Genomic DNA, 72,089 nt, shown 5'->3' on the forward strand with positions numbered 1-72,089 from the left:
CAATTCTGTCCATTGTCTGTATCCACGTCTGGTTCCATCCATCTTCAGGAGAAAATGTTGTTAAATATACTGGACTTCAGAGAGCATTGTTTATTCTCACTGATGAAGAAGAAGAGAAGAGAGGAGAGGGGAAAAGGAAGGAGAAATGAAACGTGGAAACATTTTAATCCATTAAAGCAGCTGGAAAAATGAGAGAACATACATTGTCCTATTGTACAAATGAGGAAATAAAAGCAAACAGCCTTAAGTGACTTGGCTAGGGTCACACCATTATCAATTATAAATGCCTGGGTTTGAATTTTGGTAGTTTTTTTTTCTAATTCTGGTATTCTTTACTCCAGGTCTAGTACTCTATCCACTGCACTACCCTTATTCCACATAGCACCCTTGTATGTCTGTGGGATTTGGTCCCTGAAATAGTTTCAGAGGATACCAAATAGCACTAGGAAATTTGAATGGAATTTTGTATCCTCATATAAGAATTGACTGGAGTCAGGGACATCGCTTCTTATCTGGGCTATTGCAATAGCCTCCAAATTGGTTGACATTACTTTCAGGTTTACCTCTCTAATAATCATCCTCCATCTAGTTACCAAATTTATATTTTTAAACCACCACCATTAACAATAGCAGCTACAAAACCAGATCTGCTCTACCTTCTCTTCTTATTTTGTACTACTCCTCCCCATGAACTCTCTCCTCTCCTTCAGTCAAATTATCACACTAGATATTCTACGGATAAAGTATTAGATTCTTTGCATCTGGATACTGGGGCAGACCATGTCTGAGATTCATGTCCTTCTTACTTCTACCCTAATAGAAATTCCATCTTCCTCCAACACAGAAAGCCAGTGCCACCTCTTACACAAGGCCCACCACTTGGAAGCCCATTCTGCATCTTGAAATTACTTACTACACACTTAGTTTTTACTTAATTGTGTCTCTGTCATATTACTCTGCTAGAATGTAGGCTGCTTGAGGGCAGGGTCTAATTCACTTTTCTCTGTCTGTTTCCAGGGTTTAACTCACACCTCAAATATAATAGATACCTGTTTATTGAATTAAATTGAATAACAAGAGAAGGGAGCCAGACAAATGAGAGGCATTACCTAAGAGGGACTTTTGTATTTAGCTATTATTTTTTAAAGTAAACTTGTAATAGATTTTTCTTCCTTTTATATTAATTTTTTTTCTCTGGTGTGAAGGTACCTGACTTCTCATACAAGAATAACCCAGATAGAAGAAAGGGTTCCAGGAGTATTGTGAAGTACCCATCTGTCAGTGACCTTGAAAATCAAAGAACCACCCCCTAATATTGTCTCTTTTTTTTCTCTCAAGCTCATAGAATTGTACAAAGTTGGAAGGACTTCATACCATTTAGTTTAATATCTTAATTTTACATATAAAGAAGCTGAGGTTCATGAAGTTTAAATGACTTGCCCAAGAAAATACATTTAGTAATTATAGGGAAGAAGTAGGAGACCTTAGATCAGAGACTTTTAATCCACTTGAAGAAATGTTAACATTTTCAGACTTGGACTGGCACCATTTTGGGGTGAATTATGGGAGAAGTAATAGACAATAAGATATAAAATATATCTCTTTCATATATGTAGTCCACTTTTAGATTAACAAATGGTAAAGACTCTAAGATGAGAAATAAAAAAGGGATTTACCCCTGGGCAAAGATACCGTCAGTAATAGTTTTATTTTTATTTTTGCTTTTTTTCAGGAGAATGAATGCTCATTGGGAGTGCCTAGACAGTCAGTTTTTAGGAGAATTTGGAGATTGCAGTCAAGTCAAGAGGGCTATGGGATTTTTCTCCTTCCTCCTCAATTCCCACCCTCCACTGCCCACCCCATTGAGAAGAGTGTCTTAGAAGCGAATAGTCATGGGAAATGTGATTGCAAGCAGCCTGAGGGGAGAATCTGAGACTATGGTTCTGCCAATTGCAAAGTGTGGAATTGAGAAAGAGAATATAACAATGAGTCTAGTCAAGTTGAGCTACCTAAGCATCAAAGCCATGTACCCCAGTCTAAGAGCAGCTTGAGGACACTCTGAGAAGACATAGAGGAACTATCAATATTGGAGGTGTAAAATCCATATGTGTTCCCTACCTGTGCACCTCTCTACGTGTGTCCACTTTCCCAATGGCATTGCATGTATTGCACATCTCAGCCTATGGGTGATATTTTACTGGACCTATTCCTACAATGACATTCCAATGAATGACCACCTTGAACTACTTCTGTTGTTTAGCTGACTGTTGAAAAATAGATGCATCAGTGATTTTTTTTTTGTGAGCTCTACGTTTAGGACTTTGGAGCTATAAATTAATTTGAACCTAGGGTAGCTGTCCTTAAACTATGAGTGGGAAATAAGGAGATAACCCCTCGAACTTCACATAACCCTCAGATGGAGCTTGAGACCACATCTCTAACTCTAGAGCCAGTGCTCTTTCTACTGTACCATGACATTTCCATCAACTTGCAGCATAGCCTGACACATGATCACATGATACCAAATTTCCCCAAGGGTGATGTGATGATGTGATGATGTGATGATGCTCTCTCTCATCTCCTTTCTTCTCGTTGTCTCCCTCTGTATCAGTTTCTGTGTCTAATTGCTCTCAATCGCCAAACATTTATTTAGTTCTGACTATGTTTTATCCACTGTGTTATGTGACATATATTTGTATGTAGTCTATATGTATATACATATTTGGGTTATTCCATGTCAATAATGTTCTTGAAACATTATTTGGGAAATTGAAGTAGGTGATTTCTGAAGGCTCTCCCTCCTCTCAGAAACTCTGACTCTAGAAATCCTGTCCAAGTCCCTTTTTATGGAAAAGGAAAGAAAGTCTCAGAGAAGTAAAGTGGTTTCCTAAGGACACATAGCTATTTGTAGCAGAGTCAGTGATAAAAACAAGCACTGTTCACCCCTGGGCCAGGGTATTTTCAGCCCATCTTAGCTTTTTGTAATCCCTTTTGGTTAAAAGGATGATAAAGATCATGGTAGCTAACATTAACATAGTACTTACTTTGTACTAGGTGCTATGTTAAATGCTTCATAATCATTATTTCATTTGATTCTCACAATAACATTGGAAAGTAGGTGCTATTATTATCCCTACTTTACAGATGAGAAAACTGAGGCAGAGATTAAATAAATTGCCCAGGGCCACACAGCTGGTAACTGTCTGAGGTCAGATTTGAAGTCAGGTCACCCTGACTCCAAGGAAAATGTTATAGCCTCTGTGCCATCTAGGGACAGTGTACTGAGGAGCCACATTTTTGTTTTTAAATGTCAAATTATAATAAGAACAATGTTAAATTGGAAGGAATTTCATTCCAGAAGGTAGAAATGTAAGTCTATACTTAATGTAGAATAATTCCATTGGAAATGATGTCATATAATTTTGATTGAGTTAAACTGAATTGATTGGGATGTTGAAGTATGGAAGGAATATATTACTTTATGATAAGCATCCACTATCAACCTTCTTTGCAAGGTAACAAGAAATTGTCAAACTAAAATATATTTATTATGACAATTGGTCAACTCCCCCTCAAAGATTAATTCCAAAAGGGAGTATGTTTTTGAATAATGGTGTTTTTAAATTTATTTATTTTTAGTTTCCTTCAGTTTAATTTAGTTTTAGTTCCAAATTGTCTCCACATCTCTCCCCTCCCCCACTCCGCAACACCGTGCATTCTGATTACCCCTTCTTCCAATCTGCCCTCCCTTCTATCATCTCCCACCCCACTTATCCCCTTCTCCCCTACTTTCCTGTAGTGTAAGATAGATTTTCATTCGAAATTGAGTGTGCATGTTGTTCCTCCCTTAAGCCAAATGTGATGAGAGTAAGCTTCACTTTTTCCTTCTCACTTTTTGCCTTTTTCCTTCTACTGAAAAAGCTTTTCCTTGCCTCTTTTAGGAGAGATAATTTGTCCCATTCTATTTCTCCCCTTCTCCTCCCAATATATTCCTCTCCCTTACAATTTCTCTTTCCTGTTTACCTTTTCATACTTTTGATTCTTGTGTTTGAAAGTCAAATTTTCTATTCAGCTCTGATCTTTTCATCAGGAATGCTTGAAAGTCCTCTATTTCATTGAATGAACATTTTTTACCCTGAAGTATTATACTCAGTTTTTCTGGGTAGGTGATTCTTGGTTTTAATCCTAGTTCCTTTGACTTCTGGAATATCATATTCCAAACCCTTCTTTCCCTTAATATAGAAGCTGCTAGATCTTGTGTTTCCACAATATTTAAATTGTTTTTTTCTGGCTACTTGCAATATTTTCTTCTTGACTGGGGAACTCTGGAATTTGGCTACAATATTCCCAGGAGGTTTTCTTTTTGGCTGTCTTTCAGGAGGTGATCTCAGAATTCTTTCAATATTTATTTTACCCTGTGGTTCTAGAATATCAGGGCATTTTTCCTTGATAATTTCATGAAAGATGATGTCAAGGCTCTTTTTTTGATCGTAGCTTTTAGGTAGTCGCACAATTTTTAAATTGTCTTTCTGGATCTACTTTCCAGGTCAGTTCTTTTTCCAATGATATATTTCACATTGTCTTCTATTTTTTCATTCTTTTCATTTTGTTTTGTAATTTCTTGGTTTCTCATAAAGTCATTACCTTCCATCTGCTCCATTCTAATTTTTAAAGAACTGTTTTCTTCAGTGCACTTTTGAACCTCCTTTTCCATTTGGCTAATTCTGCTTTTTAAAGCATTCTTCTCCTCATTGACTTCTTGGACCTCTTTTGTCAATTGAGTTAGCCTATTTTTAAAGGTGTTATTTTCTTCAGCATTTTTTGGGGTCTCCTTTAGCAAGCTGTTGAGTGTTTTTCATGATTTTCTTGCATTGCTCTCATTTCTCTTCCCAATTTTTCCTCCACCTCTCTTACTTGATTTTCAAAACCCTTTTTGAGCTCTTTCATGGTCTGATACCATTGCATATTTATTTTGGAGGTTTTAAATGCAGAAGCCTTGACTTTTATGTCTTCCTCTGATGGTAAGCATTGTTCTTCCTCATTCAAAAGGATGGAAGAAAATACCTCTTCACAAAAAAAGTAACCTTCTATAGTCTAATTTTTTATTGCCTTTTTTGGGCATTTTCCCAACCTGTTATTTGACTGTTGAGTCCTTTTTCAAGAGAAAGGTATACTCTGGAGACCTGTTATTTCTCAGTCCTTCCAAGGTGACACAATCAAGAGAGAGGAGTTTACTCCTCTCCTGACCTGTGCTCTGATCTGGGAGCTACCAAAATTTTTCTGTCCAGGATCTACAAGTAGAATTCCCTTTCCAGAGCCTCCACCAGCTTCACCATGCCAGCACTCTTCCTCACCCCAGGTCTGCCACTCAGGGGTGAGACCTAGATCAGTGGCTCAATTCCCCCAGGGCCTTTAGGTGGAGCGCTTGAAAAATGGATGCTGGTGGTGCTGCTGCCACCTGAGGCTGGGACTAGAGGAGGACCCTGCTCCCTTCTCATCCAGATGAAAAAGCTTTCTCAATGACCTTTGAAGCTATCTATAGCATTTGTGGGTTGGTGGAACTGGGAACTGCACCTGCTCCATGTGATTCCATCCCCGAGGCCTGCTCCGTTCCTGTTCTAGCTGGTGCCATGCAGCAAGGCTGGGCTGTTCTCTGTAGGCTGCACTCTGCTCCATGCTCCATGCAATAGTCCTTTCCTGTCGGCCTTCCAGGCTGCCTTGGACTGGAAATCTCTTTCACTCTGTCATTTTGTGGCTTCTGTTCTAGAATTTGTTTAGAGTCATTTTTTACAGGTATTTTATATGTTGTGAGGGAAGAGCTAGAATAGATGCATCTTTCTACTGCACTATCTTGGTTCCCATTTAATGGTGTTTTCTACTCCTTATTGGTGTTGAGTTGATCATTTCAGGAATTAAATAGTCTGATATTATAACGATGGTATTCTACTTAGGCCAGAGATTCTGACTTAGATCTATTCAGTGTAATTAAAATATATCTAAATACATATTTGGTGTACCTTGAACTGGAGAGCAAAGTAATTACAAGAAAACTTTTGGCTTCAATATTCTTCTGATAGACAACTCTCTAAGACTGTAAATTAGAGGGCAGGTAGCAATCTACCTTGGTAAAGGGAGTTTCCTCACTTGGCATTGTCTATACCAATGAAGACACAGGTTTCATTAAGAAAAATAAATCTGTTGGGAAAATGTGAGCTGGATGGTTATCCTTTTCATCATCATCCTATTGACAGCTCATTGAACTGAAAAAAAAGTTCGTTAATGACTATGGATAATTAATTACTGGGGGAAGTTACTGAGCCTCATTTGTAAAATGGTGATAATGATACTTATGCTACCTAACTTGTGAAATTGTTATAAGATGTGTGTTGAAAACTATAAAGCAGTATATGAATGTGAGATCTACTAGTAACTGGCATCCATCTAAAAGGATATTGCTTGAGTTAAATCAATGACTCTGGTCTTGGCATTCTCCTCTTTAAATTTTTTTTTTAAATTTAATTTAATTATTATTATTTTTTAATGTTCTACAATCACTACCATAAAATTAAGCTTTTATCCCCCCCCCCCACTTACTCCCCCCTCTGTCCCCATGACAGCATACAATTCTGTATAGGTTCTACATATACTTTCCCATTGAGTATGTTTTCACTATACTCATGCTATGTAGTTGAACTAAAATAAATGGAAGAAATCATATAACAAATCAAAACATAATACACAAAAACACACACACAGACAAATATGATCTGCTACATTCTGTGAATGACTTCCATATTTCTTTCTCTGAGTGTGGAAGGCATTTTGCCTTAGAAAACCACCATTGGGATTTTTTTTTAATAAGATCTTACGTTATTACGAAGTTCCAAGTCTACCAGAAAAAACTCTCGCAAACTATGGTCATTGCTGTGCTCAAAGTTCTCCTGGTGCTGCTCCTTGCACTCAGCATCAGATCATATATGTTCTTCCAGGCCTCCCTAAAATCTTCTTGTTCATCATTTCTTATGGCACAATAGTACTCCATTACATTCATATACCATAATTTATTCAGCCATTCCCCAATTGATGGGCGTCCCCTTGATTTCCAGTTTTGGGCAGCTACAAAGAGTGCTGCTATAAATATTTTTGTACATATGGGACCTTTTCCCATTTTTATGATCTCTTGGGGATACAGTCCTAGCAGCAATATTGCTGGGTCAAAGGGTATGCACATTTTTGTAGCCCTTTGGGCATAGTTCCAAATTGCTCTCCAGAATGGCTGGATGAGCTTACAGCTCCACGAACAATGAATTAGTGTTCCAACTCTCCCACATCCTCTCCAGCATTTATCATTTTCTTGTTCTGTCATGTTTGCCAATCTGATAGGTGTGATGTGGTACCTCAGAGTTGTTTTGATTTGCATCTCTCTAATCAATAGTGATTTAGAGCATTTTTTCATATGATTATAGATATCTTAATTTCTTCCTCTGAAAATTGCCTGTTCATTTCCTTTGACCATTTATCAATTGGGGAATGACTTGTATAGTTATACATGTGAGTCAGTTCTCTATATATTCTAGAAATGAGGCCTTTACCTTTGAGCTTAGCTGTAAAAATTATTTCCCAATTTACTACATCCCACTGAATTTTGGTTGCATTGGGTTTGGCTGTGCAAAAACTTTTCAGTTTAATGTAATCAAAATTATCCATCTTGCATTTCGTAATACTTTCTATCTCTTCTTTAGTAAAAAATTCATCCCTTCACCATAAATCTGATAAATACACTATTCCTTGCTCCTCCAGTTTATTCATGGTATCAATCTTTATACCTAAATCATGTACCCATTTGGATTTTCTTCTTGTATATGGTGTCAGGCATGGGTCTATGCCTAATTTCCGCCACACTGTTATCCAGTTTTCCCAGCAATTTTTGTGGAACAGTGAGTTCTTATCCCAAAAGCTGGGGTCCTTGGGTTTATCAAACAGGAGGTTGCTATATTCCAAGTCTATTACACTTGTCTACCCATCTCTTTCTTAGCCAATACCACGTGGTTTTGATAATTGCTGCTTTATAGTACAATTTGAGGTCTGGTAGCGCTAGGCCACCTTCCCAAGCATTTCTTTTCATTAGTCCCTTTGATATTCTGGATCATTTGTTCTTCCAAATGAATTTTGATATTATTTTATCAAGCTCTAGAAAATAATTATCTGATAGTTTAATTGGTATGGCACTAAATAAGTAAATTAATTTAGGAAGAATTATCATTTTTATTATATTAGCTCGGCATACCCATGAACAATTGATGTTTTTCCACTTACTTAAATCTGACTTTATTTGCACAAAATGTGTCTTGTAATTGTGTTCATATAATCCCTTGATTTGTTTTGGCAGGTAAACTCCTAAGTATTTTATAGTGTCTACCCTAGCTTTAAATGGGATTTCTCTTTCTATCTCTCACTTTTGAACTTTATTGCTAATATATAGGAATGCAGAAGATTTGTGTGGGTTTATTTTGTAACCTGCAACTTTGCCAAAGTTGTTTATTATTTCAAGTAGTTTTTTACTTGAATCTCTGGGATTCTCTAAGTATATCATCATATCATCTGCAAAGAGTGATAGCTTAGTTTCTTCTTTGGTTATTCTTATTCCTTCTATTTATTTATCTTGTCTAATTGCTGCAGCTAACATTTCTAGTACCGTATTGAATAATAGTGGTGATAATGGACATCCTTGTTTCACCCCTGATCTTATTGGAAATGTATCTAACTTATCCCTATTGCATATAATGCTTGCTGAAGGTTTTAGGTAGATACTGCTTATTATTTTATGGAAAGTTCCCTTTAATCCTATGTTCTCCAGTGTTTTTAATAGGAATCGGTGTTGTATTTTGTCAAAAGCTTTTTCTGCATCTATTGAAATAATCGTGTTGTTTTGTTAGGTTTGTTGTTAATATGATCAATAATGCTAATAATTTTCCTAATATTGAACCAGCCTTGCATTCCTGGTATGAATCCTACCTGGTCATAATGTACTATTCTCATGATAAGATGCTGTATTTGTTTTGCTAAAATCTTATTTAAAAATTTGCATCTATATTCATTAGAGAAATTTGTCTATAATTTTGTTTCTCTGTTTTGTCTCTTCCTGGTTTGGATATCAAAACCAAATTTGTATCATAGAAATAATTTGGGAGGACTCCTTCCCCAGTTTTCAAAAATAGTCTATATAGTATTGGAATTAACTGTTCTTGAAATGTTTGATAGAATTCACTTGTGGATCCATCTGGCCCTGGAGATTTTTCCTAGGGAGTTCATTGATGGCTTGTTTAATTTCTTTTTTTGAGATGGGGTTGTTTAAGTATTCAACTTTCTCTTCTGTTAATCTGGGCAATTTGTATTTTCTTAAAATATTCATCCATCTCATTTAGATTATCGAATTTATGGGCATAAAGTTGGGCAAAGTAATTTCTAATTATTGTTTTAATTTCCTCTTTATTGGAGGTGAGTTCACCCCTTTCATTTTTAATATTAGTAATTTGATTTTCTTTCTTTTTTAAAATCAAATTGACCAAAGGTTTCTCAATTTTATTAGTTTTTTCATAAAACCAACTGTTGGTTTTATTTATTAATTCAATAGTTTCCTTAATTTTAATTTTATTAATCTCTCCTTTGGTTTTCAGTATTTCTAATTTGGTATTTCCTTGGGGATTTTCAATTTGTTCTTTTTCTAGCTTTTTTAGCTGCATGTCCAGGTCATTGATCTCTTCTTTCTCTATTTTAATTATGTAGGCATTCAAAGATATAAAACTTCCCCTAAGAATGGCTTTTGCAGTATCCCATAAGATTTGGTATATTGTCTCATTATTGTCATTCTCTTGAATGAAGTTGTTGATTGTTTCTATGATTTCTTCTTTAACCCATTCCTTCTTTAGGATTAGATTATTTAGTTTCCATTTGATTTTTGGTTTATCTTTCCATGGCCTTTTATTACATATAATTTTATTGCATTATGATCTTAGAAGGATGCATTGATTATCTCTGCCTTTCTGCACTGGATTGTGAGATTTTTATGTCCTAGTACATGGTCAATTTTTGCAAATGTTCCATGTACTGCTGAAAAAAGGTATATTCCTTTCTATTCCCATTCAATTTTCTCCAAAGATCTATCATATTGACCTTATCCAGAGTTTTATTTACCTCCTTAACCTCTCTCCTGTTTATTTTGAGGTTAGATTTATCGAGTTCAGAGAGGGGGAGGTTGAGGTCTCCCACTAATATAGTTTTGCTGTCAATTTCTTCCTTCAACTCCCCCAACCTCTCCTCTAAGAATCTGGATGCTATACCACTTGGAGCATACATGTTTAGTAATGATATTGCTTCATTGTCTATGGTGCCTTTTAGCAGGATATAGTTTCCATCCTTATCCCTTTTGATTAGAACTATTTCTGCTTTTGCTTTGTCTGAGATTAGGATTGCTACTCCTGCCTTTCTTACATCAGCTGAAGCACAATATATTCTGCTCCATCCTTTGACCTTTATCCCCCCTTTTTACCTTTTTATGATTCTCTTGAGACCTGCATTTGGAGATTGAATTGTCAATTGAGTTCTGGCGTTTTGATGAGGAAGCTGTGGAAATCCCTTACTTCGTTGAATGATTTTCTCCTTGTCTGAAATGTTGTGCTGAACTTTGCTGGGTAGTTGATCCATGGTTGTAGTCCCAACTCCTTTGCCTTATGGAATATTGGGTTCCAATTCTTTCAGTCTTTTAATGTAGAAGCTGATATTTCTTGGGGTTTTGAGTGTGGAATCCCTTTCGGGAGGTGAACGGAGGATTCTTTCTATCACTATTTTGCCATCTGGATCTAGCACTTCTGGGCAGTTTTCCTTGATGATTTCCTGGAACACGTGGTCCAGACTCTTTTCTTCATCATGGCTTTCTGGCAGGCCAATAATTCTTAAATTTTCTCTCCTGGATCTATTTCCAGGTCAATTGTTTTTCCAATTAGATATTTTACTTTTTCTTCTGTCTTTTCATTCTTTATATTTTGTTTGACTGATTCTTGCCTGTCTCATTAAGTCATTAGTTTCTACTTGCCCAATTCTAATCTTTCTCAAATTGTTTTCTTCAGTTAACTTTTGCATCTCCTTTTCCATCTGTCCAATTTTTCCTTTTATGAGCTATTTTCTCCAGTTAATTTTTGTACTTCCTTTTCCATTTGACGAATTTTCCAAGTTAGGTTTTATGCTTCCTTTTCCATTTAACCAATTTTCCCAATTAGGTTTTGTGTTTCCTTTTCCATTTGACCAACTGTTCCTTTTAGGGAATTATTTTCTCCAGTTAACTTTTGAACTTCCTTTTCCATTTGTTCAATTTTCCTTTTCAAAGAGATGTTCTCATCAGTGAATTCTTTTCTTATTATTTTAAAATCATTGGCCAGTTTTTCTTCTATTTCCTTCTTCAGCTGTTCCAGGAGAGCTGCTTGTGCTTGCGAGCAGTTCATAGTCCCTTCTGAAGTTTCAGATGGATGTACAGTCTCAGCTCTGACCTCTTTGGTGTTTGTGTTTTGGTCCTTATCCCCATAGAAAGATTCTATGGTTTTTTTCACCCTTCATCTGCTTTTTCTTGTTCATAATGTTTACTGAGTGTTGTGGCTTCTGGTTCTTTCAATCAGAAGCTACAGAGCTTTGTGTTGAGCTGATGTGTGAAAAGGCTAAAAGCAGGTTTTTGTTTTTTGTTTCCCTGATCAACCCTGGGGTTAGCTTGTTAAGTGTGTGGGAGGAGTGGTCTGGTCACAGGAGATCTCCTCAGCTGAAGTGAGGCAAAGGCAATCTCAGGGGATGGTGATCCCTGCTTCCCTATTGTCTTCCCGTTTCCCCTGGAGTGCTGAGGCATGCCTAGATGCTAATGCATGTTCCCACCCCTCCTGGGACTCCTCTCCTGGTGCTGAGGTTTCCCTGGGTCCTAGTGTGAGTTTTCTCTGCCCTGGGTCCTCTGTCCTTCCAGTTTGCCTCCACTACAGTAGAAGGAATCCCCCTTAACTATTTTCCTAGCCTCAGGTGTTATCAGACTATTGGCCCCTTCTGCTGTTCCTGCTGATTCAGGATTTTTCTGGGGAAATATTTTATGGTTCTTTCACGGTCATCAAGGGGGGAGGAGAGAGCATTTACTGATCACTCTGCCATCCTGGCTGCTGGAAGTTCAAGTAGGTGACTTACCGATGTTTAATCTTTGGGCTGAAAGTCTCAGGAGCTGCTGTGCTGATGTGTGGTGCTCAGTGGCTCTCACTGGCTTGGCTAGGCTTATCTCCCACCCTTGAGTGCTGCTCTGACAGTTCTGCCCGCTTGGTTTCCCGTGCCCTTTCTGCTCTGCTGCCCTGGATGTGCTGCATTGTGCACTGGTGGCTCACCCCGGCAGAACAGCTCCTTCCCATGGACCTTCCAGTCTAAGCTGGGCTCCAAATCCATCACAGTCTGTCTCCCACTGGATTCCACACCTCCAAAATTTGGTCAGATTCTGCTTTTAGAGGTATCCAAAGGAGTTTGTCCAAGAGCTTCAGTGAATTGTTGCTCTCACTCCGCCATCTTGGCTCTGCTCCTCCACCTCTCTCTTTTTAGATGTTGTCTTCAAAATTTTATCCATACTATCAATTCACAGAATGTAATCTAATGACATCTGACCTAGGTGATATAAATGTTTTTATTTCTATTGTGCAAAGGATGAATCTGAGGTGAGAAAGCTAATGTGACACTCCCTGAATTCAAATAGCTGATGAGTTTTAGAGCTGAGATTTGAATAGAAGTTTTCTCTGTCACATGCCCAGGACCCTTCACAATATGCTGGATTGCTTCTGATCATTGACTTAGCTGAAGCCATTTCAGAAGAGAGTACGTAGGATAATATGAGATACTGAAACAATTTCAAAGTGGTTGGGATGAGTTTCAGCATATAGAGGAGTCTATTTCAGTATAAAGAACTAAATCAAGAGTTTGCCAGTCCACCATTTTCACTAATCATGTTATATTAAGTGAATCACTTTTCTCATTTCCTTAACCTATAAAATGAAAAAAAACCCTCAACTTTCTTCTTATCATTAATTGCCTATGGTTCTAAGATTAAAAAGCGAATATACTAGTTCAATACATGGTGTGGGAAATGGTATGGGTTGAAAATGTCATTGGAATTAGATTAAGAAGAAGTGAATTCGAGTGCTAGGTCCACATTCCACATATAACTGACATTGTATCTCCCTGAGCCTCAGTGTACTCACCTGTAAAATGAAAATAATAATTACTACCCAGGTTATAGTTTTATTGAGAGGAAATTAATTTGTAAACCTTAAAGTCCTTTATCTGTGTAATCTACTACTCTGAAGAGATTCAGTCTAAGAATCTCTGAAGAACTAGAACTCCACAACGTTTGAATGAACTTCCCTGTGCAGTAGTGAGCTTGTTTATTCCTGAAGAGCTCAAGTAATGCCTAGATGACCCTTAAGGTACATTTCAATTTATTATTTTTTTTAATTTGAGGACAGAAACTTTATTTTGCCCTTGAGTTTCAGCACTTAGCACAGAATCTAGTTAAATAGTAGATGCTCAAAAAGTGGTTGTTGATTTGAATTGGAGCAACTAGTTTAAACTAGAAGAAATTAGTGACAACAAATTGGTCAGATTGGCAAGTATCATGGCAGTATGAGCAAAACTTAAATATGAACAAGAACTTTTAGAATTCCATTGAATAAGTAATAGATATTTTCTTCAGTCCTCTAAAGAAAGATGAAATAACTATTGGAAGATATTTTCCCCATGAGTTTTAACCCACTCTTAATAATGAATTGCCCTTAAATGAGAGAAATCATCTGTGAGAGACACAACTAATAATTCTGAATTTGTCAGATGTGTTTTTCTGTGACATTTAAAAGACGAATTTGCTATGTATTAATTATCTTTTTTACCTCTGTACTTCTGATTATAGATTACTATGTCAGCGCATGAAATCAAGGTGATACTATAATGTGTGCTGTTAAACTTTGCAGGAAATCTGCAGTCATAAATCTATTGCTGTCCAAGTCTCTCATTAAATGTACTGTGCTATCTCAGTGGGCTCACTCCTATATAATCACCACATCTGCTGATGGGAAAATGGCTCCATGGTCTAGTTCCACACTCTGATAACAGCAGAAATGGAGTTAGGGAGATTTTTCTCATTACCAAAAGTAGAAATGAAATGGGCAACTTCAGATGTACATCAATAACTGTACCTAGATATAAACAATGGGGGCTTTGCACCAGGGCACTAAAATTTAGAGGATACAAACATAAAAAAGTTCTCCCTAGCAGTAATACTTCTTAGGGTAATTAATCCCCCTTCCTGCTCAATTTAATTTGCCTTAATTATGTCTTTTATTTTGTCACAATGATGATGAGAATGAGTTTAATATGTTGTTTGTCCCAGGTATATCTATTTCTACTTACCTGAGGTATCAAAATTCCTAGTTAGGACTTCAAAAGTGTCTTTTATAATTCAGAATTGCCTTCAGAAATGAATCTTACATCTATATAACTATATGGTAAAATTCAGGGGACATTAATGTGCCTACCCTTCAAAATATCTCATATATATATGCTAATGTCTGAAATTCCACCATTAAGGATTCATTACTTAGCATAAATCTAAAATCATTCATTTTAATAAAAATGCTCAAAGCTATGGTGCCATTTTAATCTCATATCAAACAAGTTTAGCTTCACTTTTCATGGAAGTTCTGATTGTCATGTTGACAGTACAATTATCTAAACTGAGTATACCTCATTTTGATTTATTATAGCTGAGAGGAATTAGCAGAGGAACTAATCTTCTTTCTGTATTGCTATTATCAACCTCACATTCCATAATGTTTTGCTTTATTCTGGAAGGCAAAACTTGAATGCAACACACATTTAGCACATGTTAGTTCTGTAGCAGGTGAGAGGTAATGCTACTGAAATAATTAAGATTATTTTCCTTAGAGGACTTCTGGAGGTGAAGCCAAGATGGTAGAGTAGAGAAGACAACCAAGATTTTCCAACATTCCTTTCCAAACAACTTTAAAATGATACCTTAAAAATAGAATTCTGGAGCAGTAGAGCCAACAAAAGATTGATAAGACATTTTCCAGCCCCAAACAACTAATCAGAAAGAAACTAGTATGGATCTCTGTACTTCCAATGAATGCAAGAAAGGGCACTGTTTGACAACTCCATTTCCCATACCTACTTCTAAGTCATAGTTTTAGGGTGGAGAGGAATATTTGCTGTCTCAAGGGAACAGGAGCTTTGAGGAACAGTATCACTTTTGGTCACAAGGAATCAGAGATCTTGAGGAGCATGATTGCATCTGGTCACAAGGGAGCAGGGGCCCTAAGAAGCAGTATTGCTTCAGGTTGTAATTAAGCAGTGACCAACCCCCCCCCCCCCCCCCCGGATCACATCCTATAGAAACATTAACATCATCTTTCAAACCCTCAAAATTAACTTTGAAAACAGCAGTGTGAAAAAGTCTGAATCTTGGGACAATCCAGTACCTCACCTCCTGCTTGGAACATATCCCAACTTTAATGTGAAGTTCAAAGTTGAGAAATAAGCTGGAAAATGAGAACACAATAAAAAAGTATCAGACTTTAAAAAAAATATTATGGTGACAGGAAAAATCAAGACACAAACTCAGAAGAAGATAGCAATAGCAATGCAACCACAAGCAAAGCCTAAAAGAAAAATATGAATTTGACAGAAGTCAAACAAGAATTCCAAGAAGTTATTTTTTTTAATTATTTTAAAAATCAGAGGGGTTTTTTCCCATGGCAGATCTGAAGAGGACAGCTGTGCAAAGATGAAACTCAACATCTCTTTCCCAGCCACTGGCTGTCAGAAACTCATCAAAGTTGGTGATGAGAGAAAGCTATGGACCTTTTATGAGAAACAGATAGCCACTGAAGCCTCTGCTGATGCTCTGGATGATGAATGGAAGGGTTATGTGATTCAAATCAGTGGTGGGAATGACAAATGAGGCTACCTCATGAAGCAGGGTATTTTGGCTCACAGATGTATCTGCCTGCTTCTTATAAAAGGGCCATTCTTGCTATCAGCCTAGAAGAACTAGAGAAAGAAAATGTAAATCTATTAGAGAATATATTGTAAATGCCAACCTGGGGGTCCTTAACCTAGTTATTATGAAGAAAGGTAAGAAAGATATACCAGGATTGATAGATACAACGATGCCTCATCACTTAGGGCCCAAAAGAACTAGCAGAATCCACAAACTTTTCAACTTGCCCAAAGAAAATGTCCAGAAGCACGTTGTGAGAAAGAGCCTCAACAAGGAACCTAAGAAACCTATGACCAAGGCTCCTAAAATTCAGCAACTGGTGGCTCCCTATGTTTTGTAGCACAAACTTAGATGCATAGCTTTGAAGAAGCAACGTACCCAGAAAAACTAGAAAGAAGTCACAGAATTTGCTAAGCTTTTGGTAAAGTAAATGAAGGAGGCTAAAGAAAAATGACAAGAATACATCACTAAGAGATGTTGTCTATCTTCACTGAGATCCTTCATCTCTAAAATCTGAGTCCAGTCAAAAGTAAATTTCTAAAAATGTGTAGGAAATAAATAACTTTTTCAAGTGGAGAAAAATCAGAGTGGAAACTCAGAAGAGGAAAAAATTGGGAAAATAAATGAGAGTGACATGAAAAAATATGAAAAGAAAATTAGCAACTTGGTAAAAGAAGCACAAGAATTGCAGAAAAAATAGCAACTTAAAAATCAGAAATTGACAAATGGTAAAAGACTTACAAAAACTCACAGAAGAATAGAATTCCTTAAAAATTAGAACTGAGCAAGTGGAAGCTAATGGCTTCATGGAGCATAAAGAAACAACAAAATAAAATCAAAAGAATGAAAAAGAAGAAAATATGAAATATCAGAAAAAAAAACTAACCTGGAAAATAGTTTGAGACAAGATACTTCAAGAATTAATGGCCTACCTGAAGGCCATAATCAAAGAAAGAGCTGAGACACCATCGCTTCTCTCTTATTTTTCCTCACAAGTATTTCAGAGTTATCTTGGATCACTGTATTGCCAGAAAAAAAAAAGCTAAGTCATTCACAGATGACCATCTTACAATATTGCAGTTACTTTGTGCCCAGTACATTTCACTCTGCATCAGCTCATGCAAGTCTTTCCATGTGTTCCTGAGAGCACCTTGCTCATTGTTTCTTAGAGTACACCAGCATTCCACCACAGTCACATACCACAGTGTTCAGCCATTCCCAAATTGATGGAAATCCCCTCAATTTCCTATTCTTTGTCCCTCAAAAAAGAGCTGCTATAAATATTTTTGGATATGTAGGTCCTTTTCCTTTTAGTTTTTTAATGTCTTTTGAAACACAGACCTAGTAGTGGTATTGCTAGGTCCCACTTTACACTGATCTCTCCCTGTATGCTTAACACATATTTGCTTCTTCCCTATTGCCTAAGCTAAATCTACCAGCCCCAACTCCAGTACAACTGCTTTGTTCTCTGTTTTGGCTTAATACCTCGAAATCCAACATCATTCTGACTCTTGTGTTTCTTAGTCCTCAGCTACCATTTCCCTGTTTACCAGCTTCTCCTCAAATGCAGCTGGTTGCTCAGGTGTGACACTAAACATCACATGTTATTGCTCTGGCCAAACAGTCCTGAGGGTAGTCCTGGTCTCTTTTGATTTACCCTATTCCATTCCAATCAAGAAGTAACTTGTTACAAGTTATTTTTCTTACTAGGAAAAGTTATTTTTCTTATTAGGAAAACAGAAGAAAGTTTTAGTTTCCTACTAAGAAATTGGAATGTAAATGAATTGACTGAATGACTTAATTAAGAAAGCCAACATGTGGGAGGGGCAAAAGGAAATGATGTTGATGCAAGGCAAGGATATATGGAGGTTTAGTTGCTTCTGTTTCTGGTACAGAGAAACCTTTTAGCATAGACCTTTCTATTCATTAAGTTAGAATAAAAAAAGACAGTAAAGTATGCTCCTGTTTAAGACCCTAGTAATGAGTCATCCATCCTTTAGGCAGGTTCGAACTGTCCTAGTGTTTCATCCCATTTACTGAAGTCATTTACCTGTCATTGGCCTTTCTTTAATTCAGCCGTTATGAAGTAATGTGTTTTCAAACCCCTGGTGAAAAGAGCTTAGGTGAGACAAAGATGCATTACAGAATCAGAGAACAAATCACCATTTCTAGAGACGTAATAGAGAAGATCCTTTTTTTATGTTAATTACTTTATCATGTATTAACGGTACACAATTGAAGTCATAGAATAGTCCCAAGTCATCAATGAATATGAAAGTATTCTTCTCCTTCTACTAATGAAACTAAGAACATCATTTATCCACTGTTATGATGGATAAACTCATTGGCAATGAGAAAGCTCAAGCCTCATCTGTCATGGAAGTGATATGTGCATCCATCTGACAGTGTTATAAGCAATTCCAGGCTATGCAGCTCATTTCAGAGGCCCCATTCGATACTTTCAGCTTGAGATTCCTAGAACTTTCAGGTGGCAATGCCCAAGGGAGAGTTGGCAACAGGAAATTAGAGGTCAAGAGGGATATTTGAACAGCATAAAGAAATCTGGAAGTTGTCAGTACAGATGTTGCGGGTGATAGGTGTAGAAACTACTTTCTTCCCAGTTTTTCCCAGTTTTTCCTCCACCTCTCCAACTTGACTTTCAAAATTCTTTTTGAGTTCTTCCATAGCCTGAGCCCATTGGGTGGGCTGGGACACAAAATCCTTGATTTCTGTGTCTTTGCCTGATGGTAAGCATTGTTCTTCCTCGTCAGAAAGGAAGGGAGGAGGTGTCTTTTCTCTGAGAAAGTACCCTTCAATAGTTTTATTTCTTTTCCCTTTTCTGGGTATTCTCCCCAGCCAGTGGCTTGACCTCTGAATATTCTCCTCACATCCACCTCACCTCCTGGTCCTCCCAGCCAGTGTTTGGGGACTGAGATTCAAATGCTGCTTCCCGCCTTAGGGCTTTTGGCAGGGGCAGGGCTGCTATTCAGTGTGAGAATTAAGTTCAGATGGTCAGGTCGGGGCAGGGCCGCCTCTCAGGCCCAGTTCCCTCAGGGGGTTTATGCACAAGCCTTCCACAATGGATCCAGGCTCCCGCCCGCTTGGGGAGCCCCTGTCTGCAGCCGCCTCTCAGCTTCTATCTCCCGGGGGGGCCCGAGCCATGGGGGCACCCCACTCCCCTCTCGACCCGCCAAAGAGACTCTCTCACCGACCCTCGTCACCTGTGGGGGGGGGGGGGCTTGTGCCGCTGCTGGAGATCCCGTCCCTAAAGCCTGCTCGGATCTGTACCTCTCGGAGCCACGGCCGCTGCAGGTCCGGGCTGGGCTCTGCGTCTGCAGCGCGACAGACTTTTTGCGAGAGGTTTGCAGGTCCCTCTGTGGGTGGAGGGACCCGCGTGGCTGCAGGATATCCCGTCTCCGTAGCCCGTTCGGATCTTTTCCTCACGGTGTCGTGGCCACTGCAGGGCTGCCCTCTGCTCCCAGTCCCTGCGCCCAGTCCGCAGTGTGAAGGACCCCCCGCGAGAGGTTTGCAGGTCTCTCCGGAACAGAAATCTCCCTCGCTCCAATATTCCATGGCGTCTGGGTGCAGAATTCACCATGGGTTGGTCCCCTCTAGCCGTTCTGTGGGTTGTGGGTTTGGAGCTATGTGTATGTGTGTCTTTCTACTCCGCCATCTTGGCTCCGCCCCCCAGAAACTACTTTCCTAAGAGATAACTTGGGCTTGGGAACCACCTATTCTTAACTCACTCACAAATGACTTAAACTCTTATTTAGTCCATAAGATTCATAGCAGAGCAAAAGCCAAACTGCCTATTTAAATTACCAAACTTTACAATATCAGAAGACAAGCAACAGAAATCTAATTATCCCAGGTAAAGCAGCATCCTCCCAAGAGCTTGTCTCTTGGCTCCCAGTTAAAAGTGTGAAATTAACATCCTAGCCATAGGACTAGACACATCAGTCCTATACTTCACATTGGTTATTATTATTATTAGCACTTCTTATTGACAATAATATTAGTGCATTAAAATAATATTATATAATATATTTATAATTAATTATATAATACAATATTGTGTATTAATGTAATATTATGTAATTATATAATCATAATTAATTATGTAATAATTAATGTTAGTTATTATTAGTTCCTTACTTCTATATTCTGACAGTGCCTCTGGAAACAGCACAGCAGTTTGAGAGAAGGACAGAAAAAAGAGTGTAAAACTTTCCACCAATGTACACAAAAGTATTGACAAACACAGTACCCAGGCTGCTGTAATTTTATGCTAGTTAGGTGTTGCAATGAATAGAGTATTGGGCCTGGAGTCAGGAAGACTGGAATTCAAATCCAACCTCAGATACTAATACTGGACAAGTCACTTAACATCAATATGCCTCAGTTTTATCATCGATAAAATATAGATAGAAATAGTACCTACTTCTCAGGGTTGCTGTGAGGAACTAATGAGATAATGTTTGTAAAGCACTTAGCATGCCTTCTGGCACATTCTAAACACTGTATGGTATGCATACTTTTAAAAAATTTTCTTCCCTTTTCTTGAGGTCTTTTTTTATCTATGTTTTCTTTCACAACATGATAAACATCTTTCACAACATGATAAACATATGTTTTGCGTGACTACACATGTATAATCTATTTTGAATTGCTTACCTGCTCAATGAAGGGGGTGAGGAAGGATGAAGGAAGAAAATTTGAAACTCAAAAGTTTTAAAAAAGAATGTTAAAAATTATTTTTCATATAATTGGGGAAAGTAAGTAATATGAATATATAAATATATAATATAAATTTAAAATAAATGATACAGAAATAAATTTTAAAAACTTCATTAAAATTAAAAGAAGAAAAAATTAGCATTCAGAGGAGGGGGCTAATGAATAGTATGAAAGGCTGTAGAGAAGTCAAGGAAAATGAGGTCTGAGGAAAGGTTACTGGACTTAGAATATATTAGATGTTCAATCCTGGCCCAGTACATTCTCTACACAAAACTTTATCTCCACCCTGCATGAGCACTTCCTCTAGGGCCTCAGGTATCTGAAGTACCATTTCCATGTGCTCTAGAATATTCTCATGCACCTTGCGGGCAGCACTAAAATATAAGATTCCCAGGCAGTTGGAATATTGATTAGCCATTATCATGCAAACCATAGGGAGATTCTAGTGTGTAATTTAATTTATGCAAAATTTCTGCCCAGGCAATGTATGTGAAGACGAGGATTGGGCAAGTGTCAAGATGATCTGATCATTGTAAATCAGTGGGGATTATTCAAGTGAAATAAATTAATAACAGAGTTCTCCTTCCCCCAAGTTCTTTTTCTTTCATTTCTTCTTTCACTCTGCCTGGAATTCACCAAGAATACTTTTATAGAAAGAGGAATTCATGCCATAAGGAAGGAAAAGGAACATGAGCCAAGAAATGTTGTTGAATAAGGAAGGCAACAACAGCCTTTCAAACCTCTACCAGCAGTCCTTAATGTCAGCACATTATAACTAAGAACTCCAAAACTCTGAATTCAGACATTGATTTCCTTCTGGTCTTTATCCACAGTTCTTTTCTCTAATAGGTTTGTGACCAAAACTTAATTTGGCTTAAAATGTGTGGTTTGTGCATGTGATGTATAGCATATTCCAAACATAGGGCCAGGTTTGTTTTAGGAAGTGAAGGTTAATAAGGAGCAGCTGGTCCATTAACCACCTTTGCTGAGAAGAAAAAAAAAACATACACATTCAGAGAAAAATTTGTAATCCCATAAAATATCTGTGAAGCAGTAAACCTCTGATTCCAAATTAGTTAAGTTTCTAAAGACCATAAACCATTTTTAGTGCTTCTTCTATCTTTCCAAAATATCCATTTGGGACCTTTCTAGTCTGCTCACATAGCATCCTCAACTGCATTCTGCTAAAATAATCTAAATTTCCTCCTGTTTATAAAGGCTGTGTGTATAATAATAAAGCTAATCTTACTCTTTAATTCCTCTCTTTTGACAGTATCAACAGAAAATTGTAATTACTGAAACATTTAGAAGAACAAGAACAAAATTAATAATAACAAAAACAATAAGAATACTTTCCTTTTATCAAATGCACTTGTGAACTACTGTTCCCCTTTCCCATAGTTTGCATCCAAGTCATCAAGTTATCAACTTATTCTTCATGAGGCTAAGTTTAAGTGTAGTAAAAAACTGGAAGCTTTGACTCCCTCAAAAATATTCCTTCAGGAAGTCCTAATGTAGCTTCTCTATATGACAAAGAATACAAGTTGGCTATGGAAATGGCAGAGAGAATATAGCAAAAAGAATTAGAGCAAATGATCCAGACAAAGACTGCCCTAGACCTGGTATAGTGCTCTCTCACTCAAACCCACGATGCTTTTGGCACATTTGCCTAGAATAGCATTTCATTTTAAGATGAGCAGTGGGGAAATATGAAATAGTGTGATTATAAAAGCAAGACAGTTCTTATTATATGAAGATGAAAACTTTGCATGAAGAAAATCAATGCAGCATTATACACGGGAAAGAACACTGGATTTAAATTCAGAGAATAAGGATTCAAAACATTTCTCTGACATTTATTGCCTATGTAATCTTTTGTAGAATTTCTCTGGATCTAATAAGGTGGGGTGAATTTGAGGTTCCTCTCAGCTGACCTTATTATTTTCTAAGAAAGGAAATGATTTGGAGAAAAAAAAGTCTTGGCCAAATATCTAAGATAAAGGTCTTATATCCAAAATATTTAGAATTAATACAAGTATGTAAGAAGAAAAACAGTGTGGCCAATGAGTATAAATAGTGAAAAATGCTTAGAACTGTTTGGAGAAGGGCTCACTTCCTCCTAAAAGCTTGTGATAAAGAATGATAGGGAAGCAGGGCATACAGTAAGACCTGCATTCTTTTTTTTCCTTTGTGTGTTTATTTATTTATTTTTAGTTTTCAACATTTCATTTCCACAAAATTTTGAGTTCCAAATTTTCTCATTTCTCCCCTCTGCCCACCCCATAACACCTTGCATTATGATTGCTCCTTTCCTCAATGCCCTCCCTTCTATCACATCACTCCCTTCCCTTATCCCCATCTTCTCTCTTTTCTTGTAAGACAAGATAGATTTCTATACCCCATTATCTATATTTCTTATTTTCCAGTTGTATGCAAAAACGATTCTCAACATTCATCCCTAAAACTTTGAGTTCCAACTTCTCTCCCTTCCTTCCTCCCACCCATCCCCATTGAGAAGACAAGCAATTCAATATGGGCTATATATGTGTCATTTTGCAAAAGGTTTCCATAATAGTCATGTTGTGTAAGACTAACTATATTTCCTCCCATCCTATCCTTCCCCATATTTATTCTATTCTCTCTTTTGACCTTGTCCCTCCCCATAAGTGTTTACTTCTAATTACTCTCTCCTCCCATTTGCCCCGTTTTATCATCCTCCCCCCACCCCACTTGTCCCCTTCACCCCTACTTTCCTGTAGCGTAACACAGATTTTCATACCAGATTGAGTGAGCATGTTATTCCCTCCTTAAGCCATATGTGAAGAGAGTAAGTTTCACTTTTATTCTCTCACTTCCTCCCTTTTCTCCTCCATTGAAAAAGCTTTTTCTTGCCTCTTTTATGAGAGATCATTTGTCCCATTCATTTTCTCCCTTTCTCCTTCCAATATATTCCTCTCTCACCCCTTAATTTTATTTTTTAGATATCATCCCTTCCTATTCAACTCACCCAGTGCTCTCTGTCTATGTGTGTGTGTGTGTATGTGTGTGTGTGTGTGTGTGTGTGTGTGTGTGTGTGTATAATTCCTCCAACTACCCAAACACTGAGAAAAGTCTCAAGAGTTACAAATTTTATTTTTCCATGTAGGGATGTAAACAGTTCAACTTTAGAAAGTCCCTTATGACTTTTCTTTCCTGTTTACTTTTTCATGCTTCTCTTGATTCTTGTGTTTGACAGTCAGATTTTCTATTCACCTCTGGTCTTTTCATCAAGAATGCTTGAAAGTCCTCTATTTCATTGAATAACCATTTTTCCCCTGAAGTATTATACTTAGTTTTGCTGGGTAGGTGATTCTTGGTTTTAATCCTAGTTCCTTTGACTTCTGGATTATCATATTCTAAGCCTTTTGATCCCTTAATGTAGAAGCTGCCAGATTCTTTGTTATCCTGATTGTATTTCCACAATACTTGAATTGTTTCTTTCTAGCTGCTTGCAATATTTTCTCCTGACCTGGGAACTCTGGAATTTGGCTACAATATTCTTAAGAATTTCTTTTTTTTGTATCTCTTTCAGGAAGTGATCTGGGGATTCTTTCAATATTTATTTTGCCCTCTGGTTCTAGAATATCAGGGCGGTTTTCCTTGATAATTTCATGAAAGATGATGTCTGGGCCCTTTGTTTGATCATGGGTTTCAGGTAGTAACATAATTTTTAAATTGTCTCTCCTGGATCTATTTTCAGGTCAGTTGTTTTTTCCAGTGACATATTTCACATTATCTTCTATTTTTTTCATTCTTTTGGTTTTGTTTCATAATTTCTTGGTTTCTCATAAAGTCATTATCATCCATGTGCTCCATTCTAGTTTTTAAAGGACTGTTTTCTTCAGTGAGCTTTTGAACTTCCTTTTCCTTTTGGCTAATTCTGCTTTTTAAAGCATTCTTCTCCTCATTGGCTTTTTTGGACCTCTTTTGTCAATTGAATTAGCCTATTTTTAAAGGTGTTATTTTCTTCAGCATTTTTAGGGGGTTTCCTTTAGCAAGCTGTTCACTCACTTTTCATGATTTTCTTGAGTTGCTCTCATTTCTCCTCCCAATTTTTCCTCCACTTCTCTTACTTGATTTTCAATATCCTTTTTGAGCTCTTCCATAGCCTGAGATCATTGTATATTTATTTTGGAGGTTTTGGATGCAGAAAGGACCTCTGATGGTATGCATTGTTCTTCTTCATCCCAAAGGATGATAAAAAATATCTTCTTATTAAGAAAGTAACCTTTTATGGTCTTATTTTTTTCCCCTTTTTGGGCATTTTCCCAGCCAGTTACTTGACTGTTGTGTCCTTTGTGAAGAGGAAGTTATACTCTGGGTACCCATAAGTTCTCAGTTCCTTCAAGGTGGCACAATCAGGGGACAGGAGTTTACTCCTCTCCTGACCTGCACACTAGTCTGGGAGCAACCAAAAACTTTTCTGCCCAGAATCTGGGAGTAGAATTCCCTCTCCACAACTACTTCCAGCTCTACCACACCAGCACTCCTCTTCACCCCAGGGCTATCCTCAGGGCTGAGATTCAGATCCTAGTACCTGCATTCTTGATTTTTAGAATGTATATTTCAGAAGGTTTAGTCAAAGGAGAGGTAGGATGTCATGAATGGAACTTATTGGTGGAGGGAGGATGTTAAATCAAAGGTTTTGAGGAGTGCTTAAGAATACAATTTTAAAAAAAGGGGGGGTGGGGAATAGTTTAAATGGGGAAGTAAAGGAAGAATTGCGTGAAGACTTGATGAGGTTAGACAGAGAATTCACCAGCTAGCAGTTTTATTAAAAAGACATGTATAAGAGATGGGATTATGATCAAGCAATAGAATTAATATAACAGTTTGAACAGGCTACAAAAATTTTGTGGAGTGATGAAGCTCAGAATAAACAAAGGGAATCTAAGAACAGCAGAACATGTTTTAAATCAAAGTAGGAACAGAAACATTTTCCCGAGTAGATGGGACAATGATAACTGTCACAAAAAAGTGAAGTTGCTCAATTGATATTCTATTTATATTTTTTCTCTGCTAAGAGGATGACTTTTGCACTGGAAATGATAGAAAACAAATAGGCTAAAGAGGAGATGAGACACCCAAATAATTGATTAATTCATATTGTCTCATCTAGAAGAACTACATCTCTGGTTACTAAAATAATGTGCAGATACAACTGACAAGTCAAAGTCAAGAATTTTCTCCACATTGAGACAATGTGGAGAACAGTACAGGTGCCACTGGACTGGGGGTTAGGGGGAAGCAATGTCCTTATTTTCAAAAAAAGAACAAGGACAGAGCCTGAAAGAGAAGAGTGTAATCAGGGGGAATGAAAATTCAGTTTATGCATTTGATTTATTGTCATGTGGAAGGGGGATTTAACTTACTCTTTTTTTTTTCAAAGCTAGAAAGAAAAATCAGGAGAAATGGGTAGAAAATAATAACAAAACAAAAAAAATTAATTTTAATGCCAGGAAAAAATTCCTAACAGTTCAAATTGTTCTTGGCACTCCGTGAAGGTCTTCTTCACTGAAGGTCTTCAAGAAAATCCTAAATGGTGGGTATAGATTTATTTTAGATATAAATTGCCCTTTACATTCCTTTCCAAATCTAAAATTTTATTATTCTCAAAACAATTGAAAAATATTTTCAAATATCTGAAAATTATTCCAAATCATTGATAATGACAGAAATGCACATGAAAACAATTCTGAGTTTTGCTTCACATCTGGGAAATTGACACTGACTGAAAAAAATAGAATCATTCTGATTTTTCCTCCTTTTTGTTTAAAAAAATCACATTTTTATGTAGAGTGGATTTCTGGGAATATGAGAGGGAAGATAATTGTGGAAAACTATGGTGATATTAAAAAATCAAAAATCAAAAATAAATTCATATTTTAAAAAGTATCACTAAAATAACCACAGTAATACTAGAGGTAATCTCAGTCCTGATATCTTCATTGTCATCTATGTAACCTCCTCGCCTTTATTATCTTCCCCCTTCTACCCATTTCATTCTTCAACTATAGAACTATTTGGAGGTTTCAAGAAAATTAAAGACAAGTACTGAGGAATAGACTGCAGTGTGAGGAAGTAAGCTTTAGTTACTTAAGTGTTAGAAAAGATGGCTAGTCATTTTCTATAAGAATTATGGATAAAACATTCATGCATTAGATAAGGGGTTGAACTACATGAACCCCATAATCTTTATGTCTCTAAGTACATTACACGTAGAAGGCGCTTTGATAGATCTCTAGTTGTACGATCTGATAAAGTTGATCCCGGTGAGAGAATTACCTATAAATACTCCTCCTTCAACTTTGAGCTTACTTTTTTGTCTTATATCCTCTCTTAAGGTCTTTTCCTAGATGTTCATTCTAAAAGGATTTCCCATGGAGAAGTGTCATGAAGATGAGAAATGTCTCAAAGATCTCTATGAATAGTCCTAAAGAGGTATCCAGATGTGGAGTGGAGATGAGTTGGGTGCAGGATGGATGGATCATTGTCTCTCCCTCTCCCCTCACTATCTCTGTAGTTGTGTCCTCCACAAATGCTTACAGATAGCATACTTTCATACAGAAAGCTCACAGTGAGCCATGAAGCCCAAGTAGATTTTATATTTGCCACCAGCATTTTCCTATAGACCTGGTTTGAATTCGAGCTCATCAACTTAAAATCTGTGTGACTTTATGTGTTGTTTAATCTTTCTGTACTTCATGGCATCATTCTGCATATCTTAAACTGGAAGGCCTTCAGAGGTCATCTATTCTGACCTCATTTCATTGATAAGAAATATGTGGGGCAGAGAGACTAAATGCCTTAGGTGATTAATACAGGTAAGTGAAAAGGAAATAACATGGTGAAGGAGAAAGTATTTTGAACCAGAAGACCTGGGAATTAATCTTGCCTCAGATACTTATTAGCAACGAGAACTCAGGCAAATTATTTCCTTTCTATGAGTCTCAGTTTTCTTCTCTGTAAAATGGGGGAATTGGGCTAGATGACCTCTGAATTTACTTCCAGTTTTCAATGTGTGTTTTTGTTGTCAGAGGTTAAGATCTGAACCCAGATCAGACTTTGGAACCAGTGCCCTTTCCAGTGCATCACACTGCTTTAATTTGTCCCGATCAATGGAATTTTGATGTAACTTTTCTTTTGAGCTAATGCTCTCCTGCTCTCTCTCTTCCTTATGCTACAAAAACTTAATCTTTGGAGAAAATGATATCAGTGATTGAAATTCTAGCCCAGGTATTCTCCCTGCTTAGTTACTTAACCTCTTTCAGCTTCAGTTTACTCATCTATCAAATGGGGATAGGCTAATTACTTACTTACCTTACATTGTTATTGTAGGATCAGATCAAATAGCATTTTATATATCTATATCTATATTACTTTGCAAACCTTGAAACATTATATGTTCATTAGTATTAATATCCTGACAGGCAGGTCTGCAGAAAAGAAGAGCCCAATGAAGACTTGGTTTCTCAGTAAATTGAGGTAATGTCCTTTATAAGTCTTATCTCTGTCAAATGAAAGACTTTGTCTCCCATTGAAGAAACTTCTTATGTCATGGAACAAATGGAAAAATCTATTGTGGGGGACACTGTCCTCATGTCCTTCCATATGGATCAGAAAATTTTAACTGCAAGCATCATAAAGATCATCTAGTTGAGGCACCTCCACCACCATATAAGAGGTGCAGACCTGTGCTGAAGCTAGCTTGTGCTGGCTCATGAAAGCTGATTGTTAAATTTCAGTGTATTTGCACCTTGAACTCGGCATACACTCTAATTCAAGGCTTGACTTATTATTTTTGATGGTCTAGACTCAAGAAGATGATGAGGAAAATGTTCATCATTCAGATTAAATTTGAAAATGTATCATGTATGGTTTTCTTTTGGAGAGTCAGTTGTTAAGCATTTATCAGCACATCACTGAACTTGAAATAACTGAGTCCCCAGAGAGGGTTTGCCTAAGTTAAGTATGATCTTAAGGAGATAATAATCATCTATTCCTGGTCTACTAGGCTAGTCTGATTTGTGGCCTTGATTAAGTATTTGAGTTCAAGCATAGGGGAGTGGAAAGAATACGGAATTTGAAATAGAGGAGCTCAGTTCACATACTGGTTCTACTCTGTACTAATTTTGTGCTCTTGAGTAAGTCCCTTTACCACTCTGACTTGTAGCATTCTCATCTGGAACATCAAGATATTGAGCAGATGATTTCTAAGGTCTCCTTTGAATCTAATATACGATCTGATGATCTCTGCTTGTCAGGGTCCTGGAAAGTACTGCAATGATTCTACCTGAGTTAACTTTTATGTTTAAGAACTCTAGTGCTAGGCCTGGCCAAACTTCTTATTCTAAGGAATAACACGTACAAGCTCCAGGTAGTTCAGATCTAGAATGATTTCTGGTGTCTGGCCATGTACTGAAGGAACACATTTTTCTCATCTTACTGGAGAGACAATTTCTTATTTAGTTTCTATTTTTTTTCCTCCAACCCCAGTAGGATAAATGTCAGCCTTTATTCTGTAGCAAGTACACGACACTTTTCACATGAATGAATTGACAGAAGGATGTAACCCTAGGGATGGCCACCATGTTGCAGGCTCTGAGACAAATTAAATACAAAAATAAAGGTGAAGATAGCATATTCGAGTGATGTAACTGCCAATCGAAAATTGAAAATGGAAATGGAAAATTCAAGCTGTGGATAGTGTCCCTTAGATTGCCCAGAATGCTTGATCATTGTGAGAGTCTAAGGTAACACCTATTATATCAAATGCTTGGGGTGTTCAAGGAGTGCCAAGAACAATTTTAATGTTCTTGATGTTTAATATTGGGTAGCTGTGTGGCACAGTGGATGCCTTATTTGGAGTCTGAAAGAACTGATTTCAAATCCTGCCTCAGGCATTTTAGGTGACCATTAGCTAGTGTCACTTAACCTCCCTCAGCCTTACTTTTCTCATCCTTAAAATGGGACAATAACAGCTAGTGCCAACCTTCTAAAATTATTGTGATGACAAAGTTATATGAGGAAATACTTTGGAATTGAAAGTACTTGGAATAACTTGAAATACTGTGTAAATGTTAGATATTATCAGTATCCTGACAGGCTGGTGTTTGGGAATCAGAAGCTAAGTGAAGCTCTGACAATTGAGACAAGGTCTTTTTGCTCTTGTGCTGTTCCCAGATATCGCATAAATGGCTATCCACCAAACAGAACTAGATTCAGAATCTTCATAGGCCTTCTCTTGTCTTCAAATGCAGGTGACCTCTCTAAAACCAGTCCTTATTAACAGCTTACAAAAAATTTCTGGTTTCTATTGCTTGACTTTTCAACAGCAACATACTAGGGAGGAGAAAAGGCTTAGGGAGGCTGAAATGGAGAAGAGAGGGAATTTTCAAGGAGATATTCAAGAGAAGGAATGGATATAAAAAGGTCTTGGGTAACTTGTCTGCTTCCACACAACAATGGAAATGAACTGAGGACAGAACAAGGAACGTAAAACTTAACTCCTAGTAGGTCTAGATCTCTATGATAGGATCAGTATCTGCTGAGTTTCTTGCCATGTAGAGTACATTTATGTAAAATGAATAAAACTATTCTTAATCTTCAATATTTCCATATATGGTGTTTGTGGAAATGATGGTGAATAAAACAGGGACTTCTTGATTCAGCCTGCATGATTCCTCATCACTCAAATACAAAATTCAATACATGAGGAGACAAGAACTCTGGCAAGACCATGTAGGCAACTATGGCCAATACAGAGTAGTGGGAGATGTATCCAACTGAATCAGTGCTAAATCATTACTTAATATGCTTTCTATGATATTGTCAAGTCAACATACATTTATTAATTTAACACAAACTCATTGAAGAAGAGTGGATACTGCTCAGTTCTACTTACTTTGTCTCATATATGAGTATTTCATTTTGTTTATTTGGTGCCTAAACCATCATATTGACCAGAGTCAGACTTGATCCAAAAAAACCATAATGTATCATTTATAACTATGTATCTTGATTTTTCTTTCATGAAGAAGGCTCTTTCTTTTGAAATGTATATTCTCCAAAATAACTTGTCATTTTTGTGCTATTAATTTCATAACCATTTGACATGACAGTTTGAATTTAGTGCAGTACAAACCAGTTTCCTATTTCTCCAATATCCAGATCCAAATCCTGCACATGCATACATACAAAAAATATAATCATTTTTTTCTACTATATCAGTATATACTGTATTAGCACCATGTTGCTTTCATCAAAAGGCCACACAAAATTTCTACAGAACTAAAGAGATCGTAGATTTGTTGATGGTATAAATTACGTCTGCCTACTTTGTCTCAATTGATCTGTCGGGTACATTTGCATCTTCTTATTTGGTTTCCCTTAAAGTAATATTTTCTACCTGGAGTTGGTGAATTTATATATATATATATACACACACACAACAAATGCCACACACACACATACATACATATATGCCTGTACATGTATACATGTATGTAGCACAACACCCATATAACATATAATACCCACACCCCATATTTTATGTGTGTATTGTGTTATATATGCATGCATACATGTACGTACAGGCATATATACACATGTAAAATTGCACTTCAATACAATTGGCTTCCTTTTTAATCACTTCATTTTATTTTATTATTGAAAAATATTCTGAAAACTGATCCATAGGCTTCACAAGATTGCCAGTAGGGTCCATAACACAAAAAGGAATAAGAATTATTGCCTTCAAATGAGGAACACTTAGAGTATTAACTCTGAGGTGATCAGATCTGAAATTCAGCTAAGGATGAACCAGCACACCATTCCTCCTACACCCAGACCTTACCCTCACACATGCATATATACAGAAAAGAAACATATAACTAAAATATTATCAGTGGTTTTCTGTGTTCTTTCATTCAATAAATTAAATTATAATTTCATAAATATCAATGTCCAGCTCAGGAGCCAAAACTTAGGAAGCATCATTCATGTTGGTGTTAATAGTCTTGGTAGTATTCTCTCTACCTCTTGAAATTATTTTATTTGTCTTTGTGTGTATGCATACACACATGTATGTGTGTACATATGTATATGCATATATGTGTATATGTATATATATGTATATGTATATACACATGCATATATATCTTGGTAAATTCTACATAATTCCTATACAACAAAAGAAATAATAAATGTTTTTGGATTGATGAATTGATTGATTCATGGCAGAAACTACTGCATTTTTACATTTGTAAACTTGATCCCTAGCACAAGGTCTTGTACGTAATAGGAACTTTGTTAATGTTCATTAAACATAATATTCAAAGGTAAAATATCTCATATAATTTTTTATGATTAATATCTCCATTTGAAATCACTAAAGCAAGATGGGAACCTTAGAAGATCAATCTGTATAAGGGAATGTCTGAGGCATATACTCAAGTATATTGTCTTGTTTTTTTCTTGACCCCAAAAAGAAGAGTTTTAATTCAGAGTGCTAGCTACAGACCACAGTAAACCAAATAATGAAGCATACTACTTGGGATGACATGGGGCTATGATAAACAAAGGGACCAAGTTTATAGATGTGAATTTCTCAGGAACCCATCCTAGAGATAAACTGAAACTTCTCTTCCTTTAATCTAGTTCATCCACTCTACTATATATGAAATGCAGACTTTCTGCTCTTATAGCTTTTGGCACTGCAAAATGAATCAACATAAGCCTTTAGAATACCTCATCATTCCCTTTGCTATGCCACTAACTAATTGAGTGACTTTCGGAAAGTCACTCAATTTTTCCATCTTTCTGTTTCTTTTAGCATAAAATAGGAACAATGAACCTCTGTTCTACCTCACATTTGTGTTTGAAGATTAGGTTTTTGACTGTGAAAGTCCTCTGCAAAATACAGATGCCACTTCAGGCATTGTTATCCTTTCTGTGTTGTTACCAAAGGCATATTACCACATGGAAGAAATGACATAAAGGATGTTATTAAAGTAATATAGGACAGAAAAAAGTGGCTAAGATGGTCACGTAGCATGTTCCATTAGTATTCTCTCAACATCAAAAGAAGGGAAAGAAGGTCCTGATATGGAACCACTATGGTGACATGTGAGAAAATGTAGATTAGAGTCTCAAAAGAGGTAGTGAGACAGAGCCATAGAATGTGAGTTTCAATTCTAGTCCTACCATTTATTGGATGAACTTTGCAAGTCGCATAACCTCTCTAGGTCTCTGTTTCCCTCTCTGTAAAATAAGAGCCTTGGACTCGATCACCTGAAAGTTCCCTTCTAGGCTTAGATCTAAGATTCTATAGGGACTGGAGAGGGTGGGGTGAACACATGAGTGGTAATATATGAGTTAAGATTTACATCACTAGAGAGAAGAACTACATAAATGTGACCACAAATCCATTGAGTTACTAAAATGTTTGACCTGCTTTTACAGAAATACTGAAGTTAACATTCATGCTGTTGAAGGTGCAATGGGAATAATTGGGAAGCAAAAATGGAAAGTGTTTTCTGCTTTGAATTACTTGTAATATCTAGCTGGAGTAGAAGATGACTTGATATTATTGGACTTTGTCACCGTGTTATGAATGTACATAAGACACCACGCTATGAATGCACATCAGACCTGTTTTTTTATAAGAAAAATGTTCAGAAATATATAATATTGTATGTAAAACTGGATAAAAGTAGCCGTGATATACCTGTCCAAGTGTGTGAAATATATACATGTAGTGACTTCTGGATTATATCCTTACCTGTGAATATGACATTTAAAAAAATAGTTAGTTGCTTTCTGTGTGCTATAGGACAGGTCCAAAGGAAAACTATAGACAACGAAGTTTGCCTTGCCACCCATCCCCCTTTTCTGCCTTTCTTCTTCTGATCCTAGCTCACTAATAGATTCTTTTCTAGTCTACCTTTCAGCCATATCTCTGTATTTAGCATGTAGTATAGTAGATTGTGCACAAAATAAACTCATATTGGATTCATTTCAAAATAATTTGGTTTTGCTTTTTTTTAATTTTTGTAATAAACTTGACATACATCAATAAAATGCTCAGTAGAATGAACTTTTCCATACATGTTACAGAACAGAATAATCGAATTTTCCATAGAGAACTTGATTTCCTTTTCTCAAATCATATCTACTAGAATGTTAGAACTAGGAGTGACTTAGAGAAAATATAGATTGAACTCATTTTAGAAATTAGTAAACTAAGACTCAAGAGAAATAACATGCCCAAGGTCACACAATAAACTTTCTAAATCTACAATAAGCCTCAACAATAATTTCATCTTTGAACGTAAGGTCTACCTCTGAAACCATCCTACTACCTGTGACGTTATGTAATATATGTGCGTATGTTTATGTGTGTGTATATATGTGCGTGTGTATGTGTGTGTGTATATATATTTGTGTGTATAATACATAGACACACATATGTATATATACAACCTATTTCTTTATATCAACAACTTATTTCTCTATATAGATATAAATATGTATATCTATGTATATGTGTATGTATAGAGACATCCTTTATTTTGACCTTTGATCTCCTTGGAGCATATTGCTGAACAGTGAGATCACTGGGGCAAAGGCTACACAGATATTTTTAAGGTCTGCTTCAGCTATAATACCTTATTAGTGAATGTGATCAATCCAAACCAATTCAATTTAGTTCACTAAACCTCTGCTAATCCTCTACTATCTATAAAACCCATACTAGAAATTTGAATGGGATAGTGATAGGGGTAGGTGCTTGGCCAGTAATTTCATTTGACACATAGAACTCCAGGATGAGGAAACTCCCTCTTATCAAAGCAGATCAGCACCTTTCCTGCAACTTTTACTCTTAGAAAGTTTCTTGGGGGGGAGGTCACAAGGGAGCAGCCATTAAGAACTGGAAGATAAAAATGGAATAGTCTGTGTCCTTAAGGAACTTACATTCTACTGGGGGATAAAAACAAAACAAAATATGTAGACAGATAAGGAAATACAAAGCACGTGAAAATACATTCACACACAACTTAGGTGTCATTAGGGAAGACCTTATATAGGAGGTGGCACTAGAATTGCAACTTGAGACAAGCAAGAGATTCCAAGATTTGGGATGAAAATAGAAAATACTCCACATATGGGACAGGCTGGTAGGTGGAGATTTCCCAGCACATCAAAAGAGATATTTGTTCATGTTTTTCTGAAAGGTTTTAAAAGGAAATTATCACTGGAAATCAGTAAGCATGCATATGCCATTTAAGATGACCTAAAATCCTATCTAATATAATTTCTCATGCAGAAACTTTGAGAAATACCAAATGTCTTGATTAGAGAAACTTCGACCCACATATCAGTTTTGTACAATAGAATTATTACTTGGCAGATGGAAGATTGATCCACCTGAGCTTATCTGTGGGATGAGAGGAGTCAGATAATGGCTGTTGGCAGGAGGTCATCTCACCAGGCCACCACTTTAGATGTCTGGAGCCAACCTTCCCCATTGGATGGTGATACTGCTACAAAAACCAGAATAGGGATGTCCATGAACTCAGCAACTAAATTAAGAGAACTGATGGAATTTCAATTTCATAAGAGCTAAGATTTCAGTACATTTTGTTAAACTGAGAAAACAAAAAAGTGGTATCTTCACCTTTGAGTATCAATATGATCTGCAGGAAAGTTAAGAATATTTAAATGAATTTCTTGCACAGAAGAGACTTGGTTACTTTTGAGCATTTAAAGCAAGATTATATGGATTTATGATGAGATTGCTACTCACATTTAAATCTGATTTGCAAGGTCACTTAGAAGGTGCAATGAATGCATTTCAAATTCTTTACCTAGTAAATTATACTTAAACACTCACAGGGTGTGATCATCCTTTGCTTTCAAAGAGAACCATGACAGAAGAGAAATGATGACATGACTTGCACTTGACTTTGTTTTGAGTGAGGCAGGGCTGTGCAGTTCACCAGTCTCACTTCTCCTGATCCATGCGGATCCAGTGACCAGATGTTCATCAGGATAACTGGAGATAGCCCTTGATGCATTGGGAGACCTTGGCCTTTTAGGTTAAGGCCTTTTCAGGTACTCACTTAAAGTGAAGTAATGCCCACTCAGTGAATAGGCCTCTTTAAAAAGTAGTCATGGGGATGGCCCCTTTAACAGAAAAGAAAAAAAAATAGATAAATTATGCTGGGAGGGCCAGGAGCCTCAGGGTTGTTGTTTGGAAGAGAAACTGTTACTATTTTTGACATTTACTCTAAGCCAGGAGGGTCCAAAAACAGTCACTGAGCAGAGACTGAGCAGGGACCCATCCTTGTTCAAGCCATGGACTTCAGAGTGCATGGGATCTAAGGTCTTAGGGAAGAAAAGAAAGAGAGAAAGAAAGGAAGGAAGGAAGGAAGGAAGGAAGGAAGGAAGGAAGGAAGGAAGGAAGGAAGGAAGGAAGGAAGGAAGGAAGGAAGAGGGAAGGAAGAGGGGAAAGGAAAGGAAAAGAAAGGAAGGGAAAGGAAAGAAATCTAGCTAATGTACCCCAAGTTAACTGGGCAGCTTCTGGCCATCAAAATTTGCCTTCTTTTGGAGAGGAGAAGGAAAGGGAGAGGGCTAGACTGAGCTGCCTAAATGGGGACACAGCTAACTGGGTAACTCAGATCATCCTCTCTCTCAACTTAAGCCTCTCCCTTTCCTTTCATCCTTTCTTTTCTTTAATTCTATCTTTCCTTCCTTCCTTCCTTCCTTCCTTCCTTCCTTCCTTCCTTCCTTCCTTCCTTCCTTCCTTCCTCCCTCCCTCCCTCCCTTCCTTCCTTCCTTCCTTCCTTCCTTCCTTCCTTCCTTCCTTCCTTCCTTCCTTCCTTCCTTCCTTTCTTTCTCTCTTTCTTTCCTCCCCTAAAAACTTAGATCCCATGCACTCTGAAGTCCATGGCTTGAACAAGGAAGGGTCCCTGCTCAGTCTCTGCTCAATGACTGTTTTTGGACCCTCATGACTTACAGTGAATGGCAATAGCAACAGTTTCTCTTCCAAACAACAACCCTGAGGGTCCTGCCCCTCCCAGCATAATTTATCTATTTTTTTTTCTTTTCTGTTAAAGGGGCCATCCCCATGACTACTTTTTGAAGAGACCTATTCACTGAGTGGGCATTACTTCAGTTTAAGTGAGTTAAGCCTGAAAAGGCCTTAACCTAAAAGGCCAAGGTCTCCCAGTGCATTGTGGGCTGTCTCCAGTCATCCTGATGAATATCTGGTCACTGGATTCAAATGATTCAGGAGGAGAAAGTGAGGTTGGTGACCTGCACAGCGCTCCCTCATTCAAAACAAAGTCAAGTGCAAGTCATGTCATCCTTTCTCTTCTGTCATGTTTCTCTTTGAAAACAAAGGAAGAACACAACAATCCTTAAACATATACAAATTAAGAGGAAGTTGAATACTTAAACAACCCCATCTCAGACAAAAAAATTGAACAAGCCATCAATGAACTCCCTAGGAAAAAAATCTCCAAGACTGGATGGATTTACAAGCTAATTCTATCAAACATTTGAAGAATGGTTAATTCCAATACTATATAGACTATTTGGGAAAACTGGGGGAGAAGGAGTCCTCCCAAATTCTTTTTATGATACAGATGTGGTTTTGATACATAAATCAGGAAGAGACAAAACAGAGAAAGAAAATTATAGACCAATTTCCCTAATGCATATAGATGCAAAAATTTTAAATAAGATTTTAGCAAAAAGAATACAGCAACTTATCACAAGAATAATACACTATGACCAAGTAGGATTCATACCAGGAATGCAGGGCTGGTTCAATATTAGGAAAACAATTAGTATTATTGATCATATCAACAACAAAACTAATGGAAACCACAGGATTATCTCAATAGAAACAGAAAAAGCTTTCGACAAAACACAACACCTATTCCTGTTAAAAACACTGGAGAGCACAGGAATAAAGGAAACTTTCCATAAAACAATAAGCAGTATCTACCTAAAACCTTCAGCAAGCATTATATGTAACGAACATAAGCTAGATGCATTTCTAATAAGATCAGGAGTGAAACAAGGATGTCCATTATCAACACCATTATTCAATATGGTACTAGAAATGTTAGCTGTAGCAATCAGACAAGATAGAGAAATTGAAGGAATTAGAATAGGCATAGAAGAAACTAAGTTATCACTCTTTGGAGATGATATGATGATATACTTAGAAAATCCCAGAGATTCAAGTAAAAAAGTACTTGAAATAATAAACAACTTTGGCAAATTTGCAAGTTACAAAATAAACCTGCACAAATCTTCTGCATTTCTATATATTACTAACAAAGTCCAACAGCAAGAGATAGAAAGAGAAATACCATTTAAAGCTAGGGTAGACACTATAAAATATTTGGGAGTTTACCTGCCAAAACAAACCCAGGGACTATATGAACACAATTACAAGACACTTCTCGCACAAATAAAGTCAGATCTAAGTAAGTGGAAAAACATCAGTTGCTTGTGGGTAGCCTGAGCCAATATAATAAAAATGACAATTCTACCTAAATTAATTTACTTATTTAGTGCCATACCAATTAAACTATCAGATAATTATTTTCTAGAGCTGGAAAAATAATTTCAAAATTCATCTGGAAGAACAAAAGTTCCAAAATATTAAGGGGACTAATGAAAAGAAGTGCTAGGGAAGGTGGCCTAGCTCTACCACATCTCAAATTGTATTATAAACCAGCAATTATCAAAACCACTTGGTACTGGGTAAAAAAAAATGAAGGGTGGACAAGTGGAATATACTAGGTACTCAAGATACAATGAACAATGAATATAGCAATCTCTGGTTTGATAAACCCAAGGACCCCAGCTTCTGGGATAAGAACTCACTGTTTGACAAAAAATTGCTGGGAAAATTGGATAACAGTGTGGTGGAAACTAGGCATAGACAAATGCCTGACACCATACACAAGAATAAAATCCAAATGGGTACACGATGTAGGTATGAAGATTGATACTATGGACAAATTGGTGGAGCAAAAGTAGTGTAATTATCAGATTTATGGAGAAGGGAAGAATTTTTGACTAAAGAAGAGAAAGAGAGCATTATGAAGTGCATGATAGATAATTTTGATTACATTAAACTGAAAAGGTTTTGCACAACCAAACCCAATGCAACCAAAATTCAGAGGGATATAGTAAATTGGGAAAGAATTTTTACAGCTAATCTCAGGGATAAAGACCTCATTTCTGGAATATATAGATAACTCAGTCAAATGTACAACAGTACAAGTCATTTCCCAATTGATAAATGGTCAAAGGATATGAACAGGTAGTTTTCAGAGGAAGAAATTAAAGATATCTATAATCATTTGAAAAAACGCTCTAAATCACTATTGATTAAAGAGATGCAAATCAAAACAACTCTGAGATACCGCATCACACCTATCATATTGGCAAACATGACAGAACAGGAAGATGATAAACGTTGGAGAGGATGTGGGAGAGTTGGAATGCTAATTCATTGTTGATGGAGCTGTGAGCTGCTCTGGAGAGCAATTTGTAAGTATGCCCAAAGGACTACAAAAATATACATACCCTTTGACCCAGCAATATGGCTTCTAGGACTGTATCCCCAAGAGATCATAAAAATGGGAAAGGGTCCCACATGTACAAAAATATTTATAGCAGCACTCTCTGTGGTAGCCAAAAACTGGAAATCAAGGGGTTGCCCATCAAGTGGGGAATGACAATAAATTATGGTATATGAATGTAATGGAATACTATTGTGCTATAAGATATGATAAGACTTCAGCGAGGCCCAGAAAGACTTATATGATCTGATGCTGAGCAAAAGGAGCAGAACCAGGAGACCTTTGTGCACAGCAAAGACCATAGTGTGCGAGAGCTTTTCTGGCAGACTTGGAACTTCAATGCAATACAAGGACTTAAAAAAAACTCCCAATGGTCTTTTAAGGCAAAATGCCTTCCACATCCAGAGAAAGAACTATGGGATTCAGTCGCAGAATGTAGCAGATCATTTTTATTGTGTATTACATTTTGGTTTGTTATATGATTTCTCCCATTCATTTTAATTCTTCTACACAGCACGACTATAGTGAAAATGTATTTAATAAGAATGTATATGTAGAACCTATATAAAATTGCATACCGTCTCAGGGAGGAAGGGGAAAAAATCTAAGTTATATGGTAGTGATTGTAGAACACTGAAAATAAATAAAATTAATTTAAAAAGGAACATATACAAATTAAACATACACCTACATAAACAAAACAAAACAAAACAAAAACAAAAAACAAAAATAAAAACTTTGAAGTAGAGGAAAGCATTCCCTGTCCAAAAGTTTCCAGTCAGATGTCATGCAGTCTATAATTCGACACTTAGAGATTCATTCAGTTACTATAAAGCATTACCACCACTTTTAAATGAAGAGCAGTCCTGGGAAGGGTAGTCTATTAAGCTATCAGTCATTAACTTTATATTGTAATAAATTATTACCTTTTCTCAAGGATTTCCTTGGTGATAGTTAGTTAAGTACATAACACTAAGGGAATAGGATTTTGATGGAAGGAGTAGGGCAGAGGTATAATTTGTTATGTGACAGACTGGGCTCTGGCATACCTCAGCAGGGAACTTTGTGCCTTTGGTGTATGAAGAAATATAACAGAAGTGAGGAACATCATAAAGGGCAGTAGAAAGATGCTGAAAATAAAAGAAGAAATTGTTTCCAATTTTACACTTCTGACTAGAACCAAGACTATCATTACTTAATCATTTCATAAAAGAGAAAGCTTGTTTTTCATGTTTATCTATGAGGTAATGTGCCTCAGACATCAAAATGACAGGAAACCTATCTAGTAAATCTTCCCTTGTTATATCGATGCCAATCTACCTTGTCTGTCTTTGCTAAGGAGAATGCTCCAAAGAATGGGTATGGGTTTTCTCTTTAAAGGTGGTCAAATCACTAGATCAGGAACATTCCATCCCCTTCAAGTCCTTAACTTATCTGTCTGAAATTTCCTTGGGAAATCATCCCTTCTTATTACATATGATGATATCTCTTACAATTACATTTAAGCTTTGCAGTCCTATTTTCCCCCAAACATTTTCCCCCTCCTTCTTATTGAAATGAAGCATAGAACCAAAAGGCTTTTTAAAAACCTACAAATTAAAGTTGGACTATTTTCTAACTACTTCCCCCCTTATTCTGTCTCGATCTGCTCTTTTTCTGAATTCTTGTCTGTCTGTTGTTGAAGGATGAAGAAAGTTTTAATCAGATTCTAATATAACTAAAACCAATCTTCTGTTATTTTTGGGTGCTACTCAAATTTATTCCTCATGAATGAACCTGAAAGAACATTCTCTCCTCAATGACTTACTTGCTTAATGGAACTGTCCTTAAGAGGGCAAGAAGAATCAAGTCTAGAAACTGTATAGACTACATAAGGTTCTCTTAGACTGGCATAGCAAAGTGAATTATGATCTCTGGCATACTGTGAAACCCTGTAATATTCCTCTGGAAATATACAGTAGTGATAATATTTGGAAAATTAAAATAAATGGAAATATAAAACAATAACTGAAATGGTATATTGGACAGAAGGCATAGGGTCAGAAAGATGTGAGATTACTACCCACCTCTGACGTACAATAGTTGTATGACCTTGGGCAAGACATTTAGTATCTATGTGCCTCAGCACATATGTGCTAAGTAATAGAATTGCACTAATTTTTAAAAATTTATTTATTTTCATTTTTCAACATTCACTCACTGAGAAAGGTCTCATGAGTTACAAATATCATCTTTCCATGTAGGAATGTAAACAGTTCAAATTTAATAAGTCTCTTATGATTTCTCTTTCCAGTTAATCTTTCATGTTTCTCTTGATTTTGGTATTTGAAAGTCAAATTTTTGTATTCATCTCCAGTCGTTTCAACAAGAATGCTTGGAAGTCCTCTATTTCATTGAATGACCATTTTTCCCCTGAAATATTATACTCAATTTTGCTGGATAGGTGATTCTTGGTTTTAATCCTAGCTCCTTTGACCTCTGGAATATCATATTCCAAGGCCTCTGATGTCTTAGTATAGAAGCTGCTAAGTCCTGTGCTATCCTGATTGTGTTTCCACAATACTTGAATTGTTTCTTTCTGTCTACTTGTACTGCTTTCTCCTTGACCTGGGAACTCTGGAATTTGGGTGCAATATTTCAAGGAGTTTTCTTTTGGGGATCTTTTTCAGGAGACGATTGGTGGATGCTTCACATTTCTATTTCACCCTCTGGTTCTGGAACATCAGGGCAATTTTCCTTGATAATTTCTTGAAACATGATGTTTAGGCACTTTTTAAATCATGGCTTTCATGATTTTTAAATAATAACTTATAAATTATCTCTCCTGGATCCATTTTGCAGGTCTGTTGTTTTATCAGTGAGATACTTCACATTGTATTCCGTGTTTTCATTCTTTTGGTTTTGTTTTATAATTTTCTGATTTCTCATAAAGTCATTAGCTTCCATTTGCTCCATTCTAATTTTCAAGAAATTATTTTCTTCAGTGAGCTTTTTTACCTCTTTTTCCATTTGCTTCATTCTGCTTTTAAAGGCGTCCTTTACCTCACTGTTTTTTGGACTTCTTTTGCCATTTGGGTTATTCTAATTTTAAAGCTATTATTTTCTTCAGCATTTTGGGGGGTTTCCTTTAACACGCTGTTGACTCATTTTTCATAATTTTCTTGCAACACTCATTTATCTTTCCAGTTTTTCCTCTATTTCTCTTACTTGATTTTTTCAAAATCCTTTTTGAACTCTTCCATGGTCTGAGACAAATTTATATTTTTTTCTTGGAGTCTTTGGATGTGGGAGCTTTGGCTTTGTTGTCTTCTTCTGGTTGTAAGAAAATAACTCTTCAACAGGAAAGTAAGAGTCCATAGTCTGTTTCTTTTTTTCCCCTTTGCTCATTTTCCCAGTCAATTACTTGACTTTTGACAACTTTGTTTAGTGGGTGGCTCCAGAAGCAGTTTTCCCTTTAGCTGGTGCTGGGGCTCAACCATGTTTCCCTCTTAGCCAGGTGAGAAATCCTTCCCACTGACCTTCAAAGCTGTCTTTGGCATTTGTAGGTTGAGATGTCTGGAAATCACAGCAGCAGCCAGCTAATTCAGTCCCCTAAGGTCTGCTCCAGCTCTATCCTAGTCAAATTTTGTTCCATTACCAGCCTGGTGTGATAGACCTTCCTGTTGATCTTCCAGATTGTCTCAGGCTGGAAAGTTGCTTCATTCTGTCATCTTGTGGCTTCTGCTGCTCTAGAATTTGCTTAGAGTCATTTTTACAGTTTTTTTGAGGGGAGAGCTCTAGCATGTCCCTGCTTCTACTCCACCACCTTGACTCCACCCCCATTGCATGGCACTATTTAGGGTTTTATTTTTCTTTCCTTCTTCCCCACTGCCTTTAAAAAAAAAAAACAAGGTATAGTGGGAGGGAAAGGGAAAGTAAGGAGAAGGTAGGAGACAAAATGAAAATGAAAAAGTCATTTTATTTTTAATGCAGGGAAGAAAGGGGAGGCCAGAAATACACAGAGAAGTTGGAAACCTTTGAAAACTAGAGGTTAAACTTATTATACACTTAAAAAGAAAAGTTAACTGTACATAAGAAAGATCTGTGGTTTCATATAAAATAACTTTTTAAAAAATTCTACTACGTATATATATATATGTATATATATACATATATATACACAGAAATAGCTTGATGATTTTTAGATTCAGAGTTTTTTTGTTAAAAGAACTGCATTGCTTGACCATTTTCTTCCTTTTATGTGCTAAGTATAAACATCCCCTAAAGCTATGAAGCTATATCCTGTGCCCACTCCTCCTTCTCTCTCTCTCTCTCTCTCTTTCATCTTATTTTCATCCATATGTTCCATCATCAGTCCTGTTTAGATGACTCCTATGTCCCTAAATCCAACCTGAAACTTTGTGCCACACTTTAATCATAGCTTACTAGTTGACTTCTGGATTTATCTACCTGTGTACTCATAGACATCACAAAATCAGCAAATTTTGAAGAGGGAATTCATTCTATTTCTTCCAAAATCAATCCCTCTTCCAAACTTCCCCATTTCTTTTAGCATCCTCTTCCTGAGTTCAAATCCAGCCTCAGACACTCTTACTAGATTTGTGATCTTGGGCAAGTCATTTAACCTTGTTTGCCTTAATTTCCTCATCTATAAAGTGAGCTGGAGAAGGTATTGGCAAACCACTCCATTATCTTTGGCAAGAAGACACCAAAAGAGGTCACAAAGAGTTGGACACAACTGAAAAAATGATGAAACATCAAACAGTGCTGGAACAGTTTATGAACAGTTGATTTGCTTTACCTAGTATCCATTCTTTTTAGGAGAGTATAAAAATTATTCATATGATAATAGGGTCTTTTTAGAGCTTAAAAGCACTTTGGAGATCATTAAGACTATTCCTATACCTTTATTTGATAAATGAAAAAAATAACGTCCAGAGATTTGGGGTATGTTGCTCAAGATCCAAGTGATAAAGCTAGATCGCTAATTACCTTGACTCCATGTTAGAGTATAAGGCATGCTCATCTAGAGAAAAAGAATCTAATTTCAATCCATCTCTAGTTCACACAATCTGTATTACTTTATTCAAATCACTTAAATTCCTTGTTTTTCAATTTTCTCATCTGTAAAATGAGGGTTTTGCATATCATATTATCAAATTCCCTTCCCAGCTTTGGTTTTAAAATTCTCATTTGATTCATCTCTATTTTGAACCCCCTAAAGGGAGTGTCAGATGATTATATTTAAGTATGTGTCTCTCTTTTTTTCATCTATTTTATTTTATTTTTTCTCACATTTTATTCTTTCTTGATTTTAATTAATTTAATATTATTAGATATGCATGGAGGCTGAAATTCATGTTTTGCTTTTGCTTGGTGTTCCAAGGTTTGAGAGGACAATTCACTAGTTTTAGCATCTCAGTAATACCTTGAATTTTCAGGAGTCTTCAGTCTCATAGAGTAAGAATTTCATCATTGAGTGAAAGTAAATATATTTATAGAATACTGTTAATAGCAGAGCTAGAAAAACTTATTTTGTGTTCTCAGATGTCATAGCGGATTTTTAATGACTCTTAAAAATCTGTCATTTTACTGCCCCCAGCTTTCACCTAAAAATGTGATTAATTTTATGGTCAGATGGAGAGGAGTCAGCACTGAATGTAAAAAGCAAACAGGGCCAAAGAGTGGGTTCACATAGTGTGCAGAAGAATAATGCAACTACTTACTATTACATCAAATTCTACATTTCAAGTATTGATCAAACTAGTTATCAAAATGAGATCAATATGTCACATTCAAGATATGTCCATCCTTCATAAATATTCAAAGCACTGGTTACTCTTTAAAATCCTGATAGAGTTTGGCAAACTTGATTTTCATTATTTTAGAGACTTTATAGGAGGTGTTAGCCAAAACATCTTGACAAATCCCCACCAAAAAATAGATATGGAACACAGCACCCAATGAGCAGTCCAATGAGTCACTAGCTTTTGGGTTGGATTCCTTTTTCAGCAGTATGTGGGTTAGGAGACTGGAGAACAACCAATGCGTATTCATTTTGACTGCTTTAATTCTGTTGCCCCAAAACTTCTGAGTGAAATATTTGACAAGGAAACATTCCAATTTGCCTTTCTATGTCACATAGACTTTCTCTTGTTTTCATGGTAACTCTTTTACTTCTCCAAAATCTAAAGCATCGTGGCAAGAGGACAGTGACATTTGAAAAGCTGAGTCAAATTTGGTGAAGTAAAATGTAACAATTTTAAAAATTTAAATAATTTTTACTTTTTCAAAATTCAAAATATTTAATTTATAGTGAAAATGCAATTTAAAAAATAACAATACACTACCTTTTTGAAGTCCAGAATAATTCAGAATTTTGTGGTGGCTTAGGTCTTAGACCTAGCTGTGGCTTTAGTATACTTGGCATTGCTGAGCTAGAAACTTCTATATTCTGTGCTGCCTCAGTAATGGAAACACTTTCATGACAGTGATGTCAGAGGTGAAAACCAATCAGAGGAGCTTGAAGAAGACTAGTTTCCTCCCCTGCCCCATGCTATACCTAGACCTCCTTATTATTCTTGGAGTTTTCTCAGACCCAGAAGTGGCAAGTGCTACATGCAAAGGGCTTGGTGCTGGAGTCAGTCTCTAAATTATAACAAAGACAATATTTAGATCTCACTTTAAGGTTTGCAAAGTACTTTCAAAGTCTTATCTCATTTGATTCTAACAATCATTGCCAACTACAGATGAAGAAACTAAGACTGAAAATGAATAAAAGACTTGCCCATGATCAAATAGCTAGGAAATATCTGAGACAGAAATTGAACTAAGGTTTTCCAGACTCCATGTCCAGAATATATACACACACATACACACATATACACATACATGTGAATGTATATACACACATGCATATATATGTTTATGTGTGTATTACATGCATATTGCATCTATATGTGTTTATATACCTCTATGTTTATATATGTATGTATACACACTGTATATAGTATATCTCCAAGCATATATGTGCACATATGTATAAACACACATATGAATGCATAGACATAAGTATGTATATACACATGAACATACATATACATACATACATACATACACATATTGGGCAGACACTGAAAAACAATGGTGGGTTGTGTCTAAAATTGAACAGGAGGAGAGTGAGGTGTCATCTTTGGGAAATTGTAATGGCCTATTACCTTCTCCTTGAAAAAAAGACCTTTTTAAATGTTAATCTTTATGCAGAGATGGAGTATGCTCATAATTCTGAGAATAACATACTCTTCAAAAAAAGGAATGGAAGCACACCCAAAAAAACACTGAAAAGACGCATGGTTTAATAAAGAAATTATTTCAAAGGAGAAGATGTGTACCGTATGACATCAGAGAGATGTAAAAAATGGAAAGGAATTGGATTTATCTCATGGTAAGAGTGAGTAATGAGAAGCTTATCTTTTCCAGGAATGTAAAGAGAAGAAAAAGAAGGGTGTCCAGCATGTTGGGTGGATATTCTTGGGTGAACTTTGAGTAGGATACCGATGAGAATTGTTTAGAATAGTTATGTTTGAGTCCTCTATCACTGGAAAGAACAGTCAGCTCACAATGACCCCAGATCAGGAGTCTACTGATAAATGTTTAACTAGTTCTTCCTCCACCCCCAAAAAAACCCCAACAAAAACTTTTGGGTTTAATCTGCATTATTAAGATTTTCTCCATCACTTTTTAATGTCTAGATAACTGACAAAACAATAAATCATGTATTTATTTTGAGTTGTAGTATTTACAAATTCTCTGAAGAATAAGGCTCATGACAGAACCTTGGGGAGAAAGTATATAATTAGTGCATATGACCAGGATGAAGACTCAACTAAGGAAACTTAGAAGGAGTATTCAGATAAGTTGAAGAAGAACCAGAGGAGAAACCAAGAGAGGAAACATTCTACAGGAGAAACCAGCAGTCATAACTATTAAAGGCTGTAGCAAGCTTGAGAATGAAAAAGAGATTTAGAAAAGACAAAGTGATTTAACAATTAAGAAATCAATGCTTGGGGGCAGCGAGCTGTCATCGTGAATAGAGTACCAGACCTGGAGTCTGGAGGACCTGAGTTCAAATCTGGCCTCAGACACTAGACATTTACTAGCTGTGTGACCTTGGGCAAGTCACTTAACCCTTGCCTTTCCCCCTCCAAAATGGAAAATAAAAAGAAATCAATGCATTTGTTTTTGTTGTTGTTCAGTCATTTCTGACTCTTCATGACCCCATTGACCATAATATGACAGGCCCTTTTATTCTCCACTGTCTTTCCAAGTCTGTTCAAGTTCCTATTTGTTGCTTCCATGACACTATCTATCTAGCTTATCCTCTGCCATTCCCTTTTCCTTTTGACTTTAATCTTTCCCAACATCAGTGCCTTTTCCAAAGTCCTGTCTTCTCATTATGTGGCTGAAGTATTTAAGCTTCAGCTTTAGTATTTCACCTTCCAGTGAATAACCTGAATTAACTTCTTCAAGTATTGACTGATGTGAGCTCCTTGTTGTCCAAGAGACTCTCAAAGGTTGTCTCCAGTATCACAATTCAAAAGTGTTTATTCTGTAGGGCTTGGCTTTCCCTATAGTTTAACTCACATCCATACAATGCTACTGGAAAACAAACAAAAAAAACTATAGCTTTAACTATATGAACCTTTGTCAGCAAAGTGATGTACCTTCTTTTTGGTATGCTGTCCAGACTTGCTATAACTTTCCTTCCAAAGAGAAAATGTCTTTTATTTTCATGGGCACAATTGCTATCTGCAATGATCTTTCAGCCCAAGAATACAGAATCTGACACTCCTTCCATTTCTTCTCCCTCTATTTTCCAGAAACTGATGGGACCTATTGCCAAGCTCTTAGTTTTTTTGATGCTAAGTTTCAAGCCAGCTTTTACATTCTCTTATTTCACCGTCATCAAGAGGCTTCTTAATTCCTCTTCACTTTATTCCAGCAGAGTGGTATCATGTCCATATTTGAGATTGTTGATATTTCTCCTGGCAACCTTAATCCTGGATTTTTTTTATCTAGCCTGGAATTTTATATAATTATTCTTTTTGGCCCACATGCAAATTCCTCAGGAGACAAGTAAAATGATTTGGTACTCCTGTCTCTTTGAGGACTTGCCACATTTTGTTGTGATCCACACAGTTATAGGCTTTATGAAGGAGAAGTAGACTTTTTTTCCTGGAATTCCCTTACTTCTTCCAAATTCCAGCTAATGTGGACAATTTGGTCTCTAGTTCCTCTGCCTATTTGAAAATCAGCGTGCTCTTCTGGTAATTCTCAGTTCACATGCTGTTGAAGTTTATCTTACAGAATCTTAAGCAAAAAATTTGCTGGTGTATGAAGTGAGTTCAATTGTTTGGTAATTTCAACATTCCTTGGCATTGACCTTCTTTAGAATTAAGATACCAACTGATCTTTTCCAATCCAGTGGCCACTGTTTGTGGTTTGTTTTTTTGCAAATTTGCTGGCATATGTAGCACAACACTTTAATAACATCATATTTTAGGGCTTTAAATAGTTAACTTGGAATTCCATCACCTCCACTAGCCTTACTGTTAGCAATGCTTCCTAAGGACCATTTGACTACATTCTCCAAAATGTCTGACTCTACGTTAGCAACCACAGTATCAAGATTATCAGTGATGTTAAGATCTTTTTTATATAGTTGTTTTTGTATATTCTGGCCACCTTTTCTTAATCTTTTGTGCTTTTGTCAAGTCTCTAACATTTTTCATGTTCATTTTTGCATGAAACTTTCTCTTTATAGCTCTTATTCTTGAAAATATCTCATCTTTCTTACTGTTTTCTGTTATTTCTTTGCATTGATCATTTAAGGAAACCTTATCTCTCCTTGCTATTCTCTGGAAGTCTGCATTTAGCTGGCTATATCTTTCCCTTACTTTACCTTTTATTTTCCTTTTTTTCCTCAGCTATTTTTAAAGTCTCATCAGACTGTCATTTTTCTTTCTTTCTGTTCTTTTTCTTTGGAATGCTTTTTTTTTGCTGCCTCCTATACAATATTGAGAGCCTCTATCCAGAATTCTCCAGGTACTCTACCAGGTCTTATCTATTAATTTTATTCATTACTTTTTCTTTATGTTCATAAATTTAGGTCATACCTGCATGGTCTGATGGTTTTCTATACTTTTTTCTAATTTGTTTGAATTTTGCAATAAGAAGCTTATGACCTTAGCTATAGTCAGCTGCAAGTCTTGTTTTAGTAACTATATATAGCTGCTTCCCCTTTGGCTTCAAAATATATAATCCACTTAATGTCTATATTGGTGTCCATATGTAGAGTAGCCTTTTCAGTTCTTGAAAAGAATGTTATGACCAGTGAGTTATTTTGGCAAAACTCCACTAGTCTCTGTCCTGCTTCATTTTGTACTCCAAGGTCAAGCTTGCCTGTTGTTGAATTTATCTTTTGATTTTCTATTTTACTATTGCAATCACCTATGATGAATATGACTTAGTTTTGGTGCTATTTCTAGAAGAAGCTGTAGGTTTTCACACTTTGAAATCTTTAGCATCAGTACTTGGAGCATAGTCTTGTATTGTGATGTTAAATGGTTTGCTTTGGATAAGAACAGATATCATTTGTTCATTTTTGAGATTATATCCCAGTACTGCTTTTTTTATCCTTTCATTGACTATAAGGTCTACTCTATTTCTTCTAAGGGATTCTTGCCTACAGTAGTTCATGTAGTGATCACATGAATTAAGTTCACCATTTCCATCCATTTAAGTTCACTTGTACCCAAGATATCCATATTTAATCTTACCATATTTTATTTGACTAAATCCAGCTTACGATGGTTCGTAGATCTTAAATTCCAGATTCCTGTGCAATTTAGGTCTTCATAGCATCAGACTTTTTTTTCATCACCATCTACAGCTAAGTCTCCTTTTGGCTTTAACCCACCTGTTTCATTAGTACTGGAGCTACTTGTAGTTGGCCTCTGATCTTCCCCAGTAGTGCAATGAACACCTTCTGTCTTGAGGAGCTCATCTTCTGTTGTCATCTTTTCTCATTTTTGTTTTTCCAAAGATACTGCCAAAGATATACCAGCTATCTCAGAATCTCTAGGAAACAGTGCACTCTTGAACTTTTTGCCATAGAGGAAAATGGCTCAGTCATCGTAACAGCCCCCAAGAGCATCTCTCTATCAAAGCCTGTTTCAATAATGTACATGTGGTGACTGAATCATGAAAATGTTAAATTTTGTTTACACTCTGCTATTTCAGATGCCAAGGAAATGTGTAATATATTTTAGAAAATTTCCATCCAAAATATTTCTATAATCTTCTTATAGTACAGAAGGTCTCATTCCATGATGAGACCAGTAGCAACAATGGCAATAGCTTGCATGTTTATAAAGATTCAAATTTTATGCAGAACTTTGCATACATTATCTCATTTTATATTTACAAGTACACTATTTCCAGGGAAATAGTCTGAGTGTTATCATCCCCATTTGACATACAAGAAACCTGAGTGCCCTATTGTGCAACTTGTCCAAGGTGATACTCCCTGGGAACAGGGAAGCTAAGATACTAAGCTTTTATTGTTTGACTCTTCTAGCCTTTTCATTATATTTCTTTGGGGGAGCTTTATGATTTCAGAGGTGTAGGAAAATCATAATAAGGAAATTGCTTCTACTAAATCACATCAGCACTTGCTCTACAACTTCTAACTTTCTGAGTCAATTCTCAAATTACAGTATTATACTTAATACTTTTCTCATATTTATGTGGTACTCTACACCTTAAACAATGTTTTACCTGCAAAAGCCATGGGAGGTAAGAGGTACAAAAGCCCAGAGCCCAGAAGAAGTAATTCAGCTTTAATCACATGGCCAATGAATAGAGAAACCGGAATTTAATTATAGGTCTTTTAACTCCAACTCTACACTTACTCTCTACATCTCTTTCTTTTCCTATCGAATAGATCGTGAAACATTAGCTCTTTGAGAGTAGGGATTATTTCATTCTCTGAATTTTTGTCCAAAATACTTATCAGTATGCCTGGAATATAATAAGTACTTTATAAATGTGTTGATTGATTAATATTAGGAAGCATTTTCAAGAATGTCATTCTCCATGTTTTGTAAAAAATATCTTTCCACTTATATGATTGTGATGGAATACCAACATGCTATAAGAAATGATGAGCAAGACTGCATCAGAAAAGCTTAGGGAGACTTACATTAACTGATTCAAGGTGAGCAGAACTAGAAGGACATTGTACATAGCAAGAGCAATATTGTAATGATGATTGACTGTGATAAACTTAGCTATCTTTATACCAGTAATTCAAGACAATTCCAAAGGATCCCTGATGAAAAATTCTGTCCACCTCTAGACAGAGAACTGATGAACTCTGAGCAGGGCATTGAAGAACACTTTTTTCATTTCATTTTTCTTTCCTTTTTTTTTTTTTTTGCAATATGGCTTATGAAAATGTTTTGCATGACTTCAAATATGTAAATAATACCATATTGTTTGCCATCTCAATGGAAGGTGGAGAGGCAGGATGAAGGGAAAGACTTTGAAATTAAATTTAAAAAATAATATTAAAATAAATAAATAAAATTTACACACATGTGTATGTATATACGTTCATGCACATCTATTTCTCTATCCTCTGTCTGTCTGTCTGTCTGTCTGTCTATCTATCTATCTATCTATCTATCTATCTATCTATCTATCTATCTATCTATCTATCTAATTTTCCACCACTTTCCACATGGTTTTCTTCCATCAATGGCCACTGGGAGCGCTGTCATCCTGAAGTAGAGTGCACCAAAGGAAATATTTGTTTTCTCAAATTACCAATGACCCACATCTTGTTCTTTAATCATAAACAGAACTTTATAAAAATGAAAGCCTTGTATTAGAGATTTCTATCCCTCTTGAGGTTGTGGTAACATGCTATTCTTTGCTTTCAGCTTCTGTACCTTATTAATAGCATGTTTATTTTTCTAATGCTTATTTTCCTGAAGTTCAGCAATTTGTTGCCATGTTGGATTTGACTAAGACTCTTCCTGAAAGCACTCCTAAATAAAAGTTAATTTGGAAAAGTATTGTTGATTTTTGGAAAGGAAAACAAATTCTAAGCATAAAAGTACCTCTGGAGAGATTAATTTGTAATTCAAGGAGATTGAAAATCATTTTCATTTTTGTCCAAGTGGTACTCCACAAAATGTTAGACTTACAGAATCTGAGATTTAGAAGAGATCTTAGAGGCTACCTAACCCAATGCTTTTTCAAATTCATGAATATTCTCTCAAGCATTCTTCTGACGCACTTGTCCAGTTTTGTAATATCTCATGAATATTTCCAGTAATGAGAAGCTCACTTCCTCATAAACTGATTCTACTGAAAGTTCTAAGTATTTGAAATACTAGCTCTGACAGTGATCAAAACTACCTCCTTGAGTTATTATCACTTCCTTTAATAATTCAATTAACATTTAGTAAGCACTTACTGTATACAGATCTCTGTATTCATTGAACTTCCAGTCTAGGAAAGGAGAGGTATAAACACAGCCTTATTAGTCCTGCCTTCAGAGTATTATAGCTTGAGTATATTTACTTTTCTGACATCAATCTTTCACATATTTGAAGATAGCTTTTTGCCTCCCATTGACGTTTGTGTCCTAACTAACAAGCCCAGTTTTGATCCTTATTACTCTACTGTCACCCAAGGACATTTATTCAGTGCCTTTTGTTTTGTTTATAACTTTCTTGAGTGACAACATTCAGTATTTTATAACCTAAAATCTTTTGTTTTATTTTTGATGCCAAGCCTTAATTGCCTCTTTCAACTTCCATCCATTGCTCCTACTTCTTTCCTCTGGTTTTATCAAACAATACAAAGTTCATTCCTCTCCCACATGATAGTATTTCAAATCATTGAAAACAGCTTTTGTGTCCCCCATTAATCTTTTTTTTCTCCAGGCTGCTGCTACAATAAAACTTAGAGCACAACTGGAGAAACCAACAATGATGAAGAAATCTAGAGATAGACTTATGTATGTCATCCATTGACCAGTATTATTAAGTTCAGTGACATTATAGGTTACTTGATTGCCCTTAGGCAATGTATTTTTTGGTGTAATCAATTCTCATCTATTGAGCTGTAAAGTCGAGGATGAAAGATTGGCCCACTTGCAAGAAGAGGTGACTATTGATTCTTTCTGAAGGTAGAGGATAGCTCTAGAGGGCAAGCAATGTATAGTCATAGAGGACAAACCCACACTGACGAAATCACAGACCCTTGGAGCACTGAAGTATATTTAGGGGCACTGCATAAGTGGTAGCATTTCAAAAGAAGCATTGTGCCCCTACTCCTTTATACCTGGTTGATGACTTGTTGATGAGAACCTGATGATAATAATGTTGGTTTTTACCTGCATTAGTTTAACTCTTTTCTGTTGTCTGAAGGCTTACACCTACTCTTCCATTGTTTATATGAATACCAGTGGCCAAAACCACACCAGTGGAGCTATGTTTAGAAGTTCCAATGAACAAATTTAGGGTAAATGTTAGGAACAACATCTACAGAATTAGGTGGGGGAGAAAACTGTCAACTAAGAAGGTGAGATTGAGACCAGATATGAATTAATGCCTCTAAGAGATATTATATGCCATAGGTTATTTCAAATTTAAAAAATTGTTTAGCATCATAGGAAAAAAAAAACCCAGACTTTCTATAGGACCCTTGAGTTTTTCATTCTTCTGAAGAATGTTGTGGGATATACTTTCATTGAATATTAATGAAGCAAATTAGTGAAGAAATGTCCTACTGCGTCTCAACCACAGGAATCAACATGACTCATTAGACTCCTGTTGATTAAAAATGTGAAAGTGGGTTTTCTTTCTTTTAATTCTAATTAAATAAATTTGACAGGCTTTCTTGATTCCCAATTGGTTCAAATCTCCCAAGCTTGAAATGAAAGAAAGATGTAACTTCCTTGTAAACAACATTTACTGGCTTATATTTTGGAAATGCTCTCTTGGAGAAAGCAACAAGAATCAGGCAGATAGCTGAAAAGTAGGCACATGGCCAACGTCCCATAAAGTAGTGAAAAGACAAAGGTGCCAGTCATTCAATTGCATGAGTTAGACGGAAATGGTAGATTGGGTCCAGTATGACTTGCAGAGGATTCTAATGTCACAGAAGTGACAAGCCCAGATTTAATTCCCCGTTACACAGCTCAGCTGTAGCAAGAAGTGGCAGTGAATGGATCTGACTTATTTTTGCCGTCCATTCTGATTTATATGCATTCGTATAGACCTGGTTGAAGACTATGCTTGAGAAGCTTATCATCAGAGCCACAGTACAGCAAGGGAAGACATCTATTTTTATTTCTGTCCTTTCTTTTTAGTGCCAAATAAAACCTTCCAAACCTTAAGTTGTACAATTCTTTGCCCAGTTTATACCACATAAATGCAATCTATTGTGGCAGTAAGCATGGGAATATAATAAAGACCTGAACAAGGCCTGACTTGAAGCATCAGGGAAAAAATGAAAAGGGGAATTGCTTTCCTCTCTACTTTTCTTCTCTCTTCTTTCCCTCTCTACTCTATCCCATGCTCTCTAGCCCTCCGCTCCTCCAAAACCTCCAGAAGAGTCAAAAGTAATATTTACATGAATGAAGGATTAATATGTGTTTCATTGAGATTTACATTTTTAAAAAATAAATTCTTACTGATATCTTTTCAACATCAACTACATTTCTCAATGTAGTCCCCCCGTGAAGAGTCATCTCATACATAGAAAAAATGAGTAAAAAAGGATAAAACAGTGATTTAGCTAAACTAACCAATATATCAGCAAGACATGCAGTATTTAAAACCTTTATCAGATTGATTGCCAACTTAAGGGGGAAGAAAGGGAGGGAGGAAGAAAAAAATTGTAACTCAAAATCTTATAAAAATGAATGTTGAAAAGTATCTTTATGTGTAATTGGAAAAAATATAATACTACTAAGTGGGGTAAAAAAGATAAAGTACTTGGGCTCTTCTCTCATGGGGTCAAGAAAGCCAGGGCTAGCATCCATAAGAGAACCCTTGTAAATGACAGATAATTAAGTGCTAATTGCAATGAATTCTAACCCATAAGTTCAATTCAATTCAACAAACATGTAACTTATTACCATAATTCTTGCACTATTTCATGGATCCTGGTACTGTTCTTCTTAAAAGACTGTAAGGTCTTTGAGGGAGGTCCTGAATCATATATTTCTATTCTGTACTCAGTGAGTTTTTGATTATTTAGTTAAAAATAATTACAGAATTTCCTTTTCAATTGTTCTATCCTTAGTTGAACACGTCCTATGGTAGATCCTAAGAACACAACAACAAAAACCGAGACAGACATAAAATCTGTTTCATATAAGTGTGTTGAAATGTTCATAAGTTTACATTCTACTGTGGCTTGTACAGCATGTTTATAGATAAGTAGATATAAAGAAATCAAATTTTTTGTTATGTTGTTATATTTGTTCCTTCTACCCATGGTGATTGTCGACTTCTCTCTGACAAGATTCTTAGAGCATTGTCTGGGAGTGCTAAGAGGTTAGGTGACTTACAGCAGCGTAGCTTATATTTCTCAAAGGCACGCCATGAATCCAAGTTTTATAGGTTCCAGTTTTGGAACTCTTTCCAACACACTCCATTGTCAGTGCAATGAATCCCTACTCATTTTGAACATTGAGTAGAATTCAAAGAGTCAGAAATGTAAGAAAAAAAAACATTCAAGAAACCTGCAATAATAGTAACTAACATTTAAATAATACCCATATGTTGCAGATGCTATATTAAGTATTTTCTTTACAAATATTACCTCATCTAATCTTCACAATAACCTTGGGAGGTACTTGCTATTGTTATCTAATTTTTCCAGATGAGAAAACTGAGGCAAGCAGAGGTTAGTTGATTTACCCAGGGTCACACAGCTAATAAGTGTCTAAGGCCAAATTTGAACCCAATGTTTCCTGACTCTAGGCCTTATGTTTTATCCACTGTGACTAGCTAAATAATTAACCCCTGCCCCCAAAGAAGAATCGGGAAAATTATATTGCTTTTTCCACTCACATGGAGTCACAGAATTTCAGAATGGAAAATCACTTCAGTAGTTATCCAGTGCAACTCCCACCTGAACAGTAATTCCCACTAAAATAAAACCAAACAAGTACTCATCCCACTTTTTGCTGGAAAAGTGTTAGTGAATGGAAGCTTGCTATTGGCAGAGGTTTCCCACCCCCCTTTCAGATAACTCTACTCCTTATGAAGTTTGTCCCGTAAGGATAACTAAGTTTGATTGTTTGTTCTGGTAGGCCTACCACCAATCTTTCTGCACTAAGCCTACCACAAGACAACATCGTTACAAAAGGTCAAAAATACTGTCTATAGTATCACCAAATTTTACGTTTAAATTTTAAAAACATTTTTATTTAAAATTTTCAGCTCCAAATTCTAGCCCTCCTTCCCCTCCCGTCTCCCTTAGAAAATAAGCAATAGGTTATACTTGTTCAATTGTATAAAACATTTCCATACTAGTCACTTTGTATAAGACTTGAATAAAAGAAAAATATGAAAAAAATGAAAAATAGCATATTTCAGTCTGTATTCAGTTCTTTCTCTGGAGGCAAATAGTATGCTTCATTATTAGTCCTTTGGGGTTGTCTTGGATCATTGTATTGTTGAGAAGATCCGTCATTCACAATTCTTCATCAAACAATACTTCTGTTACTGTGTACAATGTTCTGGTTCTGTTAACTTCACTATGTATCATTTCACATAAGTGTTTTCAGTTTTTTCTGAAGTTGTCCCACTTGTCATTTCTTATTGCATTCTATTCCATTGCAATCATATGCCACAGTTTAGCCACCATTCGCCAATTGATGGGCATCCCTTTGATTTCCAATTCTTAGCCACCACAAAAGAAAAAAAAAACAAACTGCTATAAATATTTTTGTACAAATAGGTCCTTTTCTCTTTTTTTGAATGTTTTTCAGATATAGACCTAAAAGTGGTGTTGTTGGATCAAAGGTTATGCAGAAATAGATATCACTTTGAGCATAGTTCCAAATTTCTCTCCAGAATGGTTGGATCAGTTCACAACTCCACATTAGTGTCCCAGTTTTCCCATATCCCCTCCAACATTCAACATTTTCCTTTTTTTGTCATATTTGTCACTCTGATAGGTGTGAGGTGATAGATACCTCAGAGCTGTTTTAATATGCATTTCTTTGATCAACAGTGATTTAGAGCATTTTTTTATATAACTATAGATAGCTTTTATTTCTTTATCTGAAAACTGCCTGTTCATATCCCTTGATCACTTATCAATTGGGGAATGTTTTGCATTTTTATAAATTTTATTCTGCTGTCTGAGTCAATAGCTTCTCAGTTTTATTTTAGAAATGAGGCCTTTATCAGAGATACTTGTTGCAAAATTTTTCTCCCAGTTTTCTGCTTTTCTTAAAATTTTAGTTACATTGATTTTGTTTATGCAAACTTTCAAATTCTGTGTAATCAAAATTATCACAGATTTTGCATTTTTATACCATTCCTGTGGCCACAACATGCAAAATTCTAAATGAATTATGAAACATTTTAACCAGCCCTTAATCTTATCATCTAGCATTTACGAGGGAAAAGAAACTTTGCTGATAATTAATAGGTAGATATCCTTTTTTGACTAAGTACTGGCTATTAATGAATAAAAATAATTATATAGCATGTTCTAGCTTCAATGCAATATGTAAGTGGATAACAAGAGGTACAATTAAGATTATTTTTAGGAATTGTTAATATAATGAATGTTTAGTGTAGAAGGATCATTATTTTCAAAAGAATATGAGAAAAGTAGAATTAGTATGCTTGTTCATTTCTAGAGTAAAGCTTAATAGTTTAATTATCATGACTAGCAATCAAGGTTTTTTTTTTAACTGAATTAAGAATTTCTAAGAACATAAATTTGGTACTATGAGCACTGGATGGAAAACTGAGCTGGAATATAAGCATTTCACCTTTTGGGGTTATCCAAGAGCATCTAGATTTCCAGAACAATAATGTTATTTCTATTGTGTTTTAAGTTCTCCAAAGCATGAATCATAATATTTCTTATTTAATTTTCAAAACAGCCCTATGAGATAAATCATATTTTTTAATAGATGAAGAACAGGTGCACAGAGGTTATGTGACTTGCTCATGGTCACATAACATTTGAAGCTGTAAAATTAAAAAAATTTTTAAATTCTATTTTGCTAAGACTTAGTGAACTAGCTTTAATATTCCCTTTCTACAGTTCCTTCCCCTTATAAACTTCACCTACTACTCAAGTCCCAGAGAAACCTGCCTAGAGGTCAAGCTTTTGTTTGGTGATTAAATGCACTTTTGTAATCCCACCCCTCACCCACTTTCCAAATAAACTTGACTAAACTTTTAGAAAGGTCAGATCTCACCAATTTGAACTTTTGTAGCTAGGTGGAGTAATACTACACCTGGAGTGAGGAAGATTCATTTTAGTGAGTTCAAATCTGGTTTCAGATATATACTAACTGGGTCACCTTGGGCAAGTCAATGAACTCAGTATGCCTCAGTTTCCTCATTTGTAAAATTGACTGGAGCGGGAAATGGCAAACTACTCCAGAGTCTTCGCCAAGAAAACCCCAAATGTGGTTGTGAAGAGTTGGACTGAACAACAGTAACACCAGTCATGACCAGGAAGTCTTTTGACTTGAATCACATGTTTTGGCTGTGGTTGAGGAGATTCAAATTCTCAATTCTGACTATGTCATCATCTAGTCAATTAGAAGAAGATATAACTATGTTGATCTAGATTTTCCTCTGCCACCTTGCTAATTGTTATAAAAGGTCCAATTAACACTCACCCAATGTCTCTGAGAGAGGTCATTGACCCAATTTTTTGGTTATTGCTAGTCTAACTGATAAATCAGTCATTTTTAGAATTTTAGGCCTCAGTTTATCTTAATTTTTAAACATAAATTAAAATATATTTCTGAATCCCAGATCAGAACTTCTACCTATTAAGCCCCGAACTAAACATTTAATGAACTTTTTGCAACAAAAATACCCATTCTTCTGCAAATTAGAGATGAGAAATCTCAATCTCAGTCAAATGTCCTCAAGAAAATAGGGTCTCTGTTTTCCTCCAGAGTCCCTAAGAAAGCCTAAGAGAACTTTCCCAAAGGACCCATCTACTTTAGTCAAAAAGACCCTCACAGTACTCTGTATATCTTTGTTTCTACCTCTGTCTGTTTCAGTTTTCTCATTTGCAAAATAAGAATACTAACCACTCTTACCTCACAAGGTTGTTGTGACGAAAAACTGAGAAAATGTTTGGAAATCACTTTGTAAATCTTAAAGCATTCTATTCATTCTTCTAGTGAAAGGCTTAATTCCGGAAACACAGTAGGTACCTATCAAGTGTTAGTTGACTGCTTATTATCCAAGCCTACAGTGAGTCTTCCTCTCCAGAACCTTCCTTTGTTCTTATAGGTCTCCTTAAAGTCTCATGTAAAATCTGATTTACTGTAAGAAGGTTTTCCCTGCCCTCCTTAATGCCAATGATTTTTCCTGTAGATTCTCTCCAATTTAGCCTGTAGATACCTTAGTCTTACATGCTTGTTTCCATCATGTATCCCCATTAGATTATAAGCTCCTGGAGAGCAGGAATTTTTTTTTTTGTATCTGTAATACTTAGCATAGAGCCTGGCACAGTAAGTCAATGCTTATAGACTTGACATATGGACACCCTGACTTCAGTTTAGTCCTTGTTTTTTTTTTTTAATTGCTTCATTTAGTCACCTAGCTTTAGCTCTCTGAAGGTAGGGAACCTCTATCTTATTTACATTTCTTTCATACATTCACCCTATTGCCCCTTTGTGTACCAGCAAGGATGGACTTTTGTTCCAGAGCTGAGGATACAAGTTTAATCTATTTCTGTGGCTTGATTATGGATGCCAACAGGTGCAAATCATTTAAGTGGAAGACCTAGAGTTGGCAGAAACAAAGAAAACGTTCCCAGGAGTAAGCCTGCTGCAATATCAATGGTTTAGTGTTGGTGAGCAATTATCCTCAGCGATTTTGATGTCAGTAGGCTTCTGTCTTCACTGTTTCTCAAGAGACTGCACGTGTTGTTTCCTCTGGTCTTATAGAGACAGTTGGAATTTTCTCCCTTTTCCTGAAAGCCAGATTGTATTGTAGAAGTGATTGCAAAGAGTCACTAGGTGACAGTGAAGTTGTAAACCAAATTCCCTAGCCGTACTACTTGAAATAATGGGGAAAGGTGTGTGTACAGAGGTGGGGAGTAATCTCATACTTTTCCCTCTTTCATTAGCTGAATAGGTGATTATCACCAATTATATTATGCCAAGAAGTAGAGATACCAGGAAGCTCTGGGAGAACACCAAAATGTGTAATAGATGTTTCTTGGGGGACTAATAATCTAGACAGGAAAGACAATGACAATGAAACAAATTATTCATTTGTGTTGAATGCCATTTGGACAGATTATATATTTCATCCTTGTGGTTTCTCTTCACCTTTGATAACATTTTTGACTGAAAAAATGTTTTAGTGGAAAAGTATGCTGTTCTTTCTCTGTCTGTCTCTGTCTGTCTGTCAGTCTCTCTCTCTCTCTCTCTCTCTCTCTCTCTCTCTCTCTCTCTCTCTCTCTCTCTCTGTCCCGTCCGTTTTCTGTCTGTCTCTTTCCCTTCATCTTTTTCTATCTGTGTCTCTCCTCCTTTCTTCTACATAGTCAACATTTTGTCAATACTTATGGAATTGAGTTGGATTTTGCTGTGAAAAGAAAGCAAAGGTATTTTTAAGGCCATGTGCAATATAAGAGGAATGAGTCTGTAGCCCTTGAGCAGTCCGTCTTTTCCATTAATTGCTTGGTCCCTATTCTCCTCTGTAAGGTTCAAAAGGATACATTCTCTTTGTCATTATTTATTTTATTTTTAATTTATGGAATAAAACAAGATAATAACATAACGGTATAATAAAAAAGATGATTGCTCATGAAAATGCAAATCTGTTATGTACAACCTGCTTTTCCTTTCAAACATAAAGTTATTATATAAATTTCTTTTTTTCTTCCCTCCCTATCCCCCACCCTAAAGATGGCTACTATTAGACAAAAATAGATATACACACAAATACACATATACAATTATTCTATACATGCTTATCTTTATCAATTCTTTCTTTGAAGGCAGATAGCATTTTTCTTCATATGTCCTTTATAGTTGATTTAGATATTTATAATAATTAAAATGATTTATTCACTCAGTCATTCTTAAAACAATATTGCTATAACTGGTACAATGTTCTCTGTGTTCTGTTCATTTTGATTTTCATTATTTTGTGCAAAGAACTCGAAATTGCTGGAATGCCCATCAATTGGGAAATGGCTGAACAAGTCATGGTATATGACTGTGATGGAATACTATTGTGCTATAACAAATGATAAGCTCAGTGTTCTTAGAAAAACAAGGGTTCTCTCTCAACATCTCTCAGAACAGAACAGAATATGTGCTGGAGTCATAAACGCATCAAAGAATGTAAGGTTCAAACTGAGAACTGATTTAGGTATCATCCAGATCAATCTTCTCATTTTACCAATGTGGAAAATGAGGTCTAAAGATGGAAAATGTGGGTTCTTGAGAATTCACAAATTGTTAGTAACATAGTCAGGACTTCTTACTCACAAGCTTTCCTACATATGTAAGTACTTTTCTCCAGAACCCAAAGATCTTTCTTTGATTAACACTTAACTAGAGGAGAGAATTACTTATGCATATTACTCAGATTTGTAACCCCTGGAGAAGCACCATTTCAACTCTGCACACACCTCTACCATCATCCATCAATTCTCCATCCATTCATGCATTCCACAAATAAATAGGCACCTACTTGTCAGAGGCTGAAGATGGAAAGGATGCAATGACTTGTAGATGATGCTAGCTTTAGGAAGACTAGCTGTAAATCCTCTCTCTGACGTTGCCTTCAGGGTGACAAGTTGTGAATCTGTTTCTGACACCTGCCACATATTTGACCAGGTGCCCAACCAATACAAAGGTCAATTTTCTCAATGTAGAGTTGTTATGGAGGCTGTCTAACCAAGTAAATAGAGAGCCATCTGTGAAGCTAGACACACTTGGGATCATATCCAGCCTTTGGCACATAACTGGCTTGGTTACCTTGGACAAGTCATGTGCTTGAGGAAACTCTTTAAGACTTTATGTTGCAGAAAAGGTATCAGTTCATATTGATAAGGGAAATTTCTTCACCCACGAGTTTTCCAGGACCTATGCTATTGGAATAACAGGTCCAGTTCCTGTGTGTAAGGAGGAGATTCAATGACTGTGCAGGGGAAAGAAAGTTGATGAGATTTTGAGTGCTAGTTTACGTGTAAAGATGGTGAGTGCCAACAGAGCATTGATCTTTTTGTCTGAGAAAAAAAATGTTCCTGGGGATGATGGGGAATGCCCTTCCCCCAACAAAAACAGCCAGCACAACAGTAATATATTTATGAATGTGGAGTGTAGTGATAAAATGCTAGTAATCACATTTGGCCTAAATTCAATTAAGTTTCATATACATATACCATGCTAGGCATGGTAATATTATACCATTAGTCTGAATCAAGCATTGACTGAGATCTTTCTATACTTATTTTGGTAATAATGAATATGTGAGTGTGTGTGTATGTCTGTGTTTGTGTGTGTGTGTGTGTGTGTGTATGTGAGAGAGAGAGAGAGAGATAGAGATAGATAGATAGAGAGAGAGAGAGAGAGAGAGAGAGAGAGAGACAGACAGACAGACAGACAGACAGACAGACCGACAGAGACAGAAAGACAGAGAGACAGAGAATGAGATTAGCACAGAAGGATCTTGGGCATTGTGCCTTTGACTGTCACAAGATCATGTCATCCTTGTACTAGCCACAAAGTTTAGATGAGATGTATTTCCACATAGGCTGGGTGGGAAGAAGGCAAGATGAAGGGAACCTGGTTTCCTTCTAAACATTTTAGGGCCCGATAAGGAAGCATCTGCACTCAGTACGGAAGCAACCAACCCTTCTTGTACATCACAAAAATCAAAGGCAACCTAGGCAAGATGATAGAGTAGACAAAATATATTTTCAATTTTGTTTCCTCTTGCACCCTACTCTAATCTGCTTATCTAGATAGCAGAACTATGTTCCAGGTCATTTTCCAGCCATTTTATTCCATTTTCTCAGGGCCCTACTAGGCAATTGAAGCTCATCTGATAAGAAACTCTACAATTGGTGTTAATGGCTGATAAAAGCATAAAGTGATTAATCCTCTGAGATAATATATTAGTATTTTCACAGGTGAATTTAGGGCTTTAACCTAGAGGAAATCCTTAATAGTTGGAATTTTAAGCACCACAGAAAGTGGATGGAAGAGATATTTTAGGGTGATGGGAGTCTTTTGAAGATCCTCAAACCAAACTCCATAGGCAGCTGCCTACTCTTTCTATAAATACAGATAGATGATTCATACAACACTTTACATTTTAAAAATCGGAATCATAGATACAGAGCTTGAAAGGCTCAGAGTAGCTCTCTAAATTCCTCATTTTTAAAGCAAGCTACCTGAGATCTGGGGATCTCCATGGGAAGGTGTAATAACTTTCCTAAGGGATATGAGCAGCTGGTTGGCACAGCGGATAGAGGCCTAGACTTGGAATCATGAAAACTCATCTTCACCAGTTTGAATCTGGCCTCAAACACTTACTAGCTGTGTGACCCTAGGCAAGACTCTTAACCCTACTTGCCTCAGTTTCCTCATTTGTAAAATGAGCTGGAGAAGGGAATGGTAAGCCACTCCACCATTTTTACCTAGAAAATCACAAATGGGGTCATGAAAAATCAGACGTGACTGAAACAACAACAACAAAGGTTATACAGGTAGAAATCAGCAACACAGGAAGAATTTGAATTCATGTTCTTTGGTTTCATAGTAAAAAAAAAAAAAAGAAAGAAAAACTGGTTGATTTCTGACTGGGGAACTTTATTTGGAGTGATCAATAAAAAACCAAAAGGTCATGAAACAGTTTTGTCAAAGTGTGTTAATGAGCTCCATTTCTGCCTTCCAAAAATAGCCACGTCAGGGCTGCAGTCATGGAAAGGCAGGTCTTATCATTCCCCACAGAGAACTAGCATAGGAGTCACTTAAGCAAATTTTCACTAAACACTTACTATATGCCAGACAAGGTGTTATGCACTGCAGGCACAAAGACCAAATTGCAAACATCTCTTTCCTTCAGGACACTTTCCATTACTCAGATCACACACAGGTTCATGATGTCCTGTGCAATCAAATTTGTTGCACTAATTCATTAGATGTTTATTAAGAGCTTCTAGCAGAGGATACTGTGCAGGTGATAGAGGATATTTGGTGTATTTAGTGAGCTTATTTTCTCCTGGACTTGGGAGGGGAGAGAATATTTACACAAATTAATGTAATATAAGGAAAATTGAGGAGGAAAGGGAGGGAGACAGAGGAGTTGAAAGGGATAGGGGATGGAGAGGGAAAGAGAGAGAAAGAGAAAGAGTGAGAATCACAAACAGACAAAGAGACAGAGAGAGGTCTAAGTCCTGGAGTGACAAAAAGAAGACCTCAGAAAAAATATGACATCAAGGGACCACATTCCAGGCCTGAGGAATAGCCTATGGAAATGTATGGAGGTAGGAGATAAAGCAATGAAGTAGAAAACTGATAGGTATATGTATGGGTCCTGGCACTGGAAATACTGGAGAGCCTATTATTAAATTTTCTGTGGGAGGATTTACACTTTGGAAATCAGTAAGCATAAATCAGACCTTTGGTTTATTGTCTAAACTTAAGTGAGGGAAGAAATGTTAATTGTGCAGATTATAGTCTATTTTGCATTTTGGAGAACTGGTTGTTAAACATATACCAAGGAAAAAGGGAGGGGGAAACATGCAATTCAAATATATGCCTATACCTGATCAGAATATGTATATATACATGCATACCTATATACGCATGTGTAATGTTCACATATGTGTATATACATGTGTATGAATATGTATATCTATCACATATAAAGGGGTTTCGTAGAATTTGTCAAAGGATAACAAAGAGATAAAACTGCAAACTCTGTGGTCCTCTGTCTTGAAGTGTCAGCCTGAGGAGTGGGTATTTTATCCTTTAAGTAGGAGCAACAAGAGGTTTTTGAGTAGGAGTAGAGGTGATGTGGCTAAACTTGTACCATGGGAAGATTCATTTAGCAGCCATTTGGAGGCTGGATTGAGGACGATCAATTAGGTGTCTATTCCGATAGTCCAGCTGGGAGATGATTAAGGTCTTAACTCTAGCTGTGGCTATATGAGTGAACAGATAGGGACCGATGAAAGTGATTCAATTTCAATTGGCAAGTTAAATAAGTCATGTCTGATCAGTGATTGAATAGGGTGTAAACAAGAGACAAGCATCAAGGCCACCTTTGACGTTATAAATTCAGGGGTTTAGGAAGTTGGACCTATCTGCAAAAGACAAAAGAAAATAACTGCACTAAAGGGTAGAAATTAAAATGATATTGATTTCAGTAGAATGCCTTGATGTTTCAGTAGTTGGTGCTAGTGCTTCCTCTAACTTTTAATAAGCTCTTTCAGAATTTATATGGCAAAAAAAAAAAAGGAATTCATGATCCTGTGTCCAACCTAGACTATTTCGTAAATGTCAGACATACACTTGGTCATTTGGCATCTATCATTACAATTTGATAGATCCTTCAAAAGACTTCACTTACCATTGGGAGAGCTTTCTAGAAGGTTGGGTTACCAAAATTAGTATATTTTGCCTCAAAGTAACATAAAACTCTCTGGTATTTAGAGCTCTCAAAAATTAACTTGACTACCTCTTTAAGTAGGGTGATTGTTGTTCCATCTTTTCAGCTGTGTTCAACTCTTTGTGACCATATTTACAATTTTCTTGGAAAATATACTGGAGTGATTTGCCATTTTCTTCTCCAAATAGTTTTACAAATGAGGAAACTGAAGCAAACAGGGTTAAATGACTTGACCAGAGTCACATAGCTAATAAGGCTGAGGCTAGATTTTGAATTCATGAAAATGAATCTTCCTGACTCCAGGCCGAGCATTTTATACACTGGGTCACCTACCTGCCCTTTTTAGTAATGAATCATTCATTATTAGAGGTATTTTAGCAGGATCTGGATGACTACTTTGGGGGGATGTTTCCGGTGAGGCTTCTTTGGAAAATTTTGACTTTGATGACCTCTGAGGTGTGTAATTTAAGGACATTAATAAGCTGAAATGTGTTCAGAATAGGGCAACCAGAATAGTAAAAGGTCTTGAGTCTATGTCATACGAGGACATGATGAAGCAACTAGGGATTTTTAGTTTGGAGAAGAGGGGTCTGTATGTTTGTGTGTGTGTGTGTGTGTGTGTGTGTGTGTGTGTGTATGTACATGTTGGAGTGGGGAAGGATGTCTTCAAAAATTTGAAGGGCTGTCATGGATAAAAGGGATTAGATTTATTCTATTTACCCCAGAGAGTAAAAACAGGAATGAAGGACGAAAGCTTCAAAGAAATAAGTGTAAGGTTGCTATCAAAGGGAATTTCCTTACAATTTCCTGTCCCAAAGTAGACTAGGCTGCAAGAGTGTTTCCCCTTCTTTGATATCTTCAAGTATAGTCTGTATGATCACTTCCTTTTGAGGACAAGTTGGATTAGATGGCTTCTGAGATCTCTTCCCATCCATCTCCCAAATTTAATAAGTCTACCCAGGGTATAAACATGTCACACGTGAGGCACAGTCAAGCCACGTTGACTGGAGACAACATTTCGTGTTGGCCGGTTGGTAGAGATAAGCATGGCTGAGCAACTTTCCATACCCATGTGAAATTTTGTTTCTCTGATGAACACTGGGCATACTCTCAGGTACGTGCTTACCACAAAGAAAAATTAAACAGGTGGGGGCCTAAAAGGCAAATTCAGAAGCCTGCATATGTTTCTTCTGTTAGCCTAAGGGCCTGATGTCTGAAATATGGATAGCAAAACAATGGCCAAAGGCTCAGAGCCATCAAAAGAACTATAGCCAAGGTTACTCAAACTAGATAAATGAATGTTTCCATTCTCCATCTGTCCCTTTCATGGTCACTGTGTTGCTTCCTCAGGAGGGGACACAAGTGTGCCTAGTACACCTCCAATAGAAAAAGGCCACATGAACATCAACTGTCATCATTTTGCCCACATTTAGTTAAATATGGCAGCAACTCTAACCTCTGAAGGAACTCCAATCTTCTGGCTGGAGCTCAATCCTCGAACAGCAGTAACTTAAAAGATATCATGGGGAATGTACTAATTAGACATGCCAAATCCATTAAAAAGTCAAGCCAGAGCACTTATGCAATTAGTAAAGATCTGGCCACTGTCCATACTTGCCAGATGGCCTCTCTGAAACCCCCATGTTCTTGGAGAAATTGTGCACAGAGGCAAAGAACAGATTTCCAATAAAGTAGTGATGGAAATGGAGGGTCCAACTATAACAAGACAAGAAACTATATGTAGCAGTTTAGTGGAAATCTTATGGAAAAATGGGAATAAGCATGGCCCCTAATGTTCACATAGCATTTGGAGCTTTACCAAATGCTTTATAACCCTTCTCTTATCTCTGAGAGTGTAAGCTCCTTGAGGTTAGGGGTGATTTTGCTTTTATCTTTGTATCCCCAACAACTAGTGCTGTTAGTAGGCTTCTAATTAAGATTTGTTGATCGATCTTCACAATGAATATATTAAGGAGTTACTATACATCATATCATCTCCATTTTAGAGGTGAAGAAATGAGAGGTGATGTCATCTATCCTTGGTCACTCAGGTACCAAATGGTAATGGATAAAGTGCTGAACCCAGAATCAGGAAAACCCAAGTCGAAATATGGCCTTGGTAAGTTGTATGAACTTTGACAGGGCATGTAATTTCTGTTTTCCTGAGGTTCCACAACTGTAAAAGGGGGATAATGATAGCACTTATATTGAAGGATTATTGTGAGGATTAAATAAAATTTTATTTGCAAAAAGTTCTTAGCATGGTGCCTTAAATATAGTAGGTGCTATATAAATGCTTACCCTCTTATCCTTCTTTACTATATTGCAGAAAAACTTCGGTTTTTATCTTTCCAGCCAGTTTACAAACAAGTGACATTAGAATGTCATTCTCCAGGCTTTAAGAGTACATCTACCTTTTTATCCCAAATGGTTTTTCACAACCTGACTATTCACCTTTTTAAACATTCTTGGTTCAAAGAATTTTGGCTGCAGGTTTCAGAAATCCAAACCCTCCTCCAAACATAGACTTTTGACATTTTGAATATAGAAAGGAATGTGCCACAGGGTGTCTAGGAAATCTTTCCAGTGGAGTTGCTACAATGCATTGAGTAGTAATAATATTGTAAGAATAAGTGTATATCTTGTACGGAGACTACTTTAGATTAGAAGATACCATTTTAATATCTAAGTTCCAATTATTTTTTTAATCTCATAGGACAGTAAAGTCATACTGGATACATGAGAATAATTCAGTCCAGCAAACATTAATAAAGCACATGTATTGACAAAATAACTGGACCAAATGAGAGAAGATGTTCAAAGTGTTTTTCATTCCTTAAAGGAACATGAATATTAGCTATTATGATCAGTGATCAAAAAGACAGTGAGAGACCATGACCTTACCCAGTTTTCATTCTATGTGGGAATGAAATAAATGCAATAGAATTTTAGGAGGAGAAGAGTTCGGAAGACTGGGAGAGGAAGGTGAGCCTTGAAGGCTGGTAAGAATGGTGAGGAAGGAACATATTTTAGGTATTCAGAACTTTGTGATAGAGAACTGAAGTGAGAGGATGTCAAATTCAGGAGAGATTAGTACCAGAGAGTGTGGGATAATGAGGTGATGCCCCAAAGTGTAGAAGAAAAAGATTATTCTATGTCCTGACTATAAGCCTTTATACAGGCTGTTTCTTATGCCTGGAATGCTTTCCTACCTCACTTCCTGCTCTCGGCATCCCACCAAGGCTCAACTCAAGAGCTACTTCCTATATTAAATCTTTTCTGATTGTTGTAGTTAGTGCATTCCTCCTCTCTCCAACTCCCCCTGTCCTGAATATATCTATGTAAGTATTATGTAGATAGGTAGATAGATAGATAAATAGATAGATGATAGATAGATAGATGATAGATAGATAGATAGATAGATAGATACGTAGATAGGTAGATAGATAGATAGATATAGACATAGATAGATTTAGATACATTTTGTATAAAATTCTTATATCTGTTTATCTTTGTACATGTTGTTTCCTGCCAGTAAAATGAGTTTCTTGAGAGAACAGTTGTGTTTGTGTATGTGTGTGTGTCTGTGTGTCTGTGTGTCTGTGTGTGTCTTGGTATTTTAAGCCCCCTAGGCCAGTTTCTCTTAGGGGCCTTATAAATACTTGTTGCAGCTCACTTATGGTTTCTTCCCCCAACATTTTCAGAAATCTCTTGAGTGCTTTGAAAACTGGAAACTGTTCCCATCCAATTTAAGGAAGCAAATCATTTGCTTCCCAAACTAAATTACAATCTCATCTCACTGATTTCCAAAGTCAAGCATCAGTAAGTTTTGGAAAGCTTGTCCTTAGAAGTAGAAAACAACTTAAGATAATTTCAGAGGAGACAAATAAGTCTGGGATAATGTGCTCAACATGGGAAAGGAGCTGAACCTATGTGATGTGTGACTGAATCATATAGATACAGTGAGAACAAGGTAAATCTCCATTTCACTCTCCTGCTCACCACTATGGTAAGAGCCTAACCTCTGGGTCTTTGCTTTGGATTGGTCTGTCAAGCTCTGGGAGGAGATGAGTCTCTATAAAGAAAGAGAAATCATAGCCCCTACCATCAAGCCACTCATAAATGATAATTTTTTGGTCTAAGAATGGAAGTCTGTCCTTCTGTTACATGTTTTGGTTTTTATTTCATTCAAGAATTACAGAACATTTCCTTTATAAAAGGTTTTCAGGCATAGCAGTCTTCTAAGCATTCTAAAGCAAGGAAACACATGTGGCATTACTTGAACATTAGTATGAGGAGCTCTTTGCCAAGAAACAAGTCAATCAATCAAAAATTTCTTAGTATGTACCAGGCATTGTGATACATGCTGGGGATACATGAATGAAATAATTTCTACTTGCAATTATCTTTCATGAAGATTTATTATAGGTAGATATAGACAAGCAAATAGTGATATGTGACATATAGAAAGATAGATACATGCATACACACTCCCATATAATATGTACGTATGTGAATGTAACATATATGTGTGTGTGCAGAAGAACTTTTCACTTAATGACTGACATTCCATCATTATCACACACATTCATTTGCGTTAAGCATAGCACTTTCTTTGACTCTTGCTCCACAGTCAAATTGTTATGTGAAAAACCTTAAGTAGCAATATTTTCACTGTTTCAATATCTTAAATGGATGGCATGGGCTGGGGTTATCTTGGTTTGTATGCTGGGAATGAAGAATGAAGAAATCCCAGTAAAAGGCATGAGGTGTATATACTGGGATACCCAAAGGTTACTCTGATGCTGAAAGTGTGCTATAGTCACCAAGGGGGAGAAATGAGCCTCTGCTATCACGGACAGAATTAGGAGTAGAAGGCAGAGATATGGCTAGAAATGGGGAAAATAAAGGAATGATATCTCCAAGAAAGATCTGTCAGCATGCCCAAATCCTTCCCCTTGAGAAAAGCCACAATAACTCCACCCAAATTATAATTCAAATACTATGGGATGTAAAATTGGAATTGTTTAAAACCCTAGTATAAAAAAGTTAACTTAGTTTGCTTTCTCGTAAGTCAAAGAGACAGGGGGGCAGAGTAGACAATGTTTGGACTTGGATTCATAAGACCTGAGATCAAATCCTGATTCTAACACTTATTCACTTTTTGACCACAGGCAAGTTACTGAATCTCTTTGTGCTTCAATTCTCATCTGTAAAATGTGAATATTAATATTCTTGCCATCACAGAGTTTTCAAAAAGAACACATCTTGTTCACCTCCAAATGTTATATGAATCTGAGCTATTATCACTTATGATTCTGATGCTACAAGATTTGAATTCCATATCTCATTCATTTATATGAAAGAGCAATTTTTTCCTTCCGTGATAAGAGTGAGAAAGGCAGTGAGGCAACATGGTAAAGATGTAGATGTTGGGTTCATGACTCCATGTGCTTACAAGAGGGCCAGGTAGGCATATACCTCATGGTGTGACAGTTGCTAACATTCCCAGATCACATACATGGGAACAACGGCTCAGGGAAATGAAAAACCCTACCAAAACACACTCTGTTTGAAAATGAAGCCAAAGACCTGAGAGTCCTGAAAGACTTTCAGGAGAAGCAATTCCTTACACTTCCTCAAATCTTTCACATTGCTAACTTTGGCCTGAAATCAGTCAATACTAGCTTT

General features: G+C 36.5%; 1 pseudogene; it reads left to right on the forward strand.

Annotated features, from left to right (window-relative positions):
- Positions 1-15,862: 15,862 nt before the first annotated feature.
- On the forward strand, positions 15,863-16,611 carry LOC140531754 (small ribosomal subunit protein eS6-like; annotated as a pseudogene).
- Positions 16,612-72,089: the final 55,478 nt, after the last annotated feature.

Source organism: Notamacropus eugenii, chromosome 3 (assembly GCF_028372415.1).
Source record: "Notamacropus eugenii isolate mMacEug1 chromosome 3, mMacEug1.pri_v2, whole genome shotgun sequence".
Lineage (NCBI taxonomy): Eukaryota > Metazoa > Chordata > Mammalia > Diprotodontia > Macropodidae > Notamacropus > Notamacropus eugenii.